This window comes from Durio zibethinus, chromosome 28 (assembly GCF_047325235.1).
Source record: "Durio zibethinus cultivar Kanyao isolate XHJ-2024 chromosome 28, ASM4732523v1, whole genome shotgun sequence".
Classification (NCBI taxonomy): Eukaryota; Viridiplantae; Streptophyta; class Magnoliopsida; order Malvales; family Malvaceae; genus Durio; species Durio zibethinus.
In genome coordinates, this window is record NC_143189.1 from 6,061,305 (window position 1) to 6,132,383 (window position 71,079).

General features: G+C 29.2%; 6 protein-coding genes across 16 annotated transcripts; 3 read left to right on the forward strand and 3 right to left on the reverse strand.

Annotated features, from left to right (window-relative positions):
- The first annotated feature begins 8,509 nt into the window (after positions 1-8,509).
- On the forward strand, positions 8,510-15,138 carry LOC111281155 (hexokinase-1-like). Its single transcript, XM_022868792.2, has 9 exons — positions 8,510-9,073; positions 9,589-9,739; positions 9,823-10,005; positions 11,302-11,376; positions 11,524-11,679; positions 11,847-11,945; positions 12,037-12,167; positions 13,798-13,879; positions 14,426-15,138. The coding sequence occupies exons 1-9, from the start codon at positions 8,802-8,804 to the stop codon at positions 14,771-14,773; spliced, it is 1,497 nt and encodes a 498-aa protein (XP_022724527.2). The 5' UTR covers positions 8,510-8,801; the 3' UTR covers positions 14,774-15,138.
- A 2,419-nt stretch (positions 15,139-17,557) lies between these two features.
- On the reverse strand, positions 17,558-21,269 carry LOC111281122 (auxin-responsive protein IAA26-like). 3 transcript variants are annotated; one of them, XR_016335094.1, is made up of 7 exons: positions 20,507-21,230; positions 19,748-20,364; positions 18,791-19,068; positions 18,207-18,354; positions 18,023-18,088; positions 17,843-17,907; positions 17,558-17,754 (listed from the first exon to the last, which is right to left on the reverse strand). XR_016335094.1 is itself a non-coding variant. In XM_022868748.2 (6 exons), exons 2-6 carry the CDS (start codon positions 20,275-20,277, stop codon positions 17,720-17,722), a joined length of 1,056 nt encoding a protein of 351 aa, XP_022724483.2. In that variant the 5' UTR covers positions 20,278-20,364; positions 20,507-21,269; the 3' UTR covers positions 17,558-17,719. The 3 variants fall into 3 exon arrangements, 2 of the variants coding, with proteins under 2 accessions (XP_022724483.2, XP_089613321.1); XM_022868748.2 differs by lacking the exon at positions 18,023-18,088 and having other exon boundaries at positions 20,507-21,269; XM_089757195.1 differs by lacking the exon at positions 18,023-18,088 and having other exon boundaries at positions 19,748-20,380; positions 20,507-21,225.
- A 23,564-nt stretch (positions 21,270-44,833) lies between these two features.
- LOC111280951 (uncharacterized) lies at positions 44,834-47,049 on the forward strand. The gene is made up of 4 exons (XM_022868505.2): positions 44,834-45,140; positions 45,386-45,493; positions 45,591-46,527; positions 46,619-47,049. Exons 1-4 carry the CDS (start codon positions 44,946-44,948, stop codon positions 46,873-46,875), a joined length of 1,497 nt encoding a protein of 498 aa, XP_022724240.2. The 5' UTR covers positions 44,834-44,945; the 3' UTR covers positions 46,876-47,049.
- Positions 47,050-47,967: 918 nt separating this feature from the next.
- Positions 47,968-59,636, forward strand: MET18 (ARM repeat superfamily protein). 4 transcript variants are annotated; one of them, XM_089757040.1, is made up of 21 exons: positions 48,036-48,145; positions 48,239-48,289; positions 48,420-48,482; positions 48,655-48,709; positions 48,937-49,034; positions 49,383-49,541; positions 49,698-49,757; positions 50,468-50,656; positions 51,365-51,418; positions 52,333-52,419; positions 52,543-53,257; positions 53,739-54,112; positions 54,388-54,461; positions 54,604-54,712; positions 54,802-55,646; positions 56,589-56,664; positions 56,776-56,887; positions 57,614-57,690; positions 58,715-58,795; positions 59,036-59,115; positions 59,232-59,636. In XM_089757040.1, the coding sequence occupies exons 4-21, from the start codon at positions 48,664-48,666 to the stop codon at positions 59,263-59,265; spliced, it is 3,270 nt and encodes a 1,089-aa protein (XP_089613166.1). In that variant the 5' UTR covers positions 48,036-48,145; positions 48,239-48,289; positions 48,420-48,482; positions 48,655-48,663; the 3' UTR covers positions 59,266-59,636. The 4 variants fall into 4 exon arrangements, with proteins under 4 accessions (XP_022723672.2, XP_022723669.2, XP_022723670.2 ...); XM_022867937.2 differs by lacking the exon at positions 48,239-48,289 and having other exon boundaries at positions 47,968-48,145; positions 49,387-49,541; XM_022867934.2 differs by lacking the exon at positions 48,239-48,289 and having other exon boundaries at positions 47,977-48,145.
- Positions 59,637-60,738: 1,102 nt separating this feature from the next.
- LOC111280491 (protein PAF1 homolog) lies at positions 60,739-67,165 on the reverse strand. Of its 6 annotated transcripts, none has more exons than XM_022867951.2 (13): positions 67,025-67,165; positions 65,383-66,245; positions 64,638-64,706; positions 64,241-64,348; positions 63,968-64,148; positions 63,802-63,878; positions 63,572-63,691; positions 62,745-62,850; positions 62,032-62,118; positions 61,836-61,904; positions 61,676-61,747; positions 61,436-61,579; positions 60,739-61,338 (listed from the first exon to the last, which is right to left on the reverse strand). In XM_022867951.2, the coding sequence occupies exons 2-13, from the start codon at positions 66,231-66,233 to the stop codon at positions 61,192-61,194; spliced, it is 2,031 nt and encodes a 676-aa protein (XP_022723686.1). In that variant the 5' UTR covers positions 66,234-66,245; positions 67,025-67,165; the 3' UTR covers positions 60,739-61,191. The 6 variants fall into 6 exon arrangements, with proteins under 6 accessions (XP_022723686.1, XP_022723683.1, XP_089612991.1 ...); XM_022867948.2 differs by having other exon boundaries at positions 65,383-66,252; XM_089756865.1 differs by having other exon boundaries at positions 65,383-66,467; positions 67,025-67,152.
- Positions 67,166-68,435: 1,270 nt separating this feature from the next.
- Positions 68,436-70,286, reverse strand: LOC111281267 (histidine-containing phosphotransfer protein 4-like). Its single transcript, XM_022868968.2, has 6 exons — positions 70,190-70,286; positions 69,483-69,613; positions 69,290-69,358; positions 69,042-69,113; positions 68,797-68,869; positions 68,436-68,697 (listed from the first exon to the last, which is right to left on the reverse strand). The coding sequence occupies exons 1-6, from the start codon at positions 70,247-70,249 to the stop codon at positions 68,650-68,652; spliced, it is 453 nt and encodes a 150-aa protein (XP_022724703.2). The 5' UTR covers positions 70,250-70,286; the 3' UTR covers positions 68,436-68,649.
- Positions 70,287-71,079: the final 793 nt, after the last annotated feature.

Here is a 71,079-nt window from a genome sequence, read left to right on the forward strand (position 1 = left end):
TATTTTATTTTATTTTTGCATATATTAATTGTATTACGTGATACATTTTCATCAATTTTATTGATATTACAAAGAATTTTTCTTAGTTAGCAAAAAAACTAATGGTATTAATTTAAAAAAATAATTAAATGAAAATAAATATTGCAGGGATTGAATGATTATAATAAAAAAAAATAAAAATGTTTATAAATTTTTAATTATAATTCAAAAAGTTTTTATACCTTTTAATCTTCCTTCAAGCGTTATTGGGTTTAATTGTATTTTCAAAAGTTTACAACAAAAAATTTATTTAATCTAACCATATGCAAAATGTCATGCCGATTCAATGACAAAAACCCAAATCCAAAATGCTAAGTGAATTCTTTAGGTTTAAATAGTATCTTCATTTTTATTGTACTTAAAAAGGATTTTAATTAGTTAGTTTATTTGAATATTTTGTCAATTCATTAGTGATAAATTTGCATGAGAAAAGAAATAAAGAAAAACCCGTTTCATGTCAAACAAAGAAGAGAAGCATAGGTTAAAAATATTTTAAAAATTTTGAATTATTTATTTTTTAAAATAAATTTTTCTATTTTTATTACACTTAAATAAATTCTTATATTTTGATTTGTATGTAAATAAATTTTAATTTAAAATAAAAAATTAATTTGTTTTAATGATTTATTCAAATACAAATTAAAAAATTAAAATTTTATTTAAATACAATTTAAATTTTATTTAACATAATAAAAATATAAAAATTTATCTAAATAAAATGATAAAATTAAAGAATTTTTATATTATTTTAACAAAAAAAACATAAATGAAAAAAAAAGTACCAAAGCAAAATCATATAATGAAAAAAATCTAAACTCTAAACTCCAATCATATATATATATATATATATATATATATATATATATTATATTACAATATATATATATTTACCAAATAGCAATTGTTGACATAAATGCTTATGTGGATAGCTTCTTTTTTTGACATATAAGATAATTTTTAAATTTTCTCATTATGATAACATATAAGATATTTATTAATTTTAAATTATTTATAAAAAAATATTTTAAAAAATTATTAAATTATCTAAAATTTTATAATTTAATAAAAAACCAATTTAAATTTCAATGAAATTTTTTCTCTTGTATATCACTTTATCTCAATTTAAAATCAATTTTAAAGTAATTTATCTTTTTCAATTTATCTGGAGTTAACATGAGTATTAAATTTATCTCAACTTTTAAAAATATTATTTAATATCTTTAATATTTTTTATAAATAATCCTCATATTATCTTCATATTTTAAATATATTTCATAAAAGAAATGTGAAAAAAAATATATAAATACCAAAATAACTGAAGACCAAAACAACTTAAGGAAAGTTTTTTTTATACATCACATCATCTCAATTTAAAACTAATTTTAACGTAATTTATCTTTTACAATTTATTTGCAGTTAACGTAAGTATTTAAATTTATCATAATTTTTAAAAATATTATTTAATATCTTTAATATTTTTTATAAATAATCCTTACATTATCCTTAGTTTTTAAATACATTTCACAAAGGAAATGTGAAATATATATATATATATATATATATAAATACCAAAACAACTTTATAAAAGTTTCTCTTGTACATCACCTTATCTCAATTTAAAATTAATTTTAAAGTAATTTATCTTTTTTAATTTATCTGTAGTTAACATGAATATTTAAATTTATTACAACTTTTAAAAATATTATTTAATTTTTTATTTTTTTTATAAATAATCATTGCATTATCTTGAGCTTTTAAATATATATAAATACCAAAACAACTTCAAGTTAGCTTTCATTGTTGATAGTTTTTAGTTATATGGCTTTCACAATGTCCCACTCAGCTCTACATATTTTTTTCTACTATTAATTTAGTCTCTCTTTTTATTAGTATATTATTGCTATAAAAACTAACATGTTTTTTCTAATTATAGGTATTATTTCATTAAACATACTATTCACTCCATCAAGTATAAGGTATTATTTCACTAATCATATTATTCACTCCACCAAGTAGAATTTTTTTTATCAAATCAGTTGTAATATTTTTTTAGCTATAATATATTTTTTTAAATCTAAAAAAATACATATATTATTATATTTTTACCGATGTTATCTGCAGACCTTATATTTTTTCACGGATTCTTCTCAATCATGTAATATATTTTATTTTTTAATTATTTAATATTCTCCATTCGTATAAAATAAAAATGATGCTTTGATTAATCAATAAAATAATGTTTTATTTTTTCACGGATTCTTCTCAATCATGTAATATATTTTATTTTTTAATTAATTAATTATTTAATATTCTCCATTCGTATAAAATAAAAATGATGCTTTGATTAATCAATAAAATAAAGTTATGTGCCCTAAACAAAAATTTATGTGCTAGTTGTACATTCAAATAATGGATTATTTCTAAACTCATATCCCCAGTGTGAAACATGTAACATAATTTCAAATTATGATATTATTTTTCATAAAAAATAAAATTAAAAATAAATAATTCAGAGATAGTCTCATCATTAATATTAATTTCAAGTTCATTTATATCTTAACTTAAAAAAACCTTAAAATCGTAAAAGATTTCATCACAATTATGAAACAAAGAATTCTTTATAGCCTTCAACAAAATTTAAAAAAAAATCTTATTTTTATTATGATTTGATAATTTAATTATATTATTTATATGTTACATATATTTGATTTTGTAAATAATTTAATAATATTAATTTATATTTTTATTTAAATTTAAATAAAATAAAAATAATCCATGCATCTCACGAGTAGCAAGCTAGTAAATCCTATATATTAATTTTATTAATTTGGGTGCCACATTGCACCCAATGAGTTTTCTTTTTTTTTAATTTTTTTAACTTCTTTATCTTCTTTTTTATCTTTTCTTTTCTTTTTTTAATTTTTATATTAAATAATTATTTTTAATTTTTATATTTTAAAATTTTGTATAGAATTCATTTGATATTTTTTATTAAAAAGTTTTTTTATACTTTTTTCTTTTTAAAATTAAATAATTTTGTAAGAAAATAATATCAATGCATTTGTATTTGTTTTTTTTTTATCCTTTGCTTTTTTTTAGTTTTAGTTTTTTTTTGTTACATTTTTTTAGAATCTATAATTGAATTTTTAAAAATAATAAGGTTGATGTAAGTTTTTACGTAATATCTCTGCTTGACCTTTTTTTTGGTCATGTCTTTTGCTTTTTATTTATTTTAATTAGATGAATTTTGTAAGAAAAAAATTAATATAAGTAGGAATGATAAAATAATCTGGATCCTTTAAATTTCAATTCTTCTTGGTCCAATAAGTGTACTTTTTAAATTCGAGACCAGATCAATTTAAAAAAAAAAAATCTGGTTAGAGGTGGGTTTAAAGTGTTCTACCTCATCTTGATATATATTAAAATATAGTTTTTATTATATATTTTAATTTTATATTCATATATGTATTATATCAATAAAATTATTATTTAATATCTTAATTTAATAAAAATATTATACTTATACAAGATATAATTTATATTAAAATTTTATGAATATTATACTAAATTTAAATAATTTAGTTAATTTTGTGTAATGTGGGTCAGATGTGGTTTATAGATTTATGTATCAAAATGGGATTAGCTATGAAAACATAATAATTTGATATCAAGTCGAAATCAGAATGGGTTTAAATTATTAAAAAATGTTCAAAGTTGGGATAAGCATAAATCTGAACTCAACCTTTTCTCATTTTTAAATGGAGGTATTTGCATGGTATTAGAAATGTTAATTTTATCATATCTAATAAGGAATCCGATCTTTTATCCAAATTGGGATGAGGATGAATATGTATACGATTTTAAAATTTTATCAAGTACAGGGATGGGAATATATAATATAACGCCCGTCCAATACCCAACATATATTTATAAATATATTTAGTAAATAGACTTTTTATTAAATAATATAATTATTATTTTAGATTAATTAAATTAATATATTTTTATTTAAAAAATATATATTAATATATTTATAAAAATTACATAAACATACAAGACAAAAATTAAAAAACTAAAAAGATTTTTATTTTTATTTTTATTTTTTTAAAGCTATCCTCTACCTATTAAATACCCACAAAGATAAGATGTAGATAGGTTTGAAATATCCATTAAGTATGAATATGATTATAAGTATGAGAATAGATATAATATAAAAATTCAAAGATTATCCTCTACCTATTAAATACCCACAAAGATAAGATGTAGATAGGTTTGAAATATCCATTAAGTATGAATATGATTATAAGTATGAGAATAGATATAATATAAAAATTCAAAGATGAGGATAAGAATATTCTACTCGCCTTATATTATGCTTATTGTTATCTTTACCTGGTACTCCCATTTGGCTCTTTTTTTTCTTTTTTGCTTAGACTTTTTTCTTTTCTTTTTATTTTTGTTTTGGTTTTCTTTTTTTTAATTGTCTATTTAAGCATTTTTATTTATGTTTGAAAAGATAAATAATGAGCAATTAAAGTGTCAACATGCCACATCGATTTGACTTTCTATTTTGGCTTTTTTTATTTTTTGTTTTTTTTTCTTTTAATAAGATAAATTTAGTAAAAAATGTGATCAATGAAGGTTATGATGGTAAAATAATCTACATTAATAAATTTTGACCCGTCGATCTAACAAAAGTGATTCTTTTAAATTAGAATTAGGCTATTATGATTTTTCCTTATCAAAATTGAAGTCAAATCGAAGATGGATTTAGAGTGCTCCATGTTGCCTTGTTCTTGAATATATATAAGAATACATTTTTTATTATTTATTTAAGTTTACATTTATATTTATTTTTATATATTATATTAATATAATTATTATTTAATATTTTAATTTGATAAAATACTATATTTATTTCTAATTAAAATGTAATTTATATTAAAATTAATATTTTTATAAATATTATATTATTTAATTTTTTGTTAATAAGGATATCAATGGATAGGGCATGAAGAAGGTAAAACATTTTCCATTCCCATTTTTAAATTTTATTTATCCTTATTCTCATATCCAATGGATATTCATTCCCATCTTCGCGAGTGTTTAATGGGTATGAGTAATCTCTATACCGATAGTTTTTTTAAAAAATAAAAATAAAAATATATATTTTTAGTTTTTTTATTTTAATCTTGTATATTTAGATAGTTTTTTATAAATATATTTTTTCAATAAAAACATATTAATTTTAATTAATCTAGAATAATAATTTATATTATTTAATAAAAAATCTATCTACTAAATATATAAAAATATATATGTAAGGTATCGGTATAGGGCATGTGCTATATTATTCATTCCATCTCCATATCCAGTAAAAATTTAAAATTATACCTATCTTCATCATCATACTTATAAAGTAATACACATCTCCATCCTTATCTAGGTGAAAAATTGAGTTTTACATTGGTTATGAGTAAGATTGATATTCCTATTTTTCAAGTTAAATTGAATGCAGATTATACATATGTATATATATATATATGTTGAGTTAGAATTAAATGTAAATAATAATAATAAAATGTTAGGTCAAAGTTTGGAACAAGTATAAACTCACCCTAATTTGACCCGTTGCCACTCATGAGTGTAAATATTCATGTGGCACCTTTATTTTGCTTTTTTTTTTTTTTGGATCTTTTTTTAGTTTAAAATTTTTAATTATCTATTTTAATATATTTTAACATATTTATTAAGATAAAATTTTAAAAATAGATATAAATTTGATTTGTTATATAAATTATGAAAATAAAACGCATACATTATCTATAAATTAATTGATAAATTTTTATTCATTATTTTTTTTATAAAATTATAAACTAAATTATAATTAATGATTTGTTAAATTTATTATAAACATTAATAATTATAACGAAAAAAATTTAGACCCACAGCAATGAAAATTTTACTAGTCTATACCTATATATATTAAAACAATCCTTAAATGATGGTAGGTTTGACACTTGTTTATTTTATAGAATTATTGTTTTACCCTTTCAACATTATAAAATTAATATTTTATTTTTTAATTAAAATAAAAATAAATATAAATAATAGAAAATTTTAAAATATATGAAAATTAAAAAAATAAAAATTGTTTAAATAAAAAATTGTCTTAAAAAAAACAGAAAAAAAAACACAAAAATATCAAAAAAATATATATATATATATATATTTGGTAAAATCATGTGTCCGAAATAATAAAAAGAAGGATCTAGATTTTTTAATCCAAAAATTAATTTTCAAAAAATTTAAGCAACACAATCCAGTATCAACAAAATTAGTCAATAAAACTAACAATAAAACAAAAAAAAATCCTAAAAAATTCTTAGATTAAAAATATTTTAAATTTTTTTTAAATTTAAAAATTTTCATTATTACAAGCAACAAGCCACCACCAACACAATCAACCAATAAACACTAAAAATCAAAAGTAAAAAAATAAAAAACTTAGATTTAAAGTTTTTTAACATATTTTTATTTTTTGAAAAAAAAAAAGAAAAAAAATAAAGAACATGAAACAAAATACAAAACATAAGACAACAATACGAAGATAAATTACCGCCAGTAATGACTTATGGAAGTAGGATAGTAATGAGAATTATGATTTTTTTTTTTTTTACAAAATGAGGAATTTTTAGTGAAAGGTAGGAAAACAAAGTAAAGAAAAGGAGAGAACAAATAAAGAATGATAAAAAAACAACCATTAGAGACTCATGATGGCAGCAATGGTGATTAGAGGTCAAGACGTTTATAGGTTTTAGAAAGGGGATTGGTGTGAGCAAAGAGGAACTAGCTCAAAGGTCCAAAACATGATATGTTTGTTCAGCAGAAGGCAAAATGAGAATAAAAAAGGATAGTGCTTTCAATGTTCCTTCTCTTTTTATTTCAACTAGCTTGAAATATAGTTGGATTTAAGACTAATTTACTCTTTGGCCCAAATAAAAGGATTATTACCTTTTGGGCCTTTTTTTATTTTAGAAAGTTGCCTTACTTGCTTTTATTTTTAGTTTGGCTTACTTGAATTTCAATTTTATAAAATTCATTCTATTAAAAAAATTTAATATTTTTACTGATTAATTGAACAAGAACGCTACATGTCACTTATTATTAAGGGATAATTTTATCTTCGTAACCTCAAATTATCTGATTAAAATATCCAATTACATGTTTCTTTTTTCTTACCACTTGAGAGACCCTTAAATCGAGGTAATTTTGATGTAGAAAAACAAAATGAAAAAAAAAAAAAAGAGAAAATGGATTAAGTCTAAGCTTAATCAAGATTTTTCTGTCTATACCCAATAGAAGTGATCAAGCCTAATGGATTATATTCGTATTTTTAAAGACTTTAAATATATAATCTTTAGCCATTTAATTTAATTATTATTATTCATTATATTTTATTGAATCTTTTAATGTAAATTAAAATTTTTATTGGATTTACTAAAAGAAAGTGAAAATTAAAAAATAATAATAATCATATAATACGTTTGTTGAAATTTTCTTAATAGTAGAAATTTTAGGAAATTTGTAGCAATACTTTTCAAGAAAAAAAATTAAAATGAGGAATAATACAATTAGAAGAGACCTAATAATTATTCCAACATTTGATTAATTTAAAAAATAATAAAATAAGATAAAAATATTAAATATTAAATATTAAATAAATACAAATTAGATGACATAATTTTTTAAAAATTTCAAATGACAAGAGATATTTTTAAAATTTCATTTATGTTAAGAGAATTTAAAAATATTTTACTTGCTATCAAATAAAATAGACAAATTGTCAACATAAAAAAATAGTAAAAAGAAAATATAATAAATAAAAATTACAAAAATAATATATTTATATTTCAAATGTTACGATCACTTATTTTATTTAGTATATATTTTTATAATTAATTTTTTGTATATAAATATATACAACGCAGGTGAAGTTGAACATCAATATTAATGATAATTAAATTAATAAGTGATTGATTTAATCGGTTAAAATTTATTTTTTTTCGATGAGAGGTATTGAATTCGAATCTTATCGATGATCACTTATTAGAGTCATTTAAAATACACAACTTATAATTATTTATCTTAAATTATTAAATATAACACATATTATCTTAATTTAAGAAATTAAATAATTTATCTACTCTCAAAAATTTTTTTTTAAAAAAAAAAACATTAAACTTCACCCTTTCTTACGGCGACATTAGCAAGTAGACACGTGTACGTTTACTCATGACCTCATGCTAAAATTTACAGCGTCATTGGTGATTTTTGTTTTTTGGTTGCAATTGTTACGGGTGAAGTTTTATTTTTCAAAGTTATTGGTGCAACAAGAGCTCTATTCTTCACCTGAGTGAAGCACCATACCACAGATATAAAAGCAATAAAAAGGTTACAAACAAAAAGCAAACAAATAACACTTACCAAGATTGACACCATTTCCTCTTTTATGGGCTCTCTCTCCCTAAGCCAAAGCAAGATCTTTGCTGTTTGTTTACTTTTGATTTGGTTTATTTTTTGCTCGCACGAAACTCTAATCTATTTTCAACAACCATTCTCTGATTTAAATCACATAACTTCAAATTCCCATTTGTTATTAGATCACCAAAAAAGGGGTTCCTTTTATTTTGCAAGATCTTTTCTTTTTCCTCTTTTTTTGGATTACAAACAAAAAAAAATCACATTTTTGAGGTGGGAAAATGGGGAAGGTGGCAGTTGGGATGGCGGTGGTATGTGGGGTAGCGGTAGCAGCTGCAGCAGCAGTGGTGGTTCATCGGAAAATGAAGATGTCAGGGAGGTGGATCAAAGCAATGGAGATAGTAAAACAGTTTGAAGAAAAGTGTGGGACCCCGATTTCGAAGCTGAGGCAAGTGGCTGATGCCATGACTGTAGAGATGCATGCTGGTCTTGCCTCTGAAGGTGGCAGCAAACTCAAGATGCTCATCAGCTATGTTGACAATTTGCCTACTGGGTATTTCACTTTCTTTCCTTCGTCTTTAAACATGTATAATTATGTATTTATTTGATCCGTTTTGATTGGATTTTATGTCGGTGTTTTGTCACTTTCTACCATGAATTAAAGATCAATGTTCATTCATATATTGCAAATATTATGTGTCTATGTATGTATGTCTGGGTATTTTGGATCAGCTACAGCTAAGTCTTAGGTGGATTTTTTGTCTAACATATGTTTTGAATCAGTTAATATGAGGCTGTCTATTGTTTGAGATTGTTTATGTGAGATTAAGTTTATTGACACTTGCTTGAGTTTATGTGGGTTTCTCTACATATGTGCACATCTAGAAATTTATGTTCCATCTGATCCACTTTGAAGATTCTTCTCTACATGGTTGGGGTGGATGGGTGACATGATAATGTACTATTTTTTCTTACTTTTTTTTATTTGATTCTCATATGTTAGGTGGTCCATTTGAGATTTTAGTTGATAAGATTGTAATTTTTTTTTTCTTTCTTTTCCTAAATTAGGAATGAGAAGGGATTATTTTATGCATTGGACCTTGGTGGAACTAACTTCCGTGTGCTACGAGTGCAATTGGGAGGAAAGGATAGTGGTATTGTCAATCAACAGTTTGAGGAGGTGTCTATTCCTCCGAGTTTGATGACAGGGACGTCAGATGTAAGTGCTGCTTTTCAAGTGAAGACGGGAAACTAGTTGAGCCGTAAAGTCTCTAATGTTTGGCTGGTGATCTTTGATTCCAGGCACTATTTGACTATATTGCTGCAGAACTTGCAAAATTTGTATCTCGAGAAGGGACGGATTTTCAACTAACTCCTGGTAGGCAGAGGGAGCTTGGTTTTACCTTCTCATTCCCTGTGATGCAATCATCCATTGCTTCTGGAACCCTTCTTAGGTGGACAAAAGGCTTCTCTATAGATGAAACAGTAAGTGTTAATTGCTCAGATTCCCTTTTCATACTTATTATGCATTAATCTTTCTCAAATTTTAAGCTACATATAAATTCGACCCATATATTCCCCCTAGACATTAGTTTAACAAAGGCAATAATTTATGAAGAAAACTTTTTAAGATTTCATTTATACCGCTTCAATGCACATCACTGCTCTTTGCAGGGACAGAACCCCTGCCCCGGGGGGGGGGGGGGAAGGGGGCCATGGCCCCCTCTGGCTTTTTGAAAACCTACAGTACATGCATACATAATAGTTATGGGTCTGCAAATACTTGTTTAATTTTTATCGATCGGCCCCTCTTGATCCTTACGAGTTTTATGGAACATTTTTGGGCTTTCCTCTTTCCTTGGCTTTTATTTCATTTTTTATATTTTTGAACCTTTAACTATTTTAGTAATAGTCCATTAGATAAAACCTAACACATAATTATTTATTACAATATTTTTTAACTTTTTGAGTTACTTCCTTCCACTCTCTAACTCACAATATGGACAACATCAACACTTCATTTCTTTTGTCTTTTAAACTTTAATTGTTTAACACTGGAAAGATATTTCTATTTTCAAAGCATCAAAAACAAAGATTAGAAGGCTTTATATATTATATGTTTCTTCTTTTTTTTTTTTTTGAATGGTTTAAAGAAAAAGAAAATTTGCATCAAATTTTTTTTTTATCATGAAAGTGTTAATATTTATTATTTTAATATATATATATATATAGTTATAATTGAAGGCGTATAATCAATTATTTTTTATTTATTATTCATTATATATCTTATTTTTTATTCATATATTTAATCATCTTTATTGGTTTATATTTATGTATTATGCTTTGAACATTGTATTATTAATGTATTTGCTATTTTAACTTTTAATTAAAATTTTGAATTATAACCAATATGTCCAAGAGATCAACAATTGATGCATTTTTTTTTTTTTAAAAGGCATTGAACATGGACCATCGTCATCTATCCATAATATTGAAAGTTCAAATCCCGAAGTTCATTCTATAAAGGTTCAAAACATTGAATATAAAGAGATTGATATTGTTTAGTTAGAAAGAAGTCAAGTATATATTGCATCCTTCAAGTTGGAAATATTCCATTATTTATTTATGTGAAATTTAATTTGGGTCCTCTGGAAAAAACTCCTCGCTCCGACCCTAGCTCTTTTGGTTCTTTGTGTAATTGATTAGTGCAACTTCTCATAAAATTTGCATTTTGATCCTCAACTTATATTTCTTTATCACTCTTGGCTGATGGATTAACAGGTTGGCCAAGATGTGGTAGTAGAATTGACAAAAGCCATGGAAAGACAAGGCCTTGACATGCGTGTTTCAGCTTTGGTAGGGTTCGGTTATGGATTTTCTTTTGGTTATAGGACCTTTATATACTTGAATTTGAGCTGTGAACCTGATACAGAATAATTATCTTGCTTATCATTATGGTTATTCTTTTCTCCTAGCGTCTTACTGCAACATCTTTGACACCAGGTCAATGACACCGTTGGAACACTAGCTGGAGGTAGGTATACCAACAATGATGTTATTGCTGCTGTGATCCTTGGTACTGGATCAAATGCAGCATATGTGGAACGTGCACAGGCAATACCAAAATGGCATGGTCTACTACCCAAATCAGGACAGATGGTTAGCCATTCTTTAATTGCTATTTGTAACTTTCTATAGCTTTGAGACTGTTTCTTTTCTTTCTTGATGTCCCAATTAAAATGAATGATGGTATCCATGTAAGTTTGGAATAGAACTGTTTAATTAGGTTGTATGAACACTAAAGTTGCTGTTGATAATGGCTGAAGGTTATCAATATGGAATGGGGTAACTTTAGGTCATCACATCTTCCATTAACAGAGTATGACCATGCACTAGATGCTGAGAGTTTAAACCCCGGTGAACAGGTAAGTGCACAATTTTGTATTGTTCTGGTTCCTTTAGCTTACTTCTCTTAAACATAATTTGTTCATCTTATATTCTTTTGATTTGCCACAGATTTATGAGAAGGTAATATCTGGTATGTATTTGGGAGAAATTGTCCGCCGAGTTCTGTGTAGGATGGCTGAGGAAGCTGCATTCTTTGGTGACACTGTTCCACCAAAACTTAAAGTGCCATTTGTATTGAGGTAATTTCCTCAGGCTATTTACAGATCTGTATCCTTTTTAATTTTTCTTTGCTCTCGGTATTTCTTTTTGTTTGATTCCAGTTATTTTTCGTCAACTACACTCTAATTTCTGTAAATTGGTTAACATTTTTATCTATAATGCTGTATGCTAATCATTTTCATTTTCACTGTGTTTGAAATGAGAAAACTGGTATTGAACATTTTGTTTGTGCTTGCTAAGAAATGTCATTCGTAGAAAACTTATTTTGCGTGAGATTATGAGAAGAATTTGAACTTGGAAGTGATCTGGCTAGGTTGGGTTTTTCTATATTCAAAGAACTATTAACTTTGAGTCAGTCTATGTAAGGTTTTGCATAACACCTTCAGACTTCAAATAAAGTTGTATTCCTTCCTAGGAGATGATATTTCTTTCACTGGTTCTGTGCTTATTTCTTGAATTCATATATACCCAAATTATGTTTCGTGTGACACAATCTAATGCACAAATTTTTAATTGCTGCTGCTGGAGTATCCAATGCAAAGGTGGTTAGACAGGTGGTACTATGCTGAGGATATGGTTAGACAGTTATCTTTCTGCTTTATCAGCAGTTGCACTGAGATGCTGTGGCTGAGAAAAGGGAATTGGAGGAGTATCTTTGCAAAGAAGTATCTGTTCAATGCTATTTAGCTTCAAATACTTATTGTTGGAAAATTTTCAATTACACTGTCCACTGGTCAAAATTTTTCATAGGCAGCAAAAGGAGCGCACTATAGCTAAAACTTAGGATTGCCGGTCTCCAGTCTTTTATCCCAAGAGACACATCTGATTTCATTTTACCCTATCGATAGAAAAAATTGCAAATGGAGACAATTTTTGGAGGATGGTTCCTATGGTAATTTTGCTTAAAGAAATCAATATGAAAATTCTCTTTCTATAATGTGTTTAAATATGAAAGTTCTCTTCTTTGAGCGAAAGATGATTCTTTATTTATTGAAACTGTTGAATTGACTCAAGTTATAGAAGTGAAAAGGTTGAGAAATATGGATTAACCATCATTAGAAGTCTGCTCTATGGCATGAGAGAAATAGTGGGTGCTTTGTATTATCATTTCCATTGTCTCTATATTTGGGATTGAGTCTAATTTATCCTTATAACTTGTAAATGGTCTGGTAACGTTTTCTCTGACATCATATCTATGCTTCTCCAATCTCCATTCAATACATTTACCTAGAAGCTAATACCTTAGTTTAAGGATTTTTTTTCCAATCATCTAATATATCATATTAGTCGTCATTATTCATCAATGATTTCAAAAGGTTATCCATACTATGCAAAGCATGTATAATTTATATTGGCTCATGTGTGCAAAGAGCCTACTTTGTGGCCAGCTGTTACGTTGGGCACTTGCCTCCATTGTCTTCATATGAAGTGTTTCTTATAGATAGTTTGTTGTATCCAGTGTCATTTTTAGTATTGATTATTACTGCATAGAGCAGTCAATAACTGCCAGTGGTTGTTGTTTACTTTTGTTACTTTCTTTGGCAGTGTGGATTTATTAGTTGTTATTGCCTTTTCTATACTGAAAGATGCACTTTTGTATTGTGTTCAAGATCTGCAGAGTAGTAATATTTGAGCTTTGTTAACATGCAGGACACCTGTCATGTCAGCAATGCATCAGGACACTTCCCCTGACCTCAAAATAGTAGCCAATAAATTGAAAGATATTCTTGAGGTATATTTTAATCTTGAGAAAGTTCTCCACATGTTGCTCTTGATCATCAAAACTTGGTTATTTCACAATTTTTCTTGGCCTGAATTACTTTTTGACCTCCATATCTCTGATGGAACTCCAAAATCTCTGTGAATTTTTAGTTTTGCATAATGTTGGTTGATCCCAATATACAGGATCCTATTTCAATTTTTTAATTTCATTGGAATCACTTCAAAATTGACTAAGAGCAGGACAGTTCAATACCTAGGAAAAACTTCCATAAAATCACTAGCTTAATATATCAAAAAAAAAAAAAAAGAAAAACGAAAATACTGACTTGAAGCTTGTTTTAGCTGAGAAGTGCAGAGAGTATGTTTTACTTGCAACTTTGGAAGCTGGTTAACACTCTTAAATTGTGATTATTGAATTATTGTTGTCTATGTTCAGTATCTTGTCTTGGCCTTAATGGATTAAAGGTGAAATACTGGCTACTAGTCTACTGGCGCTGAAGTACAAGGCAACTTTGTGTTGTGTGTTTTAAGCCTGTTTACATTTTTTCTATTTCAGATATCAAATACCTTCCTGAAGATGAGAAAAGTAATTGTTGAGCTTTGCGACATTGTTGCCACACGTGGGGCACGTCTTTCAGCTGCTGGGATACTAGGCATTCTGAAAAAAATGGGAAGAGACACAATCAAGGAAGGGGAGAAACAAAGAAAAGTAATAGCTATGGATGGTGGACTATATGAGCACTATACCGAATACCGCAAGTCCCTGGAGAACAGCCTAAACGAATTGCTGGGAGAAGAGGTATCTGAAACCATTGTAGTTGAGCATTCGAATGATGGATCTGGCATTGGAGCTGCTCTCCTTGCTGCTTCCCATTCACAGTATCTTGAAGTGGATGAATCCTGAGAGCAGTGAGAACTGGTTCAATCATTCTTTTGAAGTTACTTGTGACAGATCTTGGCAAAGTGTTATCCACAGATTTTCTTTTTTAACCTGGAGGATTAGCATTTTATTCCTTTCTCTTTTTTATTTTTTGGTTTTGAAATTGTCAGGATTTGAATTTTAGTCACCAAAATTAAAGAGTCTAGGGCTTTTATAGTAAAAAATCTTAAATAATTGCCTGCAGAGTACGTGATGAGGTGAATTAAATGTATAAAATCAGAACCTGGAAGCGTGAATTCTTCCGCTTCGGCCTGTGATTCTGTTCATTGTTTTTCTTTCCTTCTGGTGCTTACTTCTTAGGCATTAAAATAACTGCCAACCCTTTTATATTTCTCGCATTCGGCTCACTGATAATTTGATTATCTTCTATGTGATTGTGGCTATGTATCATGCAGCGTCCAACCGTATCTATGTCTGTACATTTTGCGAAGGATAAAATTGCTTGACGAAGTATATTGAGGCCCTGGATGAATCGCTTTTCATTTCAATTGGCCTGCTACATACTGTATTACTAAGAAAAAAATGAAGTTGCAAAAGATTATCTGAAGAGTCTAATTGCTTTGAAATTGTACTGAAGGAACTGCAGTGCAAAGGATCAAAGCTGTATTTTGCCCAACGTTCGAACAAATTCTTTCAATTGAAGGAACCAATCAGTGTGGTAAGGTTTTTGATCAGTCTCTAAATCGACTTTAACTTCTTGCAAGTTTTGAGCATGAACTGAGATTTGCATACTCAAAGGAACTTAACTTGGACAATCAATCTCAATCTCCCTAATTCAATCTGAAAACCGAAGATTCAATGTCAGGAATTTTGGAATGGTAAGAGATTTTGATTTCGATTCCAAGAGAATTTTACCAACGGTTAGGTAATAAAATTATTACCGGTCACGAGTTGGGATAGGGATCGAGTAGTACCTTTAGGATACCCGTTATTCGAATTATATTTATAAATAATATTTTTTTAATATTTTATATATTTTTATTTATAAAATGTTTATTATTAGTATAATATTTAATTAAATTAATTCATTAAATGTTTTAATTATAATTTATTTTTATGAGTTAATTTTAATTAATAAATTTATTTTTTTAATAATAAGCATTAAATTGTTTTTAATTTAAATTTGAGAGTTAAATTTTGACTTAATAAACAAATATTTAATAAATTCGAATAATTAATGGTATTTTTTATATTACATAATATGATTAGAATAAAAAATAAAAAAAATTCAAATAATTATCAGATTAGAATATCTTGATAAATAATGAGATTCAAATGAATACCCTACCCATTGTCATAATCATCATCATCATAATCTCCTTTTCAAGTTTCCTTTTGTTCCTGTCGTTCTTATTGTGTTCTTCCATCTCTAGATTGCAACACTGTTTTCTTGGACAAGCTTTCTCGGCTATATTGATTTCTCAATGTAATTTTCGCGTCTTAATTTTCATTTTCAACTATCAAAATTTTATTAAAGGATAATATAACGACTTCAAAAAATTAATCTAATTGATTAAAAAAAACTATTTTTCTCATCCAAGATTTAATCATTATAAAAAATATTTTAAAAATAAAATTTTAAATTCACCAAATGGAATCAATGAAGATGGTTACATTCTTAAAATCATAAGATTAAGTTAGACAAAATTTGAAAACCCCCCTAACTATATTACCATAAAAATGGATTTATAATGGAATTCTTGGACTAGGAATATGGAAAGCAACATAAATGGTAGCATAAGGTGTCACCAGTACTTTTGACATTTTGCAATAGTATACTTGTATAATAAATTTTTTTAAAAGGAAAGATGTTTCTTTACAATAAAATCCGCCGAGACAATGCAGACTTGTCGAGATTAGTTGAATGAATGATTTGTGCACAAAGGAAAATATGTAATCAAAAACTAGTATTTTATGAATAAAAAATTAAAAAAAAAAACCCTATAAAGCTTAAACCTACAAACATATGAACAAAGTCATACAAGCTAAACTTACAAGTTAAAAGACATGTCCATTTATTGGTCAACAAGCACACGTGTTCCAACCAACCAAACCCTCTCTGGCAGATAAGGCAAAGGCCAATGACCAAGCAAACGCCCTGATAAGTGCCGGCAACTGCGAGCGTGTGTTTGACACCCTCTCACATTCCCACTCGTGACACGTCTCCAAAGGAATTATACTTAGACCAGTGTTATTTTTGGGCCCAAAGTTAGGCAGCTCCGTTGATAATGACCCCTCAATCCGCCCCTCTAAACCTTTTTTTTTTAAGCTACTTCCTCTCTTTTCTAAAAGTTTCTTGTGCCCTTCGAAGTTCATTGAGCTTGACACCGCCCCTAGACTTTAATACCCAAACCAAACCAGACAGTCTAAACCATGTTTCGTTGACCAGTGCTTAACAAGTTTGGTTGTTGATGGAACATTGGTCAAAACCCATGCGCCAATGAGACCAAAAGGGATAGAGTAAGGTATGGGGTTGTCCTTTTGACCAACAAGTAAATCCAAAGCCAAAAGCACAGTTTGAATTTTGAGTAGAGTACTACTCGGTCGCAGCGAGCATCAATGGAATCAAAGCAAAAGAAAAATGTTGGGACTTTAACCATTCCGAAATGGGTTGTTAATACAAAGCATATAACACGAAAGGTTACACATCGAACTCAAGATTTTGCTTATTATTTACGCATTGTTCCAAATGGCATTTATGTAGGGGAAAATAAAAAAGCATGTTAAACAAAGGTGAAGAAGTCAAAATTTACATAAAAAACTACTTAAAACTTATATATATACTCTTAGTGCAACCAGTTCGTACAAAATAGGGGAGCAAAATGTCAAAACGTGAACATAATTATTAGTCTCTTTCTTCAAACTTTGGTGGAGAATCTTCAGAGGAAAACTCTAGTTTTCGAGGCAGAGTCAAGCCGATGTCTTTCCCTGACTGCTGCTCCCAACTGTAAAGGAACAACGATCAATTTCTTATCATGAAAGGAAAAACAAACAGTAATCATTAGTTTTTTTCCATAATAAACCAACACTCACGGCTAAGTGCAGATAGTTCGGAGCTCTTCAACACGCGCAGCCTCTTCACTGTTGATACAAACATGCTGCAAAGCCAATTTAAAATCCAGACATAACAAATTTATTCATGTATGGTACAACATACTATTAAACAACTGCAATCAGACAAACCAGTTTTTGTCGTATTTTGGTAGTGCATACATTAACAAAGAGTATGACAGACTATCGGTAAGATATTAGGAATCTAAGGCTGTTTTCCTGGAAAAACTAATAGACAAAAAATAAAATAAAATGGTATTACGCTATAGGCTCAATCATTTTGGGAATATAATAAGGTATGGTATAATCTCAAATTGCATCAGACACACTGTGATTAGATGCTTACTGCCATGGGACATCCCCAACAAGCATCCTGTCTCCTTCGTTATCCTCGTAAACAAGTGTATATTCCCCCCTTCCGTCCAATACGCCTGTAATCACTTTCTCTTCCTCTTGCTTGTTCACTATTCCACCAGCAGAGGAATCTTTTTGAGCTACACGGATCAAAGAAAGAGACAAACAGATGAGATAACCATGTCCGTCAATTTGGATCACATTAATATAACCTAAGAGCTTAATTGCAATAAGAACAAGCAAACGAGTCCAAAATTTTTCCCTTGAAATATGCAAAATAAAATTCCTCTTAACAGTTGAAAACTAACACTGATGTGAACTGATAGCTCATATAGTAACCAGATGCAATACAAAAATTTCTAATACACTGAACAAATGATGGGGCTGTCAAACACAAGATATGTTGATAATGTAGATACATATTAAATGATGAATGAAACAAACTTCCATAATGGCTAATGGACATGACTATCAAATCAAATTTAGCTAAACCATGTGAAAATAATTGCCAAGGCTTGATTTTATCTCAGTTATTATATATCCATTGAATTGAAAATAATAGTACAATAAATTTACCAGCAAGGAGGCCTCTGAAGAGCTCATCAACAGCAGTCGACAGTTTTTCATAGCTGTCACAGGCTTTGAGATCCACTTTCCTGCCAATTGGAACTCCATCCATGTTGATTTTCACAAATAGGCTTTTTCCACTAGGTTCAGCTGCTGCTTTTTCATTCACAACCTTGTGAGGGACCACACTTCGTGATTCAGAAGCTAGTTTTGAAGAGCTGCTGCCTGCAAGATTTTTCCTAAAAGAACGAATTGGAGGCCAACCCACAACTGGACCAGGAGCACTTCTGTTCCCCATGATCGTAACCATGGAATTAGACAATAAAAACATCACAGTTAATTCAAGGCTGAATAATAGAGATGAATATGAACATGGGTTATTTACCTGATCATTCAGAAAAAGATATAGCTACAACTATAAGCCGCATAAACCAAATTAGATGCCTACGAGTCTTGAGAGAAAAAACGTCTACCAAAAATATAAACATAAGAGATCCTATGCTGAACAATATATAAACATAAGAGATAGGATCAATACAATAATACCATGGGAGAGGAAACTGTAGACAACAAGTAAAACTTGTTTATCTAAGAAGAAAGATATGGGTTAACCATTTACTACCAAAACAGGACAGGAGCTATCATAATGAGCAGATCAATAAATCATGTAGAAAAAAAAAACAATTAAAACATCTGAGGGAGAACAGTAAGATTTTGCATTAAAACTACGAAATATTCAGATACATATGAAAGATAAATTGAGATTTCATGTAACATGAGAAACATAAAGAAATGAAACAACAAGCATGCATGGACCACACAACATCAAGTAAGGTAAACTTGTGACTTGTGAGTGAATATCCTCTGTCAAAAGAGATTTTAAAAAGTAAAAATATATAAATTAAAGAGAGAGAGAGAGAGAGAGAGAGAGAGAGAGAGAGAGAGAGATGTAAAAAGCTGGAGTACCTTTTCTGAGAACTGTTGGGGGGCACAGCTGTATTTGCAGGAGGTGAAAATGCTTTTCTCTCTGCATTCTGCAAGTCTACCACTTTAGTGCAACAGGGCTGTGACGATTCCTTTGCTATAACAGGCAAGCTCTGTGGGGCTGTTGATGGGAACTGAAGAAATGAAGGAGGCTTTATCTGCTGTTGATGGTTATGCTGGAGGTTTTTGGCCCATGGAGTGGACAAAACTGACCCAGCCGGCTGGTCTTCAGTAGATGGAAACTGATGTGTCTGTTTTCCATTGCTCTTCATTGAAGAGGAGTACCCAAGTGAGAGTAAAGACTCATCTCTCTCTCGGTTGTTGTTTTTGGTGGCGTCTTTGAAGGACCAGTTATCTTCACCTGGGGGACCAAGCCTCAGTTCTAGCTTCTTCTCCTCTGAGGATCCATGCCTTATCTCATCTTCCCCCTTCACATGCCACTTTCTTCCTTGAGGAATCAAATATAGAAGTTGAGGACATGCTTCACCATTCTTTGAGCAACCGCTCTCCATACCCTTAACTGATGGAACAGATATCCAACAAACCCAAAAAGATCACCTTTTTTTTCTTTAACTTTGAGACCAAGAACCAGCAACAAACTGAAAAAATAAAGTGCTGCAGGTTTAGAAGCTTAAGTATCACAAAAACAAACTAGAGAACAAATAAGAACGACATAAAACCATGCAAATGCTTAGACACATAGTCCATAACTAACGAAATACAAAGAAACTTGCCCTATACCTTAAAAGGAGTAACTCAACCAAAGCTCAAAACAATGAAGACCCACATCATGAAATCAACAATGCTTCCCTTGGCTATGAAAAACCTTGATAGGAAGAAGTGATAGAACTTCGAAGATTTTAGCTAAAAACGCAAGAACTGTCCAGCTAAGAGAGCCTCAACCATTCAATTCCTTCAAACCAGCACCTTTAAACTGGAAAAGCCAGACCAAAAACGCAAAATAAAAAAAAGTACCCTTTAAAAGGAAACCCGATAAAAGAACAAAGTGTCTTTAACATCTCAAAGGGAGAGAGAGAGAGAGAGAGAGAGAGAGAGAGAGAGAGGACTATGATCAGAGGGGTGGGTTCTTATCTAGCTTTCCGGTTTTTCCTTTTTTTTTTTTTTTTGCACGCCTTGGTGGGTTCTTGGTTTCTATTTTTCTTTCTCTCTCTGTGTAGGACTCGACATATATGGGAAGATGATTTTTTTAGATGCGGTGAACAAGGGGAGGGGAAGCATAAAAACAGAAGAGATGATAAAACCAGGGGAGATTCCCTTTACTCAATACCCAAAAACAGGAAACAGGAATTGGAACATAACTCACGCAACTACAGCTGCCTATATAACGATAGGTTTTGTTCAGCTCAGGAAGCAAAGCGTGCTGTTGCTGACGTCCAAAACATACTCTTGTAACTCTTCCTTTCTCTCCGTAACAAGTTTTTACAAACAAAACTTCAGCCTCATTAGCACAATACCCCAAACATCCCCCCTTTATTAGAGTCTTGTCCTGGGAGAGGGTAAAGACAAGGAAACCAACAAAATAAACACCCATATGCTTAAAATGTAAGCCAGTACTTTGAGTTCATTTTCTCACTTTAAAGCTCATTTAGCTACAAACTCAAGGGAATGATAATATGGTATTTACTTTATGCTTTTGTTGGAGGACTGGGGTCCTTAGAATTACAGCTCTAGTTGGATAACAAAGACAAATCATGTGCACTTTTTCCCCCAAAAATATTAGAGATCGAAAAGAGTAATTAATTGAACGTTAATTAAGTTGAATTGGTTAAAAAGAGAGACTTGAGGCTTAATTTAAAACAGGAGTTGCTTTTGAGGAGGTCAAGAAAACTGACGGATGGGATGTGATTTGTTGCTACTATTTATTTCTCCTTATTTCAGAGGAAATTAAAGAGAGAAAGAGATTTGCATGATCCATTTTGCGCCGGGACGGCGGCTTTGGTGCAATAAAATCATGCAGATACCAGCGCCTGTGTGGTCTCTCTCTCTTTCTCTTGCTACCGTCCACTTATTCCCGGACCCCAAAACCCATACAGGGTTTTAAGAAAAGAAATATATGGCATAGATTACATAAAAATGTGTTTGATTATTACAAAATTTGGTGCCCCACGGTAGAATCTTATGCAATGAGCCCCTATGAGCTCCATTCACTAAAATTTGCTGTTCTTTTTCTATCTTGAGATTTGTGTTGAACACAAACAGAACTGACACAGTTCTTTGAACTAAAACTGTGATCATAGCCAGGTTTAAGGGAGGCAATTTTTTTGTTGCTTTTTGCATATGAGATTTTTTATTTTTTTAATAAAAATTTAAAATAAAAAATAAAAAAAAATCCCTACTGGTTAATCATAGTAATAATTAAAACTTTAATTTAATTAACTTATGTATTTATTTTTAAAAAGTAATTTTTAATAAATTTAAACTTCAATGCCTACAATTTTTTTTTCACGGTAATGCTTATTAAGTAAAAAAATCATTCTAAAATAATCGTCACTAAAAAAACTCTTCTCCTCTCCAAATGGTCAAACATTCTTTCAGCGGCTCACCGAACGAACCAAACTTTACTGCATGACTATATTGTCCTTTCGTGTTTAATTTAAACACGATAATTTTTTTTTATTTTTTTCAAACAATAAAATGAGCCTTAGAAAAGGAAAAAAAGAAAATACTTGTACATTTTCTGTCTGCAAAAATAATCAAAATTTTTATAAGATAGCCTAAGAACATGTAAAATTTTTTATATATCTTATTTTTAATCCTATTTTATAGATGGTTTATTTGTTGTGAATATATTTTTATACCATTCCGGATGTTTCTTTCTTTTAGATATTATATTCATTTATTTAATTTAAACAATATTTTTTAGTAATATTATCAAGAAAATTAACAAAATAATCCAAAAAAAAAAAAAAGAAATCGCAAATTTCTTCTTTGAACAATAAATAATATATTTGTAAAATAAAAGAAAAAAATTTATAAAATACTTCATAAATCAAACAGGAAATAGCTAGATTGACTATTTGCAATTCAACCCATAAAGAATTTGTTGATTTGTTTTTTAATGTACTTTTATTGTCAATGATTTTTTTCACTTATATGGTGTTAATAGCCTATTTTAAAGATATCATTTTTAATTCCAATGTTTAATTTAATTAATTTATAAAATAATTTATAAAATAATATTTAATAAATTTAAATATTTGTAATATATTATTCTTTCTTAAGACTCCTTTTTTTTTTTAAATCGTCGGATCATAAGTTGAAATTAAAATCAATAAATCATTGAAAATGTATTGTATTGAAAGAGAAAAAAATATAGACTGATTAACCAAAAGTTTTCAACTCATAAATGACTATATTAAAGCGTTAAATAAAAAAATTTCCCCTTATACACGTGAACAATAAAATATCGTTTTTCCTAATATGTAATAAAATATTTTTAAAAATTGGACAATTGAAAATGATGTTTGATGCAAGTATCATGATCAAGGAAGAAAATTTCACTCGTGTATTATTTTTTAGATGCATTATTTTTTGAATTTTTTTTCTTATATGCCGCAATTTAGAATTCATTGTAAAATCATTGGTCGGTGAGAAATATACAAGTTTCGTTTGAAGTTTTTGATGGAGATTGTGAATTCAACAATACTCCTTGTTAACTTAAAAATAAAAATTATGGTTTTTAAAATTTGTTTCCTACCAAAAAAAAATATAAAATTTTTTTTAACTAAAACGGTAACCCTTTTATATAAAAAGAATTTTGGAGAACTTGTATTTTAATTAATTAATTAATTAATTACTTTAAAAAAGGCATTCATAAATTTATAATTGTCTTGAGAAACTAAAATAAATCATCAAATAAAGTTGAAAACCAATCTTTCGAAAAGGGTAATGTGGTTATGACATATTAAATAAAACACTAATGATTATTGTCAACTAAGAACATAATCGACGACTTAATGTATTTATTTCTCATTTTGTATTTTAATGTTTGGTTTTTTTTATTAAATGAATTTAATTTGGGTTATTATTTTTAATATTCTATTCAAATTAAAAATTAATAAAGGGCAATCATATGAGAATATCTTTTATTATACGAGACAACCTTAACCCTAGCAGACTGCTACTAAAGGTTAAACCAACCAAGGCACATGGTTCGGTTAAACCTCGAACATATGACTATGAGTAGGGGTGCGTTGAGCCCTGGTCGGAAGGTGGTCTGGGCTTATAAGCTGGAAAACGAAATCCAACCATTTAACTTGGATTGTCACCTGTCAGATAAAGTATCACTTTCTTGGGGCCCACTGTCTCTCAACCTGTCGTAAACCATAGAGGGTTGGGCTGGTGACGCTTTTGAGCTCCGACCTCCCAACATGTTCGACATTTAACGCCCCATCCTCTTGGCTAGTCGGCGCTATTTTTAGTTTATTACCTACTGTCTCATAACCGTAATATTTTCTTCTTCCTTTCTTTCTTTTAACTGCTTTATCAGAAATTATTGTTGGAAAACTCAAAACCCACTCGCAGTTAGAACGCGTCAAGCGAGTGCCTTCTAAAGACTTTATTTTTTGGCTTAGTTTAATTTACTCAACGGGTAAGAAGTTAATTTGTTTGTCTTGAAAATGAGGTTTTAGAATTAAATTTTATCCATTTTCTTTTGTTAGCACTATTTTCAAATGTTCGATTATAAAAAGATAACATATTTTAGTCACATTTGAAATTGAATAATCTATTTTTTTAAAACGTACATCAAGCAAATCGTTCTCAACACTAAAAAAATAATATTAGGATTTAGTTATATGACAGACAGCTAAAACAATGGTTGCTAAATTTTAAGACGTGTTATAGTTTTTTTTTTTTTTTTTAACATTTCTCGTAGTACTATTAGTTGAGGTATGGTTTCATGGTTGTACCAGACATTTAAAAATGATTCATGGGAAATGAACTTTCCGTTGAGATATTTTTCAAATATAATGAAAGATAATTTATTAAAATTAATGTGTTAATCAATTAATTGAAATTTTAATATTTAAAAAGTTATACAATAGATTTAAAAAAGGATCCAAACTAAAAACAATTTATGTAAGTAATGAAAATTTGATTGGAAAGGCTTTTTATATAAATACTTTGAATGCTCGTGCATAGGATTCCGATTTCGTGAGTTCAAAAATAAAAAAGTAACTTTTGAAATATTTTTATACTAAAAGATTCACATGCTGAAGGATTGTAATATTAAATCTAAAATTATATACAAAACTAAAAATGCAAGAGAATAATAAATTGTTTTTGTCCAAATTTGACAAACTTTCATTGCAATGGTTAATTTCGTTTCGCACTTATTTAAACTTTTTCAAAATGTGTTTTTTTTACTTATATTGGTTGTCAACACCTAATTTAAAGTTTCAACTTACATGATTTTTTGTGCTATAAGTTTTAGAATTTTGACTTAGCCCTTGTGTTTTTTGCTAGAAAATTAAGAAAAAATATTTAAAAAGTAGGGATGTGAGATCAACTTAGTTTTCAAATAAAAAAAGAATTTTTATCCAATTTTTTAATAAATAAAAAGTGAACAAAAAGTATAAGAAAAATCAAGAAAAAAAAATTATTGTGAATGTCATGTGCCTATTAGCTAACCGTATTAAAGTCCCTATAACGAAATAAATGCACAAATGATTATGTGTTATTTTTAAATATTAAAAGACATTTATTTTACCTCATATATATTTATGTAATTAATCTCGATTAATTTATAAAATTTGATTAAAAATGTTAAACAAAAGCGACGAAGAAAACTGCCATTGAAAGTAGATCTGGCAATTAATATTTTTATGTCATGTTTTATGTTATGTTTGATACGTATAATAATATAAATTATTAAAATATAAATATAATATAAATTATAAAATGTGTTTAAATTTTAAATATGAATATGACAAATTTAATATACGTATTACATGCGATATGATATAATTAATATATATATTAATTAATTCATTTAAATACGATACAAATAACATAAATAAACATAAATAAATACGATCAATATGAATATATAAATAACTATGACTAATATAAATATATAGAAGAACACAACTAAAATAATAAATAATTATAAATTATTTATCATTTACAAATTAATAAATTTGACATATTAATAATATAAAAAAGTACTTACATATTAAAAATATAAAAAAAATTTAATACTCATTTAATATATATTTAAATTTGAATTTATGTTTCAAAATTATATTAATTTTTAGTATCAAATTTTAAATGATAAATTAGTAAAGATTAAAAAATAAAACAATAATATATAAGAATAATATTAATATTTATATTGTATTTATATTATTCATATAAAAAATTTTATAATAATTATTAAATGAGTACCATAAAAAAATAATTTTTATGAAATTAAATAACTAATTAGGTATTATAATTAAAAGATTAAAAATTAAAATAATTTTTAAATATTTATATTAAATTAAAATAAATATAAAAAATATATTAAATATGCCAAATATATTAAAAATATATTCATATAATTAAATTAAATTAAATATATTATTTATATTATATCACGAATTTAAATAAATCAATCGTATATATTATATGAATTTTATCGTATTTGCAATCTGTATCTATATAAATAAATACAAAACATTTTTTTTAAAACATATATATTCTTAAAGGGTCGAACCAGGAATCTGACCTTTTTATTTTTTTAGTTTCAATCAAGTACATCAGGTATTACAACAACTCAACATGTTCCCAGTTCCACGTAATCAAACGATCCTCAGGGTCGTACATTACCAACAAGCTTCGGGATTTGTGCACAATCTTCAAGATAAAGATCCCACTGAAGCCAAAATGACAGATCAGCATCCGCTGATACCACAATCTACGGTGATGATTAAGGGTACAGTATTAAAACATGGAGACAGCACGTGAAGTAAACGTCATGTCAAAAAGAGTTGAGCTTTTTGATGAGAGAGAGAGAGAGAGGATTTGTCAGTTAAATCGTAACGATAGTTTGTCCTTGGAATAAAGAAAAAAAAAAGTAAATTACTTCTACTTGTACTTCCTTAAAATTTGAAGTTAGTATCTTTTTTATCCTAAACTTTAAAAGATAATATATTCCTTTGCGCTCATGATGAAACAATCTTTTCGTAAATTAAATCGTTGGGTAAATTGTTAAATGAGAAAATAAAAAAATTAGACTTATCTTTAAATTAAGCAGTATGTAAGATCTACAAGTTATGCTTAACTTCAATAAGAGTTTTGAACATAATTTTTAAAGTTTAAGCTCAATTAGATCAAGCTATTTTATTAATACAATAATTTTATTTAATTTTATTTTAAAATATATTAAAGATATTAACATATTAATATAAAATATTTTTAATATTTTAATTTTTAAGATTAAATACATATTTGATCCCTAAATTTTAAAATTTTTATTATATTGATACTTCAAATTTTTTTTATCACATTGATACTTGAATTTTTAATTTTTTATCACATAAGTATCTTAAATTATTGTAGTTAATTAATTTTACTAATGTAGCATGAATATCTTATAAATTGTTAATATATATATATATATATATATATAAAACTCTAGTCAATACCAAATCATCATTGTCACATTATTATAAAAAAGAAAATTCTAAAAAATTCTAAAACTTTTTTAAAAATTTTAAAAAATTAAATAATTTTTAAAAGTCTAAAAAATTAAAAAAAAATGAAATTCTATAAAATTTCAAAATTTTCAAATAAAAAATAAAAAATTCAAAAAAATTTTAGAAAATTCTAACTATTTTTCAAAAATTCTAAAAATTCTAAAATAGTTTAAAAATTTTATAGAAAATTAAAAAAAATAAAAAAATTCTGAAAAAAATTTAAAAATTTCTTAAAACTTTTAAAAAATTTTAAACAGTTTAAAAGTTTTTAAAATATTAAAAAATTCAAAAAAATTTTAAAAAATCTAAAAACTTGTAAAATTTTAAAAAATTCAAAAATAATTAAGGAAATTTTAAAATTTTTTAAAAATTTTAAAATTTTTTAATAAAATTATAAAAATTTAGTTTTTTATAAAATTTAATTTTCAAAAAAATTAATTTTCTTATTTTTTATTTTTTAACAAATTTGAAGAATTTAAAAAATTTTCAAATTGTGATATTTTTTATAATTTATAAAAATATTTCAATATTTTTATTTTTATAAATTTAAAAAAAATTTAAAAATTTTCAAAATTTTTAGAATATTTTGAATTTTTTGTAAAATTTAAATTTTTTTTAATATTCAAAAAATATTCTTATAATTTTTTTAATTTTATAATTTTTTTAAAAAAATTTTTACTATTTTTTATAGTTTTTGAAATTAAAATTGTTTTATAAATTTTAAAATTTTAATACTATATGTAGAATTTTTTCCAAAATTTTTAAAATTTTTTTAGAATTGTTTTAACTTTTTAGAATTTTGTAAAGTTTTTAAAATTTTTAGAATTTTTTTTAAATTTAATATTTTTTGACATGTTTTTTTTTTTATGAAATTTTAAAAAATTTTAGAATTTTTTTAAAATTTTTAGAGCTTTTTTTTAATTTTTATATTAAAAATTATTTTATAAATTTTTAAAGAATTGCTTAAAATTTTTTAGAATTGTTTTGAAGTTTTTTGAAGTTTTTAAAATTTTTAAAATTTTAAAATTTTTTTAAAAAAATTTTATGAATTTTTTAAAATATTTTTAGAATTTTTTCTTATTTATGCTATTATGGCAATGAAGATATAGTGCTGATTGAACTTTTTAATATATGTTAGTATCTTATTAGATATTTGTAGACATCTATTTGTGTCCGGAGTCAATTGAACCATTTTTGTTATAGTATTATATTATTATTTTTACTATTATTGTTATTAGTATAATATATGGTATTATATTATTATTATTATTGTTATTATTATTATTATTATTATTATTATTTATTTTTCTTTTTTATTTTTCTTCCTAACTGCCGATTGAATAACTAAAATTGAGAATTGAATTTGGTCAAAAAGTTAATCAGAAATCAATGAATTTTTCAATCAACAATAAACTTAAACATATGCTGAGGTTTGGACAGAATCAAATCTCAAGATTCAAACCTGAATTAATTATATCCATTTCCTAAATTTGTTCTAAAAATGCCTATAAATCGAAATAATATTACAAAAGAGAGCAGAAGATATTTTAGAGGGGACACAGTCAATTTGAATGAATTGAGTATTCTGGGTAGTCCTAGGTTTTTTAGATTCTAGGATCGATTTGAGGTTTCTAGGTGATATTTGAAGATTTTGGGTTTAATTTTAGGTTGCTAGGGGTTGAGATTAGGTTTATGAAAGATTTTGGAAATGATATGAAGAAAAAAGATAAATTTTTGGGTTTTTTTGGAAAATTGGGTTTGAAGTTTGAATGTTTGAATTTTTCGATGAATTTTTCGATGGGATATGAATTTTTTAATGAGCTTTTCGACAGAATATGAATTTTTTTGTGGAATTTTCTAAAAACCAGCAAGGATTTTCAATTTTTGGTGGGATTTCAGTTGGGTTTTAGAAAGAAGGGAGAACATTTGAGGGTTTAGAGAGAGAGAGAATAGAGGCATCTGGGATAAAACCTCTAAAAGCTCGCTTTTATACTACCCCAAATGGCATCATTTTGGTAGCCTAGGATCTATGTTTTGACCTGTTGACCCATGCACCGACCCACACGTTAACCCGACCCGATCGCATTTTTTTTTCATTTTATTTTTATTTTTATTTTATTTTACTTTTTTTTAACTCATTTTATTTTTGAAAATTTTTTTGTTTTATTTTTAAGAAATTTTATTTCTGTTATTTTATTTCTGAAAATAAATGAGTTTTTTTTTAAAAGAAAAATATTCTATAAGAAAAATCTTTTCAAATAAAAAAATCTTTTCAAATAAAGTTTTCAAAATAATAAAAAATAATAGTAAAAAAAATCTTTTTAAGTTTTCAAAAAAATATGTATAAAAAAATTCTTTTAATAAAAAATAAAAAAATCTGTTTCAAATAAAAATTATTGCATAATAAATTCATGAATTCTACTAAACTATTAGGGAATTTTCATGGATTTAATTTTCAAAATAAAATCCACCAAACTATTGAAAAATTTCATAAATCAATTTTTCAAAAAAAAAAAAAAAATTTTTATCCTTTAGACTATTGGAGGATTATTTTTAAGTCTACCAAACTATTGAGATAATTTTAAGATTAATTTTTAATATTAAATTATTTGATAAATCATAAAAATGATCAAGATTTGAATAACTTAAAATAAAACTAGTATCATCATTTGGATGGATATTGTAAGGGTGCTACAATCTTTTCAATACATAACCGATTTTTGAACCTAACATCTGTTTTCGCAGATTAAAATATGTTTCAAATGGCCAATCACACCTAAACAAAAAAGATTGGTGGTGACTCTTTTAATCCATGTTTAAAGGTAGGTCAACGGATCTATACGTTATGATAGTTTGGCGACTCCACTGGAAACATCGAGAGCCAGGCCAGTAAATGATTCTTTATTATCCAAGCTTTGCTTAATAAACTTGAAATTTATTTTCTTCCTTATTTTTATTTCTTTTCATTGCTTATATTTGTTTTAGTTATTCATTTATTTACTGTATATATATGTCATTCATTTGCATGTGCATAACATAAGCTTTCATTTGGGCTCTACCTTTAGGAGGGAGTGAAGTACCTATGCCTTCATAAGATTTCATATCTTCACATAGGCCTGAGAAACATTTTCACTCAGATTGAACCCTTTTTGCTTTGTAGCCTATGATGGGTGAGGATTGGGATGTCTTACTAGTCTATAATAGACTATGATGTAAGGAATAATTTGAAATCTTTTAGAGGTAATCCAAACCGCATATAGTTAACTTTAAGAGCCTAACTATAGATAGAGCCATGTCCTTTCACCCTTTATAATTAACCCAAATCTAGGGTCATGTTGTTATTTTACTTGCTTTGTAGTGTTTGTTCTTTATTTTTAGTTGACTAACCAATGTTCTTATCTTTTTCTATTTTTTTTCTTTTTACGTATATTCATAAACATGCATGTAGATTACATATTATGTTCACTAACCCTTTTTTGTTGTGTATGCATGCATTCATGCATCATTGCATTCATTCTCATATATAATTTGACAGATCCATAAACATCATTCTAAATTTGTACCATAATTATGGAAAATCAAGATTTAAGGATAGCTCAACATCAGTACTACACTCGGGCTAAAGCTAAAAAAATGAAGCAAGACAATATAGATAGGTTTGAAAAGATAGAAAAGGCTTGAAGATACTTGAAGAAAAATTAAACAAAATCTTAAAAGCTCTGAAAAAAAATAAAGGAAAGACAATAGAAGAAGATATCTTACATAAAGATACTGAGCCACTATATCCTTTAGATTTTAATCCATATCAGATTCAGGCCACTTTAAGCTTTTATTAACAACAAACCATGTTCTCAAATTTTAATCAAGGAAATGTTCAAAGCTATACCAATCTTGTATTCATTAAAAAGGCAGATGAGCCAATCCAAATTCCTAAAATGGATAAGACTAAAGAGAAAAAAAAGTTACAGATAGTTATACCTCCAAAAGACTCTAAGATCGATCAAGTCATGAGCATGATTGAAGAAAAATTACAGGCTATAGAGGGCATTGATTTTTTATAGATCCATGGATGTTGCCAACCTTTATCTGGTTTCAGATGTTGTGATTCCTCTAAAGTTTAAGGTATTAAAATTTAAAAAATATGATGGTACAAAATACCTTATCATGTATATCACAATGTATTATCGTAAGATTGCAGTTCACGCCAACAATGAGAAGCTGCTTATACATGTGTTTTAAGACAACTTGACTTAGTTTGCTAAAGATGGTATGTCCAGCTAGATAGGACTTGCATTAAGTTGTGAAAGAATCTAATTCAATCTTTCATTAACCAATATCGTCACATCATAGATATGACTCTTGATCATCTTTCATTACAAGGGATGAAAAAGAAAGCATCTAAGTTTTTTAAAGAGTATGCACAAAAGTGGTAGGATATCGCTACTTAGGTATAATCCTCTTTAACAAAAAAAGAGATGATAGTGCTATTTGTAAGCACTTTCAAGTCGTTATACTATAAAAAGATAATAGGGAACGCAATTAAAAATTTTACCAACATAGTAATTTTAGGAGAAATCATTTAAAATGTAATTAAGAATGGTAAATTGGAAGAAAGGGAGTTTTCTGCTAAAAAGATACCAAAAACAAATGAAACTTATGCTGTAAGTTTCGACAAGTAACAATTTAAAAACTACCCTCAACCAATCTATCTCACATATCATTCTCTTGCAAGTCATGTTTCTGTTGTACTCCACCAATTAACTCTACAACCTTCTTATCCATCCCCTTGTAGGCCCTTCATTCATCTTACTACCCTAATGAGTAGTGCACAAGAACCATAGAATAGGGAAAAACCTACATTTAACCCTATCCTTATGAGCTATACTAAACTATACCAAAAGGTTTACAAGAATCACTTGATTGCCCTTATTCCTACAAAATAACTTGAACTTTTTTATCCTAAATGGTATCACTCCACTGCTCACTGTAACTATTATTTTGGTGTGACAGGCCATTCCATCGAAAATTATATCATTTTGAAATGTATGGTGCAAAGTTTGATTAAAGAAAGGCTGATAAATTTTGATATCAATAAAAACACGACATATAATGTCAGTGGTAACTCATCACCCACACAATTTTTAGAGGTTGATTGAAATTGTCTATCATCTTAGATCTTTTAAAAATGTGGATCTTCTTTTATGTACTTAGATTTTATTTTATTTTCATCATTTTCATAAAGTGACACGCTTGATGCATTTCATAACATTTCTCTTTTTTGTGAATACCCATCATTTACTTTTATCGTCTCATACTTTTTTTTCTATCCATTTTTTTTCGAATAATGAATGTTCAGATAGTCGTGACTATAATTCAAGATTTGACTTTAAAAACACCATTCATGATGTTTTGATTAATAAATTAGAGATTGTTAGGACTGCTAAATAAAAAGATAAATCTGAGGAAAAATTTTAAAAAGTGATGTAATACATTATCTTTGCTAATTCATAAGTCTGTTCTTAGTCAATAAAATTTTTTCATTAAGAGTATTCATGTTTGAAATGAGAAATGATCATCTTTCTTCTATCCTTCAAAAAAAAAAATCCATTGCTACCCCATTTAAGCATTTTAAATTTTTTTTTTTAGAAACCCTAACCAAAGATCACCCCCACACTGGGGGCAAAGTTTGAAAAATTTATTCATCCTTAGGGGTAAAGCCCTTTTGTGATCAAGTTTTTTTGATAAATGAAAAATTAAAAAAAATTGATAGAGTAAAATGCCAATGTGCCCTACCTAAAAAAAGAAGCAAAAAAAAAAAAAAAAACAAAAGAAAATTGATAGGGCAAAATGTCAAAGTGCCTCACATGAAGAAATGATATTTGGTTTGATTACCTTTCAAATATAATTTGAATCTATTTTATCCCTTTTTTTGGCAGCCTTTATTCTAGTCTATGTTATATCCCTTAAAAGTTTATTTTGATTAAATATAAACACTTGATTTAGAGAATCATGAATTGAATTGGGACAAGTTTATCATTGGATTGTGTGAAACTTTTATAAAAGTGTCAACAAAAGAGAATGAGAAAAATGTGTACAAAAAAAAAAAGAAAAAAAAGTAAAAAGTAAAAAAAACAACAAAAAAAGTAAAAAAAATAACAAAAAAAAGAAAAAAAGATAAAAGGAGAAAAAAAGAAAACTTAAACTAAAAACCCGAAAATACAATTTAAGTGAAGATGAAAATTCAAAAAAATAACTTCATATAAAGGTCTCCAAAATAAGGGTGATTAGCTCAAAGATATTAATGGAATGTGTTTTTGAAGGATGATCTTGAGTTTGAGTTCAAAATTATCTAAGCAATCAGTATTTCAGATGTTAATCTCCTATTTGAGTAAATCACAGCATTTGGCTTTTAGTCACCCTTGAGTTGCTGTTGACCATACCTTTTGTTCTCTCAATAATAAAGATTCATTTCTCTTACTTTTCACCAAATGTATATTCTTTGAATGAACTAAGAAAATGTATCATGTATGTTACTGATTTGAATGATGGCAAATAAATGAATTACATTTTTCATAAAGAGTTTTTTATTCTTTTAAAAGAAATTCAGGATAAGGTAAATGAAAAGAAGTATAAGGAAATGATTTACAAAGGGACAAACAAGATGACTTGATAATGATTCAGTGATAGATTGGTTAACACGACTTGTAACTTATGATCAGATGAGAAGAATGATATAGATCAGCTAATAAATTTACTCTAAGACTATTAATATTGAGAAACTAAGAAAGACTGAAGGAGTATCGAGAACCTTGTCACCATAATTGAAATTTCATGGCATCAACTCTACATACAGTACATTTGGATAGGGCATGCATTTACATTACTCTATTATCACCCATTCGATCTTGGCTTAGTTCAAGTCATTTCTTATGACTCATGGTTTCATTCTGATCATTTATTTTTGACCTCAACTCGATCATGGTCATCTTATTTTTTTAACTCGTGATTTCATCCCGATTACTCGATCTTGGCTCAGTCCAAATCATTTCTTATGACTCGTGATTTCATCTCGGTCATTTATTTTTAACCTTGACTTGATCTTGATCATTTTATTTTGACTTATGATTTTATCTCGATCACCTGATCTTAGCTCAGTCTAAATTATTTCTTATGACTCGTGGTTTCGTTCTGATCATTTATTTTTGACATCGACTCGATCTTGATCACTTCATTTTGATTTGTTTCGATCACCTGATCTTAGCTCAGTCCAGATAATTTCATATGATTCATGATTTCGTCTCAAACATTTATTTTTGACCTCGAATTGATCTTGGTTGCTTTATTTTAACTTGTGATTTATCCCAATCACTTGATCTTGGCTCAGTCCAGATCATTTTATATGACTCATGATTTTGTTATAGTCATTTATTTTTTACCTCAACTCGATCTTAGTCGTTTCCTTTTGACTAGTTGTTTCATCCTGATTATTTGATCTTAGCTCAGTCCAGATCATTTCTTATGACTCATGATTTCATCCCCGTTATTTATTTTCGACCTTGACTTAGTCCTAGTCATTTCATTTTTGACTCATGATTTCATCTCAATCACCTGATATTGGCTCCATTCAGATCATTTCTTATAACTTATGGTTTCATCTCGATCATTTATTTTCGATCTTGACTCGATCTTGATTGCTTCATTTTTGACTCGTAACTTCATCTTAGTAATTTATTTTTGACCTCGACTCGATCCTAGTCGCTTTATTTTTGACTTGTGGTTACCTGATCTTGGCTCAGTCTAGATCATTTCTTATAACTCGTGGTTTCATCCCAGTCATTTATTTTTGACTTTAACTCAGTCCTGGTCGCTTCATCTTTAGACTCATGGTTCAATCATGATCAGTTTTACTCACTAATTTGAATTTTAGGTTGAAATATAGTTGGTGTCTAGGTCTTTGCACCATCTTGTCTAATAGAACATGTAAAGAAGGACAACTGTAGACATCTATTTGTGTCTAGGGTCGATCGGACCATGTCTAGAGTCAATTGGACTATTTTTTATTATAGTATTATATTATTATTTTTACTATTATTGTTATTAGTATAATATTTTTTTTATTTTTCTTCCTAACTATCGATTGAATAACTGAAATTGGGAATTGAATTCGATCAAAGGGTTAATCATAGCTCCAATCAATGAAATTTTTAATCAGCAATGAACCTAAACATATGCTGAGGTTCGGATAGAATCAAATTTCAGGATTCAAGCTTGGATTGATTCTGTCCATTTTTTAAATTTGTTCTAAGGATGCCTATAAATCAAAATAACATTACAGAAAAGAGCAGGAGGGATTTTAAAGGAGACACAGTCAATTTGAATGAACTAGTTGTTCTAGGTAGTATTAGGTTTCTGGGATTCAGGGTTCTAGGATTCTAGGATCAAATTGAGATTTCTGGGTGACATTTGAAGATTTTGGGTTTAATTTTAGGTTGTTAGGGGTTGAGATTAGGTTCTGAAAGATTTTGAAGAGGATTTGGAAAAAAATGAAAAATTTTTGGGTTTTTTTTTCTAGAAAACTAGGTTTAAAGTTTGAATGTTTGAATTTTTTGATTAATTTTTTAGTGGGATATGAATTTTTCGATGAGTTTTCTAGCAGAATATGAATTTTTCAGTGAGATTTTCAAGAAATCGACAAGGATTTTTAGTTTTCGATGGTATCTCAGCTGGGTTTTAAAAAGAAAAGAGAGCATTTAGGGGTTTAGAGAGAGAAAGAGATAATAGAGGCATATAGGATAAAATCGCTGAAAGCTTGCTTTTATACTGTCCCAAAATGACAGCATTTTGATAACCTAGGATCCGTGCTCTAAGCCACTGACCCGCGCGTTAACCCAATCCGATCATAAGTTTTTTTTTTTTTCATTTTTTTTTACTTTTTTTAACTCATTTTATTTTTTAAAATTTTTTCTAGTTTTATTTTTAAGAAATTTTATTTCTATTATTTTATTTCTAAAAATAAATGAGTTTTTTTTAAAAAAGAAAAATATTCTATAAAAAAAACCTTTTTAAATGAAAAAAATCTTATCAAATAAAGTTTTCAAAATAATAAAAATAATAGTAAAAAAATACCTTTTTAAGTTTTCAAAAAATATATTTATAAAAAAAATCCTTTCAATAAAAAAATCTTTTTAAAATAAAACTCTTACAGAATAAATTCATGAATTCCAACAAATTATTAGAGAATTTTTATGGATTTAATTTTCAAAATAGAATTCACCAAACTATTAGAAAATTTCATAAATCAGTTTTTCAAAAAATAAAAATAAAAAAATAATTTTTATCGTTTAAACTATTGGAGGATTATTTTTAAGTCATACAAAACTATTAGGACAATTTTATGATTAATTTTCAATATTAAATTATTTGATAAATCATAAAAATGATCGAGGCTTAGATAATTTGAAATCAAATTGGTACCATCATTTGGATGGATGTTGTAGGGGTGCTACAACTTTCTCCATGCTTAACTGACTCCTGAACTTAACATTTATTTTCGTTGATCATAATATGTTTCATGTGGCCAAATCACACCTAAACAAAAAAAAATTGGTGGCAACTCCTCTAATCCATGTCTAGCGGTACGTCCATGGATCTATACGTTATGACAATATTAATACCATGTCAACAAAGTTGACTAATGACATTAGTCTGAGATACCAATTTGAAAGTTTAGGTGCCAATGTGATAGAAAAATTTTTTAGGTATTAATATGACAAAAATTATAAAGTTCAAGGGTTAATATATGTATTTAATCCTAATTTTTAATAGTTAAATGGGCTTATTCGAGTTTTTAATAGAGGAATCAAACTAGGCCTTGAATGAGACTTTGAAAGCAACATTCAAGTTTGACTCGGTTCAGGAAAATTTTTAATTGAGATCCAAATAATTAATTTTGTCATTTTTTATTAATAAATGATTGTGAGAAATTTATAATATTTCATTAAAAATTGTATTCTAATATTTTATAATTAAAAAAACTTGATTTTTGAAGAAATATTTTATGATGATGAAATGTTATAAAATAAATGAAAAATACACAATGAAATATTTGTTGATCATGTATAGTCTAAATGTGTGTTTTAAACAAACAATAAATAAATTTGAAAAAAACTATGTAATTTTCAATATACAAATGTCTTTTGTTATCCTAAAACTAAATCCAAAAAATATTTACTAACAAAATTAAGGGTATAAAAGTAATTTAATATAATTATCAAAATTATTAGTATTAAGTAAAAAAATTATCATCAACATTTTTTGTAATCTTAGCATTTAATAGTTCAATCAACGATTTGACTAACGAAATGATCGTTTTATTATAACCATCAATATACATATATATATTTATATACTTTTTAAAATTTAAAGACCAAAATAATATTCACCTCAAACTTAGGGACCGTAAAAGTAATTTATCAAAAAAAATTAAAATTAATTGGAAATTAGAATATCAAATAAGGTGCCTAAGGCTAGTGCAACTGAAAAGTAAAAAGATGAAAATAAGTGAATGAAAAAGTGAAAGGAAAATGGATTTTAGGTGTGTTTGGTAGGAAATAAAATAAGAGAAAAGAAAATATGAAAAATTATCATTTTCCACACTCATTAACAAAAATAAATTACTTCAAATTAAAAAGAAAATAGAAGAGAAAATTAAAGAAATGTGAACATATATTACATATTTATAAAATTATCCATTATATTTAGATTTTTTTCATCTTAATTTATAAAAAGGTTATAATGATAAAATCATATAATTATTATTTTTGTTTAATTTTAAACTCTACCAAATAATAGATGAAAAAAAATTACATTTTCTCTCAATTTTTTGATATTTCCAACCAAACACACTAATAAAAAACTATGCATTTTTTTTATTCTTTCCATTATTATTCTCTTTAAAAAAAAATGTTTTTTTCATTCTACTCCAAGTAAAGATTATAGGTGGTAGTCTTATCATGGGATTTTATTTGATAGGACAATCCTGAATGTTCAATTAATAATGCTAATTTTTGGCTGTGATTTGTGTATGGCTATAAACGAACCGAATATGAATGAATGAACGTATATTTTTTATTTTATTTATTTAGTTTTAGATATGTTCGGGATTAATTCATATTTTGTAAGAAAATTATTTTGTTCATTCGAGTTCGGTTTGTTTAAATGATAAGATATTTGTGTTCGACTCGAGTTTGGTTTAATTAAATTATATAAGTTCATTTGCGAACATGTTCGTTAGTTCATAAATATTAAACAAATATGCTTATAAACATATATAAACAAATATATTTATGAATAATAAATAAATTATAACAAAATAAATTTAAATAAACAAATCATAAACAAATTTAAACAAACCCAAATGAAGATAAATGAACTTTAAGATAGAATTAGGATAAAAGATAAAAATGTAATTTTGTTAGTATTATTATAAATGAATAGCAAACGAATAATAAACGAATGCGTTTTAAATAAACTTTAAATAAACTTATTTACGAATATAAACAAATCAAAAAAAATTTCTATTTGTGTTTGGATCGTTTAATAAATGAATATAAAAATGTTGTTCAAGATTATTTGTTAAATTTAATAAACGAATATAAATAAATAAAAATCGAATATGTTCACAAATATTTCATTAAAAATCTTGTTCGTTTGCACTCCTGGATCTGTGATTGAAGTTGAGGCCAAGCTATAAGTTACTAAATGAGTAGGTTTAAGATGGTAATGGCTTGAGTAATATTTTAATTTAAAATTTAATTTAATAAAAATATTTTCTATTAAACATGAGAATTAATAGTTAATGATATAAATTTTAAAGCATTAAAAATTTATTTAATACAATAATCTTAAAAATTCTTGAGGATATTGGTTAACAAAATCTTTATTCAATTAGGAGGTTTTTACTCTTTATTTTTATTTCTCCTTTACAAAATCTTGTTGGTGTGTACACTAATATTTTTGAATTTTGATAGTTGTGAAAAGTAGGAACATTAAAAAAAATTATCAAATATATTTTTAATGGATTTTTTAAATTTTACAAATAAGATTAACAGAATAACACATGTTTTTATGATATATTAAAAAGAATAAAAAAGTAATTAAAAAAAGAAATAGACATGTTTCTTGAACCATAACAATAGAACGTTGCATGAGAAAATAATTGTTTTCTTTCTTTTCATGTGTTGGCAAAATAATGAATGATATATAAAAATTGACCCCCATAAAAAGGGGATCAAACACTAGTTCCATTGTAAATGAACAATCCATGTGCCTCATAATTGAAAAAAAAAAAAGAAAAGCAATTTATGAAATCAAAATTAATCCAAACAATCCCCTCTCATATAGCCTTACAAAGAGGGATCCCTTTGTTGGTGTCCCACAATGCCTTTGTGAACTCCACATCAAATCCCACCCTACCTTCCCTTTCTCGGTCAACGCCCACCTTTCTATCTCGCATGCATTTTGCATTCTTCATTGGAAGTTGTTTGCTTGGTTTTAAGCCGTGGCCTTTTGCGTGAGCTGCGGCCAAAATGGGCTGCTTAGCCCCCTTTGTTGAAGAACTCTAGCAACTTGGTTCGTTTAAGCATAGTGCATTCAAAATTAACACCAACAACTAATTATCTTGATACAATTCGAATCCAATAATCATTTATATAAAATCGAACAAACTTACCAATTGAATCAAATTTGGATGAATTATTCTTTCATAAAACGTTTTTAAATGTTCCAAAATAGACACCAACCAGCCATAAAAACAGCAAAACCACAACATAGAGAGTTGATGCATATCTTTCTTTCTCAACTTTGCTTTATGGGCAGAGACCCCACCAAACTCTTCTCCATCTAAATGTGCATTGATCCCACTATCACTTTGGATTCATATATACGTGTACATATATATATATATCACTTTTCTTGGCTTCATTGATTGCTCCATCACACTGTCGTTTTAATTGGTTTGCCTTTGTGTCTTCTCTTGTTTCCTTTGCATATAATTTTTCATGCGCCGATATTGTACTTTTGCTCAAGATCACTTGGACCCACTTCCGGATTTCTCCTTCCTTTCTCTTTGAATTATTAAAAACAAATATTATTTTGGCAAGTTTAGGAGTTTTTTTTTTCTTTTTTTTTAATGCAAGCAAGATAAGCACTGCATTGCATATGACTTAAACGAAAGAGAATAATATTGTCTGATCGGATTTACCCCTTAAATTTAAGATTAATTTTTATATTCAAATCTCATCTCATTCATTTTACTTAAGTTGAAACGAAAGAGAATAATATGGTTTAAACTGATTAAGTTAAATATTGAATCTAATAAAATCATCCTTTTCATATATAATAATAATATGAAGAGGGTTAAGAAAATTTTTAAAAAATTCTGAATAAATGGATAAGGTCTAAATTTGGGCGGCAAGAACAACAAAAATAATTATGAAATTCTTTAATTTGGGAGAGTATGATTGTGAATAGTAGAAGCGTGGATTTGAAAAGCAAGATATAGATAACAATCACCATTAAAAACAAAGACTCTTTTGTTAATTATTATTGGTTAAATGAATTATATATTATGAATTCGTAGCCATGATGCAATGCATGCATAAGAGCGGATTTCTTTTTTCTACAAAAGGAGGTCCTCATTTTATTCTCAAACCAATTATATTAGTTAAGAATCCTTTAGGATTAGGATTTAAGAGTCTACTTACTTTGAATTTTATGATGAAAGTCAAGATTATACTAATTAAGAAAATGTAAATGTTTCCATTTTTTCCAACCACAACAAAATTCCCCCAATCATTCATACCCATGTCTCAAAAGTTGTATATATAAAATTCAACTTTTACTCTAATTGATTTATTTAATTATTTTTTTAAAAAATAATTTCCATAAATTTAAAACTCAAAATAATTTATTCTCTTTATCTCATGTTAGATTTTTTATGTGAAATAAAATTTGTATATATATATATATTTATTAATCTATCTTGGCACATAAAAAGGAAAAAAAAAGTCACTATTGCCAGGGCTAATAAGCACAAAATGATGCAAAACCCCAAACTTTATATGAAAGAGTTTTGCATCAATATTTTTACGACAATTGTCCATTGGCATATTTCTCAAGTATCAAAGTGCTTTTCTTGTCAAGTATCTACTATCTAGCCAGCCTTTTTTTTTTTTTTTTTTTTTTGACTTTATCAAACGGGAAAAAGCCCATATGCTCGGAATGATTAGTGTGAACGCATTTCTACCTTCCATTTTCTATTTCTATATTAAATATATATTCGTAAGTGACAAAACAAAAAGGGAAACAACGTGCCATGGTACAATATGATCCTATGGCTTTTGTTTCTTACTATCAAAATTCTTCTCCTTTATCATTTCATCTCACTAAAATTTCTCTAAAGTAAGTGCATGTGCTTTGACATTTGGACGCTTGATGACGGACTGGGGGAAAGGAAATGACAAAAGAGATAATCTTTCAAATAGAATGTCCTCAATAGGTGTACAAAAATCTCTTATTTTTATATTATAATATATAAAAAATACACTTTTATCTTTTTTATTTTAAGATGGATACACTTGTCTTCTTTCATTGAATTATGTGCTTGTGTCATATTTAAAGAAGTGTAGGATAGTTGATGATGGGATTAGTTTATTACTAATACACAAAGATATTAATGTATTTTAATTTTAATATGTTATACTCTTTAAAATCTAACAAATTATGTTTGGCCTAATGTTGTCAAAGATATAAAGTTTTAATTGGTTATTCTTTTTGGACTTTTTTATATGTAGTAAATAATTTATTAGTTTATTTTTATATACTTTTAATAAATTTTTTTTAAAATTTACAAAGGAAATTAAAATGCTATCACATGTTATATATTTTTTTAATTTTTTCCTATATTCTAAAAAAATAGGTATTGTTATATTAATTTGGATAGTATAAAATTTAAAATTTGTATTTTAATTTCTAACAGAATGAAATAACTTTTCATAATTTATTAGCCCAAGTTTTTACCTAATCACCTATGAAGTGAAACAAATTGTTACCTATGTGGAATTTACCCACTTCCCATTTGCTACAACATCAATATTCTTCAAGTCTTGATGACATATGACTTATCTAAATCATGACCAATTATTAAATAGTATTATTTTATTTAATTCATAAAGTTAGTATTACATTGAATTTTTTTTTTTTTGCTAAAAAAATATAAAGAAGGAAGAGATGGATGATAAAAAAAAGTCCATAAATATTTTAAAAGAAAAAGAAAAAGAAAAAAAAACGTGGGTAATTTAATTTGGACAATATGAAAAAGGAGGTTTGGCACAGTTTCATAAGGTCTGCAAAAGAGGATCAACGCAAACATTATCGAGATATTGCTATCCCATCCCAACCAACTCATATCCTAAACTGCAAAGTTTTGAGGCTGCAAAAAACATTAATCCACCTCGTTTGATGCTTTCAGATTTAGCTTGAAGTCCTGAACCCATTTAAAAGTTTGAGTTTTATAGTGAGTTTGAACCAAAATTTGAATACAATCTGTATTGAAAAAGTGATTAATATCTGCTCAAAAGCTTTTGAAAATCTGCTACATTATGAAAGTCTTGGTCTCAAGGCTTGACTTCAACTCATTTAGCGGACAAATTGAGCGCAAAGTTTTCGAGTCAGCTGTGAACCACTTGACTCGTTTAGTTGCAAGTTGTAACCCTACCCTACACTAATATCAAAATTACAACTCTTTTATTTGAACATACAAAAAGCATGACCTTGTTGGAAAGAGGATGTTAATTCGTTAAGAGTATATTTGACTGGACGAGAGCAATGCAGTAAGAAGGATTCTTACTGAAGCTTTTAACCCTGAAACGGCACTGGAAACCCCAAACCCTTTCAAACGGGCATGTATCTTTAGTTGGCTTGCTAGCACTAAGTGGCTTTAAGGGTCAATCAATGGTATTGATAAAGTCGAGAGAGATGATTATCGGTTAGATTAATTTCGAATTAAATTATTTAAAATTAAATTAATTGAATTATATGATTTTATTTTTATTAAATGAATAAAATTTTTAATTTAAAAATTAATTGATCAAAATTACTTCGATAGATTCGATTAATTTTTTTTGTTAATAAAATAATAAAATAAAATAAAATAAAATTTATTTTTTTCATATGTAAAACAAATTAAATAAAATCATCAAACATAATGTTCAAACATCAATAATTATTTTGATGTTAAAAACTCTAATAACTTAAAATGAAATGAACAAATTTATATATTTTTAGTTTTATATATAGGTTTTATAATATTTTGATTAAAATTTTAGTTAATTCAATTTTCGAACCGAATTAACTAAAAATTGAAATTTTAAAAAATTATTTTCAATAATTAATTAAAATTAATTTGATAACCCATCGATTAACAAAATTAAATTAATTCGATAAATTAATTCAATTAAAACCAAATTATAAACACTCTTAGATGGCTCCATTTAAGTGTCAGCTTGCTTGTTTAGAACATTAGGACATTGAATCTTTCCTTTTATTGGGAAGTCTTACCATTTGAGTGTTGCCCTCTATTTGGACAATTCACTTACCTGTTTTCCACTTTTGCTTAATCCAAGTAGTTTTAATTAACCATGCCATTTCAAGCATGGATGGAAGGTGTCAAAATGTCAAAATTCAATATAATGTAGTGGTACATTTTACCTTTTAATCTCGTTTTATCTAAATTCCTTCATTTTTATCAATTTACGATAACAAAATTTAATACTACTGTTTGAGCATTTATAAAAAATGATATAAGAACATCAATGATAGTCTCTAGTATGGTCATTGTTATGCCCATTAATCTTCATGGTTTAAGGCTTAAGATAAGATCAAGCTAATAAAATTCATGAATGAACTTAAAATTTAACTCGGTTTATATAATTATAATTAAAAAATAATATTTAATAAATTTAAAATTTAAAATTTAAAAATTATTTTTTTATTCTTAAACAATGACCTCTTTATTTACCAAACAAGAGCTGAATCCTTGGTCAGGAATTTTTTTTATTTTAATATATTAGCATAAAAATTTAAAGAAACTCAAACCTATGTTTATGAATGAATAAATCAATTATGGAAAGAAAAAAAAAAAAAAACACTTCAATTATAGTGTAGTGCCACTGGTTCGCCCAAAATTAAAAATACTATAGTAAAATTTTCCGAGGCCTAGGCCGTAAGTTTTTCTTCAACCCGACCCATCATCTCTTAACATTCGGATCTAAAAATAAATAATAAATAAAAACTATAACAGAGGAAAATAGAACTAGCCCTCGCCTACAAAAAGTTCAAAAACCCAACGGCACAAAATCTAGAGGAAGAAAGAAAAGAAGAAAATTCTTCAGAAGAAAAAGAAAAAAAACAAAAGGAGGAGGATGCGGAGAACGGACTCGAAGGCGAAATCGGTAAGGAGACCGCTGAGCGATTTATCCAACAATAATAGCACAAGGAGTTTCTCCAAATCAGAGATTCAGAGGAAGAAAATGCCCGACAAGCACAATTATCAAAGCCACGCCTCTCTCGATCGCCTCCTTCTCCTTCAGTCAGATCTTTCTTCTCTCCTTCGCCAGGTATGACCAAATAAAATTTTAATTTTTCTTTTTACCAAAATTTGATTAAATGTATTTGGTAAGGGTTTAGCTTCTGTTTGGTTGGTAAGAAAATATGCCAAAATTATGTAAACATATACGAGTTTATATAATCTTCTTTTTCATCTTATTACTTTTTGTTTCTTCAATTTTGATTTTGTGTTAGATAGATTTCTTTGATTTTGTAATCTAACTTGATATTCACCAATTTATGTTTGGAAACGCAGATTGATGAACTTGTAGCGCAAGCTTTTAAGCTCAAGGCAACAGAACACGGGACAAAAGAAATTGAATCTTTCACGAATGTCATTTTCGAAATGCTTTCCTCTCTAAAGGTTAATCCTTTAAGTTAATTTTCTACAGTATATATCACTTGAATTTGAATGTATTTGTTGCAGATTTAACATGTCTTGTTGTGTTCTATAATTGCAGCCTTGGGTTCCCAGATTCCAGAAGGTGCTTTCGAGCCCTTCCGCTGGCGAATACAAAGATCAGTCTGGACAATGTTTGGAAAGTGAAACTATTCCTTTTGTAAATGTAAATGAAACGGAATGCTTTGATGTTGGGAGTCCAGAAGAAACCTCGTTGGACTCGTTAATCTCTCCTTCGCCCCTTGTGTCTTGGCGTGCTGTTGACTGTAATGTTGAGAGAGGTAGACAGCTGTTTCTGCTCACACCTCTTCCTATGTCAAAAGCATTGTCTTCAAAGATGCATGATTCGTCTAAACCTGTATTCGAAAGGATTACTTCCAAATCTACTGTTGAGCTACCATCTTTTCTCAACATTCCTGGGGATGAAAATGATGATTTGCTTGATGGTGTTTCTATAAAGAAAACTCCAACTAAGCCTTCTGATTCTGTTGTGGCTGAATTAATGGATAAGACATTGAATTGTGGGTTTGTTTCTTCGCCAGCATTTTCAAAAACAGACCATTCCATTCTTGTCATGACTCCATTCTTAAAAATGTCGCCTCCTAAATCTTGTGTGCTGCTTGAACCGATTCATCAGTTCTCACCTAAAGGTGATTATGGAGTTCGCAAGTCTACCCCGTTTCCCTTTGGAATTAACAACAGTGGTTTTTCTGAATCCTCTGGCAGTGAAGCTTCTGAGGATCTGACTGTGAAGTATCCAGAACTACTAGGCATACAACGAACTTATAAATCAGGATTTGGGAAGAAAGAACTGGAATCCTCACCAACGTGGTTATTCTCACCTCCTAAAAGTTGCATTTTGTTGGAGCCACCAGGTGAGAAATCCCTAGACGATGTTGCCACTGATCACCACCTTCCTAATGCTATAATTCAACAAACAGAATTGTCTTTCTTGAAAGTTACAGATGCTTGCCAACAAAACAAGATGGTTAACCAAGGTATATTTCATTACATATATGTTGTATTAAATCAACTCGCTGATGTTATTGATTGAGCAGTAAATTGAACATAAATTCTCTTGTTCTGCAGAAAATACTGGCAACAACTTAGCACTTGCAGAGAGAACTCCAACGTGGAAGGAACCAGAGAGCATAATGCGGACAGGCAGACGTCCAGGTGAGAGTACTCTAAAGAAAGAGTTATGGACAAAGTTTGAAGCAGTGTCAACTTGTGGACTTCGTTACAATGCCTCTGCAATTCAAAGGACGGCTAGGAAGGGATTTCTTGACATGCTGGATGAGGTTTCATGTGATGATGAAGGTCCAATATCAGATGGTTTGAGATGACACCACTCTTCATGACCGCTCAATGCTTATTTGTAACTAGTGGTTTTTTTATCCCCAAATTTCTTGGAGTCTCATGGCTTTTCAAGTATCTTAGAGAATTTTACCACATAAATACCATCGAAAATACATGTATTTTGCCTGTTTAATGTAATGAATTTCCATTTTCGGATGCACAAAAGTAAGAAGAGCTCTAGAACATCATGCACATACACAAACTTCCACTCTTTCTGCAGAATTCCATGAAGTACCATGCATACAAAGAAAGGATGAGAAACAAGCTCAATAGAGTTTGAATTGGGATGAGAATGTCTCTTTCGTAGTAAGTTATGGTTCATCAACATGAAATTAAATTTCAATTAGACGACAAAAAAAAATTTAGTAGAATTTGTGAGAGCTTTTTAATTGAGAAACACATTTCCTATAAACCTTTTTGCCCAATGCTAGGGCCAGTCACTGCCCCGATATTCCCCAACCTTTTTTATTAGTTGGGGAGAGTTCTGTGATTTTCTCTCTCTTAGCTTTTTTTTTTTTTTTTTTTTCTCTAGTCTTTGCTTTTTCATACTAATTTCCAATGAAAAATATGACAGTCCCTAAAAGCAAAAACCATTGCAACAATCTTCATAATCCCAATTTAGTAATTCGATTGTGGTGGGAAAATGTAAAAGAATCCTGAATTGAAACTCAAGCTATTCCAAATATCCATTGATTTTGTTTAACAAAATCTAAATGTTCACCTACAAGAGTTTAGCAGATATTAGAATTAATTTTAGAGCTAAAGATGTTGAGTTTGAATCATAATATAATATATAAAAAAGTTAACTTCACATTAAAATTAGATGTTTGAAGATGGACATTTATTTTTATTTGTTATTAATGGCTAAAAGAATTTTAACCCATTTTTTTAGCAGAAAATATAGGCACATAATACTGACTCAATTTAAAAATAAAAAGTTGACTTCTTTAATATTAGTAGAAAATAAAAGTTGACCAAAAAACCAAAAAGTAAAACGAATTTTGTCTGGGGGTCATTCCACAAATAACAATTTCTACAAACCCTTCCTTTACTTTCCCAGTAAACCTTCTTTTTTTTACGGTTAGATTAAATAACACCGTTTAAGCTTCAAACTCCTAAACCCTTCTCTTTCTCTCTGTTTTTCTCTTTGCTCTAAAACCCTAGTTCTCAAATTCGCACAAAACAATGGCAGAAACGAGTCAACTCATTCAGCACATTGAATCGTTCGTTGATTCGTCTCATTCTCCGGGTCAACAGGTTCACTCTCCATTCCCCCAATTTCTTTAAAATTTCTGTAACTTTTAGTTTTTAAATTTCTTAAATTTCAACACAATTTCTCTTTCTGAACAGTTTGTGACTATGGAAAAAAATCAAATTTGAATTGAAATTATCGAATAACTGGTAAAAACTGATTTTGTCTCACTTAAATTGAGTATTTCAAGCTCCGAATTATGTGTTGAATAAATTCAATTATTTTTCTGTCATATAAATTCGAATATTTTGGAATTTTTATGTTTATATCGCTATATAGGCTGCAAGTTTGGAGGCCATTGCTTCATTGTTGAAGAATGATCAGTTAACAATAGAAACACTGGTATGCTTCAGTTGATTTGAAGGAAGGTTGCCTCTTTTTTTTTTTTTTTTTTTTGGGATCTTTTACTTCACTTATTTATTATGTATTTATTTTTCATTTTCGTGTGTGGACTTTTTTGGGTTATATGTTGTTTACTTTCTTCTTTCATTTTTCTTTTAACTTGAGATAATAGGTTAGGGAGATGGAAGGGTATTTGACCACCACGGACAACATTATTCGTGCTAGAGGTACTAAAATTCAACTGATTGTCAGTGCTGTATTTGTTTTTGTTGTGTTGATATTTTGGAGAATGTCTGGATTTAGTGCTTAATCAACTGCTCAATCTATAACTTCATGCCTGTACCCTTACAAGCATATTATTTCTTCCATTCTTTCATATTCATTTAAACATTATTTGGAAAAATAAATAAATAAATGATGATTGAGTTTCTTGTTATATGGTGTCTTTTTCCAGGTATTCTCCTTCTTGGTGAAGTTCTTGTTCACCTTGCATCAAAACCATTGGATGATGCTCCTATTCATAGCTTGATAGGATTTTTCATGGACAGATTGGTGAGTTTAGCATTCACAATCAATAATATAGTTCACTTAAAACAAATGAGAACACATTTTACATAATTTTGAATCTACATGTTACTTTTATTTGAAAGTTTCATTATTATTTTTGCATCTTATTAGAATTCATGCTGGGCATTTTGAGTTTAAACCTTTCTCTATCTGGATAGTAGCTTCATATGTAAATTTGAAACACTTTTTTTAACTTTATCTTGCACTTTCCATAAGTTAGTCACAATTTGGTGCCACCAACTGGACCTGGGCTCTCCTTATTGTTCATAATGACCATGTTATGTATTACATTCTAATTTTAGAATTAGATAGATGATAATTTTACTACATCAGGCAGACTGGAGAGCTTTACGAGGAGCACTTGTTGGCTGTTTGGCCCTGATGAGGAGGAAAAGCAGTGGTGGTATGGTCAGTGGAAATGATGCAAAAGCAGTTGCAGAGTCCTATTTACAGAACCTACAAGTGCAGTCACTAGGACAGTATGAACGGAAGGTAAAGATTATTTGATATTCCTATAACAAATGATCATATGTAGACCTTTATTTGATTGCCTTCCAGGAAATAGTTATCAGCCAGATCATATATATATTATTGATTCTTTCAAGTGTTAGCTGTTTCACTGTATCTTTTAAATGGACCTTCTTGCAGCTTTGCTTTGAACTTCTGGAAAGCCTACTAGAACGCTACCCCAATGCTGTTGCTTCACTGGTATGTTTTCTGAGCTTGTTTTCTTCAGTGCATACTTTATTGGACTTATTTTCTTCTTTTTTTTTATGTATTATTTTTGCGTGTTAGAGGTAATAATGTAATGAATTTAATGAAGAATAAAGGAAATTAATTGATGCAATCTCCTAGGTCTTGCTGTGATTGCTTAAATTTTGGAACACATGTTCTAAATGTCTCTGTTAAGATTAACTGGAAGAAAAAAAATAAAAGGGAGAAGACTAGAAACTATCTTTTTTAATTTTGAGATCATTCTATATCACCAAAAAATCATTTGTGGTTGATTTGTTTAAAACACCATTATAGAAGTACTTCTGCTCATTGTTATAGATGAGATTCTTTAAATTTTATTAATCTTGGAGGAGAGGTTTCTGTTTGGAACATTGGAACTGCACTAAATATGTGATTCATGCAAGGAATAAACATGGTAATAGTACACAATTGAGATGCTTTGCTCTATGAATGGGGAATGAGAAAATATAGAATTTCTATTTTCTAAAGAAAGCGTGAAAATAAACTCTTGTGATTCTCTCTTACTACCTTTTGTGCTCATAAATACCAGCATCTGTGCTCGCATCCACATGATGTGTTCAATATGAAGTCTTCAAAAGTTTGGCAACATCTCAATTTTCAACTTTTTTTTTTTTTTTTCAGTTTTCTGTTGATAAGATTCTCATTGCTCATTTGTGGTCCAGGGTGATAACCTTATTTATGGAATCTGTGAAGCTGTTGACGGAGAAAAGGATCCTCATTGCTTGATGTTAACATTTCACATTATTGAGGTTCTATCGCGACTGTTCCCTGATCCTTGTGGTCCCCTTGCCAGTTTTGCTCATGACCTTTTTGAGATTTTGGGCTGTTACTTTCCTATTCATTTTACACATGTAAGCTGTATGCATGCCTACTCTGCTATATTAATGAGCTGTCATATACTGTTAAGATACGAGTGTGGAAAACTGCATTATAGATCTGATGAAATTTAAACTGTCAATACAAGTTTTCCTAAGAACTAATGAGTGACACGTGTGGAATTTCATTTTTGAATCTTTGAATCAAATATCAGAAATTATTTTTAATTTTTATCAACTTATTAAAGACAATTAGTCAACTTGTTATTGCACTTCTGTTAGCCCTGAGGTCATTATATTAGATGTAAATAATGTTGGAAGAATTAAGGACCATAAATCTGATGACCTTTTTGATGACCTTTATTTAAAAAAGAGGTTCATATTTTGATGTTCCTTTTCTTTTTTGTTTTTAAATTCATACCATCACTGTTACCAATATTATTGTTCTTATTTTCAACCCCTGTGAGAGCTGGAGCTCAATTATTGCCCAACGTTCTGGTCACTGCTCTCTGGTTAAATATATTGATGTCCAATGTTCTAGTCATTGTTCTCTGGTTAAATACAAGTAGTACTTTAAAGCCATTAGCCTTTATAGTACAATGGGAGAGATTTTTAAAAAGCAGCTATATGCTCAGTCATGGACTAGTGCTGACAATAAAGTAGTGTGTGCATGAAATCTATTAGAATATGTATAATAAGAGGCTTTGATTTATGATATGTGGATCTCTTTCTTGTATTCTCCAGCCTAAAGTTGAAGATGCGAATGTCAAAAGGGATGATCTTGCAAAAGCATTAATGGTATGTACTTCTTCTGTTGAAACTTCTCTCTCTTTACAGGTTAAGCACTTAGTCTCTTGTCCAAAATTGGGTTATCCATTGTTACGAATGCTGTTATGTACTTTTGGCTTCCAGGTGGAAAAAATTGTACACAATTCTTAAATTCATCTTGTAGTTGTTGCTAGTAATTGATTTCCAGATGTGGAGCTCAGATTCTGAGGAAATATACATTGCTGTATTCACTTTGCTTTACCAGAAATACATTTTATACCTCTGCTTTTTTTCTTTGTTTTCTCCGCTCATTTATGCTGATCCCAAAATGTCAGCGAGCTCATTTCTTCCCCTTAATGCCTCTTTTTGGAGCAAACTTGTGATTAGTTAATGAAATGAGAATTTATCAGAACAGTAAGGAGGATCTTGGAAAAGGGTGTACCCCAAGGATTCTTTCCCTCCATTGGTTTACTATTATCATTTGATCTCTTCTATATGCACATTTTCATCTATCATTATGGTGCTGTATTTTCTTTTTCCTAATTTTCTAATTCTTGTAACAAAAATACAATTTACTTCTTCGATTTCTTTAATAGATATGAAACCATGTAAATAGTACAAAAAGAAAGTATGGAAACTCAAGAATGTGGTTGAAACATGTTTTAGAATTTTGGATAAGACCAACATTTTTAAATAAAGAGGCATTCTTAAAATTTTCTTGTAGTTTAAGTTGTATTACTTTTACCCACTGACAGAAAGGATTGTTTTATTATTTGTCATACAATAAGAATGGTTTGCCGGTTAAAAATTTAGTAAAAAATAACTGATTTGTTACACGATATGTGTATCTTGTGAATCATATGATCATATTTCTTTTCTCATAACATTAGTATTTTAATTTGTGTTACATGTCTGATCTGTTTATTTATTTTTAATTCTTGCAGCTAGCATTTTCGTCCACACCTCTTTTTGAGCCATTTGCCATTCCATTACTCCTCGAGAAGCTTTCTTCTTCACTTCCATCAGCGAAGGTCTGTGCAATTGAAATGGGGCTGTTGTTTGAAGCTATTCAATGATCTAATCTTCATTTTCAGGCTATAGGAGTGTCTCTTAAAATGTCAAATCTATTGAATGCCAATTATGCTTGTTCGCAGGTTGATTCTTTGAGGTATCTCAGTGATTGCACAGTGAAGTATGGAGTAGACAGAATGGCAAAACATGGCGAAGCTATTTGGTCTTCATTAAAAGATGCAGTATTTACTTCAGTTGACAGTGTTTTATCCTTTAATCCAGAATCCCTTGAAGGTCTAGACCTTCCAGAAAATGAAATTGCAGCAGAAGCACTAAGTCTTTTACAAAAGCTTATTGTGCAAAATACAAAGATGTTTTTAGATTTAATTGTTGGTGATGAAGACATAAAAATGATCTTCAATATGATCTCTAGTTATGAGACTTACCACGAAATTCCTTCACAGAGCAAGCAGAGACTGCATGCAGTTGGTCGTATCCTTTCTACTTCTGCTAAGGCTTCAACATTGTCATGCAATAGAGTTTTTGAATGTTTCTTCAGCCAATTTATGAATATTCTGGGTCTTTCTGTTAGAAACTCATCTGGACATCCATCTTCAGATGAGGGTATTTTGATTTCCAAAAGATGTAATCACGGAGCCCTCTATCTCAGCATTGAGCTCCTTTCAGCATGCAGAGATTTGGTTGCTAGTTCTGAAACAATCCCAGCAGCATCTGCTCATACAGAAGAAACATGGAAGTATTTGCTTCAAAACTTTTCTCCTTCACTAACTATGGCCTTCTGTTCTGCCTTCATTTGCACTAGTGAAGATACTCATAATGCAGACATGTACTTTGGAGGTGAATGCTTTTGTCTTTCAATGCAGTAGATATGATTTTTGTGCTTATCTTCAATCTTCAGCACAGACTTGCATACTGATTTGTTCATGGTGCCTCTGGTGTAATTGTTCATATTACATTTTCTCAATCCTGTCAATCTTTTGCCCGTAGTTATTAATAAAAGCCACTGACCATGATTTCTGATTCAAGTGGAAATTATCATATACTTAAAAATGCTACAGTGTGATTTTTCCGGACTTGGCTTTGTCCCGATCAATTACTTTGACTCTCTCTCTCTCTCTCTCTCTCTACACACAGTTTAGAGATTAGAAAAACTTTATCATATGATTTAATTTATTATTTTATACTATCTATAATGTTTTGCAACGATTAGCTGTGTAAAATTTTCTGGTTCAGGTCCACCATTCACCCCCCTTTCCATTTTAGTCAGTAAAATCAAAATCATTGATTTGTTTTGTTTTTGTTTCGATTTAACATGCAGTAAAAGGATTGCTGATTTTGGCTACCTTCCCTGGAGGCTATTTTCTGATACCGAAAACTGTGTTTGAGAGGATCTTAGTGACATTTGTATCAATTGTCAATGTGGATTATAGCAACACATTACTGTGGAAACTCGCACTGAAAGCCCTCGTGCAGATTGGCTTATTTATTGAAAGATACCATGAATCTGAAAAGGAACTAAGCTATTTGGGCATTGTTGTTGAAAGAATTGTTTCATTGGCTTCTGTGGATGATTTTAGCATGCCATTTACACTCAGGCTAGAAGCACTCTCGGAAATTGGCACAAGCGGACAAAGTTATATGCTGAAAGTCGTTCAAGGGTTGGAAGGAACAATATATGCCAATTTATCTAAGGTTTATGTTTGGCCTATAAATTTTTATTCATCAAATAACTATCATGTGAAAGATTTTAATTTTTTTTAAAGATGTTTTCTGGTAATATTTGGATAGGTCATTACTTTTCACTGTTCTTAACATGGCCAACTCTACTGCAATGACAACATGTTAAAAGCCTTCCCTGATATTTTTCCTATGGGCTTTTTTTCCTTTTGTATTTTTCTTTTCCCATGTAAAATCAGTTGCTGCTCGTATGATTGATGATATTTCAATGTTGCCTTCTGTTTGCTTAGGTCCATGGAAGTACAAATTCAGCAGAAATTGTGACTCAACTTTTGAAATGCTATTCTAATAAGGTGATACCATGGTATATAACTCTACCTCAAATGTTCTTGTTCCTTCTATTTATTTATTTATTTTGGGGTGGGAGGTTGGAAAATGGTTCTTTCTTCTCCCTCATCCACTCTTTTTTTCTATTTGATGCAAAATTTTTGTTATCATGGATGCAGGATATGTTGTGCGAAGGGTCTTGAAGATGTTCTATTGCATTTTGCTATTAATATTTGGAACCAAATTGAGAATAGCATGGTTTTCCATGCTACTCAAACCAAAGAAAGAGTGAGTTTTTTGAGTTTGTATTGGAACTTCGCCTTAGTCCTTGGGGTTATGTGGCACTAAATTTTTAATTTTTAATTTTTTTATTTAAGGGAGTTCTTGATGTGATGATGAAAGCAATGAAGCTTGCTGTTGCAAGTTGTTCAGTGGAAAAGCAAAACATAATTGTACAAAAGAGTTACAGTATTCTTTCATCAAGCACTTCTTTTCCATTGAAGGAGCTGTTCCTGCAGGAAGGGTTTCAAATTGCTCAAGTAGTGGATGATAGTTCCATTAGAGATGAATGGATTCTTTCACTTTTTGCAGCAGTAATTATAGCAGTTCATCCTCGAACCCACATTCCGAATATAAGACCAATGCTTTATCTGTTCATGATAACCCTCCTCAAGGGTAATGTTGCAGCAGCCCAAGCATTGGGCTCTATGGTTAACAAATTGGGTTCTGGAGGACAAACTTCAAGTGATTGTACCTTGGAGGAAGCAATGGATATAATTCTTAACTCGAGTTTATGGATTTTCCACAATGATCGTTCCCCTGATATTCAAGCTAAAATGACCGTTGTCCATGACATAAGTTGTACCTCCCTTCAAATCCATGCGATTGTTGGACTTGCATGGATTGGAAAAGGTTTGCTTATGCGGGGCCATGAAAAAGTTAAAGACATGACTATGATCTTTTTACAGTGCTTACAGCCAAGTGGAGTAGCAGATATCTCTCATCAGGAAAAGAGTGTCTCAGAGAACAGTTATGAGCTTGATTTGCATCATTCTGTGATGAAAAGTGCAGCCGATGCATTTCAGATTCTTATGGGTGACTCTGAACTGTGTTTGAATCGGGACTTCCATGCAGTAATACGACCTCTTTATAAGCAACGGTTTTTCTCAACAATGATGCCCCTTTTACAGTCTTTAGTTATGAAATCTGAACCACTCTCAAGGTAAAAATGATCTTTCTTTATTTTTTTTTTCTGGTGTTTATCATATCATGTATATATATTAGTACCCATTTTCATTTTGTCGGGTGTAGTGCATGCTTGAATGTCTTTTGCGAAGATATGAAATAATAAATTGTGAAGCTGAATTTGATTGTTGTTGCTTATAGTTCATTCTCAACATTTTGACAATAGGCCCAGTTAGTGATACAGCTTAAATTTCATTACTTTGCTGCTTTGTCACATCATAACCACATCTGCATGTATTTCAATCTTCTCTACTTGAAGTATGTTGGCTAAGTGTAGTCCCTACATCTCTTACCTATATATCGTATAGGACACTACTATGTGAATATATTAACACTACATTAGTTCATTTGTCTTTTTCTGGGTTAAATATTAGAAAAATATTCTGATATCAGAACAGGCTTGCTTACACCTGCAAGACTTATTTATATTCTGTTTCAACAAGCAGTGAGACTGAAATAAGGCAAATTATTTTTGTGAATTCTTAAGTTGTCAACTTTTTTAAGCATGTTGTCTGCATATGTTTAGTTATTATTGCAATCATTTAGTGATGAATAACATTAAACTATAAAGCAAAGGTAAAAGCAATTTCAAACCGCAATAAAGATTTTAATGTATCAATAAAATCAAATTAAAACCAGAGTGGAAGCCAAAATTGACAGCATGCAGACTATTATTGATAGATTTTTGTTGCTGTTCTGACTTGTTACTAGCTGGTTCTGCATCCTCATCCTCATCCTTGTTCCTCTTTCTTTATATTGATCTGATCAAGCAAAAACTGCATATTGAGCTACTTAACTTTGTGGCTACTTGTTTCTCAAGCACTGATTACATAATTGAATTGATTGAGCTCCAGACATAGTAGAAAGGTTTGTTGGTCAATTTGGATTGATTTCTCACTGAACTGCAATGTGATTTCAGACCATTTCTATTTCGGGCTTCTGCACATATTATTATGGATACTCCACTAATTGTTGTCTTGAGTGATACCAAAAAGGTTAGTATTGGAATTTATTATTAAACTTTCTGCAATGGATTAAGCCTTTCCAGATATATTAGACACTTCAAGAAAGTTGTTTATTACACTAACCAAAATTTATTTATGTAGATAATTCCAATGCTGCTGGATGGTTTATCTGCATTAAGCAATGATATTCTGGATAAAGATGTTATATATGGTCTCCTGCTAGTCTTGTCTGGAATATTGATGGACAAAAATGGTAAGCCTAATTCTACATTGGTAGATTGTTATTATCTGTTAGAACTTCTCTTCGGTAAATGCATTCTTTGACACATTTAATCTAAAGGTTTTAATTTATTGTGAAAAGATAGAAGCTAAAGAGATTTCTTAGACTGAATATCCGATAGAACAGCTTACTTAATAGCTAATTTACGTTCTTAAAAACCACTTAAGCTCTGCATGATTGCATTTCTACTTTCTTAAATTTTACAGTAAAGCAAATATCGCAAAAACTTTATTAGTTAAAAATGAGTAAATGGTAGAAAAAGAAACCAACTTTACCAGAATGGTTGTACATGAAAGTAAATTGTTTATTTTGTCATCTATGATAATAAACTTGTTAATTCTTCAAAACTAATTACTTTCTTTTATGTTGAATTATTACTTTTCACTTTTGTGTGTGTATTACTTTTTCATTTACTGTAGCAACATAGATAATTTTATTTTGGGTTGTTGTAGTATGTTGGTCAACATTTATTTCTCTAGATGTATTTTGGCATACTTTTGAAATGCTTGCCAGAAATATTTCTCTAGTTGTTAGGTGAGTTCCAGAAAGCTTGCCAGCATATAACTACAAAGCCATCAAACAGGGCACCCTCACTGTAAAATTATTTTATTGTACTATCACATTAGGATTTTACATTTAGAGTGATTATCCATTCGAGTTTCCTACTGATGTTTTTATAAATATTGGGTATGCATGCAGGTCAAAAAGCTGTTTCAGATAGTGCACATACTATCGTCAATTGTCTCATTGATCTTATTCAATACCCTCATATGATGGTAATAGAAATATTTTCAAGGAGAATAAATATATTTGTTTATCTTTCTTTTGCTCTTAAGTACAGAATTTATTCTATGAATGCCCCCTCTTCCACCTGCCACCCCTTCTCCCCAACCCAAAGAAAAGGGGGAAAGGCCAATAATAACCATCACTTCCTACCCACCTAAGATAACTTTATTGCTTTTCATTTGCAAATATTGCCTCCTCTGTCTGCTACAATTGTCCCAATTCCTATCTTTTTCCCCTTCATTGCTGGATTACATCAGTAATTCAACTGGGGGCAAGTGAATTACTGCTGCTTTGCTTGTTGGGTCAACTCTATTGCATATGCTAGTCCGATAATGCTTCGGAATTTACACATTTAAGTGCAGCTTAAGTTCTTGGCATTAAGATATTAGTTTTGCCTTTTAGCAAGAATAAATTGGTAGGATTATCGTTGATATTTAGGTCCAAATCTAACTATTTGTGGGTGGATAAAGGTGCATTGTTTTGAAGTGTGGGAATATTTAGGAAATATAATGAACAAAATTACCTTATACGAGAGATAATAAAGCCCCTCATACGCAACGGAAATGTGTTGGCAGTGGGACCTACTGAAATTCCAAGAAGATGGAGCCTAAAAATAGTTTACTTAATTTAGTACACATGGTCATAGGTTATTTCTCCATTTTGTCTTCAAAACAAAGCATTGTAAATGTGGTCATTTATTATTGTGGTGGGCAACCGTGGGGCTAAAATCACTCCAAATTAGAAGAAAGAATCACAAAGAATATATAGAAAACAAATAGTTTTCCTTAGTATCAGCAAACTTGCCAAAAAGATACCAGGGAACCAAAGTAGAATTCAGAATGAGAAGAAAATAAGTAGGGTACTGATAGTGGCAATGCCATTGTATATAGTCCTATTCATTTCCTTGAATTTTACAACTGCAATTCCATGTAATTCTATTTCCATTTAATCCATATAATACCAATATATACTGTTGGTGTTTGAATTTTTTTTTTTCTATCTTTGCATCTTAAGCTTGTTCGTGAGACAGCCATTCAGTGTCTTGTTGCCGTTTCTGGGCTATTGCATGCAAGGATTTATCCCATGAGAATGCAGGTTAGTCAACAATTAAGCAGTAGATTTTTTTTTTTTTCTGGAACATTTTACTACCTCTCTTTGCTGCAAGATATTTCTTTTAGAATATACCAAGGCCAGGAAAATGGTAGTTCTTAGTCCTGGATAACGATGATGATCTTGTCTTTATGACTTCTCTGTTTTTTGTGCATGTAAATGCGCACATCACAGTTGATTTTTTTTGTTTTTATGCATTTAAATTTGTATCTTCATTGTTAGCAGGTACTACGAGCTATAATAAAGGCTCTCGATGATCCGAAGAGAGCTGTTCGTCAAGAAGCTGTCAGATGCAGACAAGCATGGTCAGTGTTTTAGATTTGTATTTTTCTTAAATTGTGCACAACTTGTATGTGTGCATATGTTTTCAGTTTTATTACCTAACCTATATCACCATTGGTTTCACTCATTTATCAAACAGGGCATCAATTGCATCAAGAAGTCTTCATTCCTAACCTCAAGAATTTGCTCCCAAGGCTAGCCATGTGCAGTAAATATTGCTACAGATTCTTTATGATCATTTGGCAAAGTAAAAACACTGTAAATTTTTAACACTTACAGGGCATTTGTAAATATTTTCAAAGTGAATACCATTTTTTTTTTTTGGTGCTCAAAGAAGTCAGTGCCAAGAGGTGCTTTTATTCATCTTAGATTGGGCATTTCTACTGGCAAATGTTATGTGAGGGTCTGTTTTGCGAGCATGGATAGAACATCCAAAACGAAACATTGTCTCATAGCTGGATTCTAACAGCCTTTTTCTTTTTACTTAAAACTGTCATAACTTGAATTAAATTATTATAATTAAGAGTTTAATAGTTTATTAATATATCATGTGGTTGATAGGGTTTTTTTTTAGGTACAAATAAAACTTCAAATTAGGATTTTTGGGCATATAAAATTGTTTGATCATGTTCAATAAATTTGATGAAAAATTTAAAGACGTCAATTTTATTTAAATCTGATAGGAAATTTGACTTTTTATTTAAATGAAAATAAGGATGTGTATTAAATTTTAGAGATAGGGACATGGATGAGTATATGAGTCTGGTAATGGATTTGGTTTGATTTTTCAGATAATGCCTAGTATTATGAAATATTAAATTTAAGATAATGCATTGCATTATGAATTATTAAATTTTGATTTGAATTCGAATTAATCTTGTATATGATTTGAATAAAAATTTACTGGTTTGATTTGTTTCATTAATTTTTTAAATTTAATTATTTTTTATATATTATTTTAATATATTTAAATAAATTTAGATGTAAACTAATTATTTTTATTTTATAAAAATTTTTAAAAATATGAAGTTAATAAAAGTATATAATTTGGTTTTGTTCAATTTTTTTTTTCATTTTTTGAACAAAAATTTGATTCAAATTTAATATATATATATATATATTAATTTTCAAACTTAATTGGAACTTAATAAAAATTTATTGAAGTTTATGCAAGTATAAATTAAAAGTTGAAAGTTTATTTTAATACCAATTAAAAGTTAATGATTTATTTAAATGCAAATTAGAATTCAAAAATTTATTTGAATGTAATAAAAATATAAATTTATCTAAATAAAATGATACAATTTAAAATTTTTTATTATTTTTACCAATAAAAATGTTAAGAAATAAATAGTAATTACTGTTTTTTCAAAAGAGCTAAAGCTGTGAGTACGAGATATGTCTACGCCCTACACCAAAATCGTGCAAAATTTAAACAACGTTCAAGTATACAGACAGACTACGGCACATTCATAGATTGAAAGATGGAGGCCCAGAATAAAATCATTTATAAATAATCTCCCGACCTAAAATTTTGCATTTTTCCAATCGAAAGTGGAAAGATAGTACATAAAAATGCAAGAAAACAGAACGCAATGTTCATGGGAAAATACAGACTATTTCTAGAAAACAGAACGCAAAGCACAGGTGAAACCAGCTTATTCTAACTTACATTTGCTCAATCTCTTTATACAACACCTTTACTCTTTCCCCTTTTTCCTCTATAAGATATTATTAAACAATCTTACATTCTTTTAATCATACACAATAATCTTAAATTCTCTTAAACTAAAATAAACGCAAAAATCATCCATTTCTTGAATGATTTAGAGAAATCACCTTGCCAAAGAGAATTTTCAACTTTCCACGAACCAATCTCGTATTCAAGGTGAAAAAAAAAAAAAAAAGGAAAAACCTAAGTTTACTGAATCTAACTACGATCCAGAAACAAATATATGTTAGGAACACAAATATGGGGGATATCTAGCTATCTTGATTTATTTGGTTGTGGCTTACAGAAGTAACTCAGGGTCAGTGAGTACCCAGCAGCTACAAAACTCCTAGAAAACTTCTGAAAGGCTACCATTTTCATATACCAATCAATCAGACAAGTCATCCTCAGCTCCACTATACTGATCAACATCTTGGTGTCGTGCAAGCTTCTGAGGTCTTCCGAGGCTGTCTTCGGCATCTAGCCTTCTTCCTATCTTTGAGCTTGACATACCGCCCCTCGAGTTGGAATAAACCTGATCGCATACCAGAAAAAAAAAAAAGTATAAGAACTAAAATCCATTATAATCTTGGTGCAAACAACTATAGCTGGCTTCATATCCGTATCCATACCTCTGGGTCTTTCAGTTCTATTGCAGCAACTGTTGATCTCCTCCTTACAGTTATTCTGGAAGGTATAGGGAAATGTTCAATCTCATCACCGGATCTTCCTTCTCTGGCCCTCTTTTTTCTTAAATTAAGCTTTGTCGGAAGAGGCTGCAACATGAGAACAGTGAGTTAATGTCACAGAAATCAACAAAAATTTCACCACAAATGGATTGATAAAGATGTAAATTTTGCTCGAGTCTATACCACATAGCGAGCTTCTCCTTCATCGAAGGAAACAAGGAATGTTGTTGGATCATTTGCATCATCACCCCATACCTGTAAAGGGGTCAGAAAGATTTTTTTGACCATTTAAGTGGTAGCTCCAGCTTGTGGAATGTAATATTACAAAAATCAAGTTACATACATCCCAATGGTATTCGCGAACCCAAGAATATGAGATATCTTCGTGCTCATCATACATATCCTTCGATAACTGTCACCATTAAAAATGATATGAAAAATCAATTCACTTAGAATCCACATATTGAAAGTTAGGCTGTATGCAGCAAAAACTATGGTGCTAATGCATATATTATTAGTGGAAGGCAAGGCATATCTACCTCATCAAGAGAAGGCACCATGTATGCCAAAAATTTCTCAGGATTAGCAGGATCTGAGCTTGGTGCCAGATAACTTTTCATAATTGCCTGCAATTTAAACAAACTAATAAAATCAATATCAAATGAACTCAATTTATAGAATCAACAGCCACTATGTCAGTGTCCAGCAGCTCCTTAGTAAATTTATATAAGCCTTTCTTTTTCTTTCCAAACAATACCATGAAATTAAAGTTATTGCCTAAAATAACATTTCAGAGTTAACTATGATCATCCTTGAATAAAAGCAGTAACGATGCTATCAACTATTTGTGGCATACTCATTGATGAGACTAGGACCTTGAGACTGCATGCGGATTAATGTCAACAAAAAGCATGGAACTATGCCAACAAAATGTACTAAATGTAAAAATAACAGGTTCCAAAGAAATCCTTGGGCCAGCAAAGAGATTCCTGAAACATTTCATTCAAATATCTCATTAACTTTTATTTCCTTTATCATTTATGATAACTAAATTACGCAGCACATTCTTTTTATTATGTATTCTACCACTAATCTTGCAGATTACAGAATTCTTATTTACCAGAAAGCCAAGATATCAATAAACTATAGTAATCCTTGTGGTATGTTAATCTCAGGAATATTAACTAATTTCATAAGCAGAATATACAATCTATGTGCTGCATGCATGGAATAAAACCATTACTTAACTCACCCTTGATTCATGCTCATCACGAACAGAGTCATGCAGCTTGCTGAAGACTTCGGAGTCAGCTGTTGGAGCACTATCAAATGCCACCATAATGAACTGATCATTGTACCTGCTACAACCACATCAAAGACAACAGATATGAGTATGTTATAACGCAGCACAATAACTAATGATTGAATTCTTAAAGGTCTATAATTTAATCAACCATCAAATCCCTAGATATCCCTATCTCATGATTCATATAGAAACAATCAACTACCCCACTCCTGAATCCCCCCTTACACATGCATAGTTAAAGACACCTTTATAAATACTTAATATACCGTTTGGTTGCATTTGGATGAAAAACGAGGTGAGAAATACTAATTCACACGTTTTATAGAGAAGATAAACTAGTCAAAATTTATTCCAAAAAACAAGTGTAAGGTTTAAGTTGGAAAGGAGTTTGAGAATAGATGCAGGGATGTAGCAGGCAGCTTCAAGACTTGAGGCTTTTTTTGTCTTTATCTCAATTTTTTCATATTGTTTTCCCAATTAAAGAAGGAAAATCCAAACCAGCATAGCAAAGCCTATCCTATACCCTAAGCTTACCTAATATGATAGGTTCGAAAAATCATGCAGCTACATTAGATTCACCTACCTAATACAGTTTTGGCCTAAAAAATTTTGTATAGATGTGTTTAAGTTACTAAATTAATTTTCCTTCCCAAAAGACACATTGATAGATAGATTAAATGTACAATATGCACAATTAAGATTTTTTGCATGTATGAGAGCCTGAAAAGAAAGTAAAAATAATAAAGCCAGAAAAGCACTAACTAATTTCATACCGATCAAAATCAGGTAAGAGAGGAATAACTTCAACAGGCTCCAAGTTTTTATTGGTTGCATGGACAGGTCGTAACTTGGATGCTTCAAATGATTTCTCAATTTCTTTGATTTGTCTTTCCCTGATAAAATTGTCCATGTTTTAATGTCAAAGTGAAAGTAGACAAGTTTCTCACAAATCTACTTCCAATAAAAATTTCTCTTCATCAAGGGAGGTTGAAATCAAACAAACCTATTGTTAAGGTTCTCCAAAAGATTGCGGCCTCCCTTTAGCTCTCTCAGTTCTTTTGCTTGCTTTTCAGTCAAAGACTGCAAGTGCCAATATATTTAGTTTTGGCACATCTTTCGACAACAATTGTCAAGAACATCAAATACATAACATGATAGTTAGCAATTACCTGTTTTGTTGATTCCATACTAAGCGGAGATATGTACTGTGTTTTAACCAGCCAAGAAACACCTTTGTCAGTGGGTCTTTCTTTTCGTCTTATACCATCTTTCTTTATAGGGGTTACAGCTTCATCATCATGCAAGAGTTCCTCATCCTCTGCGGCAAGAGGTGGTCTAACACTGGGAGGACTAATTAAACAAACAGAAAAAAGATAATCAAAACCATGGCATAAAAAAGCAAAGGTCTAAGAAAAAGTTTTAAGCAGGGTGAAATATGATACTTGTATACACTGAGGTCAAGCAGGTCAAGTGGTATCCCAAGATCTGGTTCAACAAAAAGTTTAGGCTTGTACATTTTCTCCAGGGAAGTGATGGTGTATTTTGTAAATCTGTGAGGAAGAAGTATATATTAATGAGAAATTTCACAAAGGGATTAAATCATGACATCAAGACCAAAAACTAAAACCTGCTTTTATGTTTAAATTGTCATGAGTCCAAGAATATTTTTCTCCAGAAACCAAAAAATAATAATCACAGATGTACAATCACTTGAAAGAAAAATAAAAGAAAAAAGGTAAATGCATTCAATCAGACAGCCAACAAATATAATGGATCTTGGATTTTTGAAAGAGAAAATACATAGTCATCTTTCTTTGAAGTGAAAAGGCTAGTTCTTACCGATCTTTATCTTTCTTCAAATTCATGAGTTTGGGCTGTGCACTTGGATCAGGAAGTTCATTTCGGAATCTACATAATATAAGTGTTTGTCATTATAGGAAGTAACCAGTATAAATATATGCCATATTTAAATAGTCAAATAAATAATCAAAAGGAACACTTTCCTGCATGAAAAAAAAAATCACATATAGGGAAAACAAGAAGGAAATTGAATGCAGAAAATAAAGATCAAATAAGTGTTCAGCCAAAAGTATCACTATACATCCAAATGCAAGGAACAATTGATAGATACATTTGAAAGAAATTCACTTCCCATTGTTCACAAAACTGCTTTACCTGCAATATGCATGGGTTCTACAACATGAAGGGGCAAGAACTGATAATTTTCAAGTCAATCCATGGTCCATCAACCCACTTGTACCAAAGAATGCAAATACCAGAGGCATATCCAGCATTGATTATTCTATCAAACTCCGTCATGAGTCATGCTGGGATAGTTTACAGACTGCAACCCCCCAGTCTATCGTCATAAATGATTTTCATCCCAAAATAAAAAAGCCAAAAAGATAATGGAGAAATTTTCCAGTACGTCAAGAGACAACATCATTCAACCTAAACTAGATAGACTCATTAAGGCAAGATGATAAACACTGAAATTTAATAAATTCAATATCTAAATTTGATATGTCCATAGAACCAAAAATAAATTTTAAATAAGAAAGAAAAAGCATTTCCATATACTCACTTCAACTTGCACAAGAATGTAGTTGGCTTCTTTAACCTATTCTCAATCCTCTCACCACTCAAAAATGGTGTAGCTCTCCTATCTCCCATTCGTGACCCTACCATTGAACCATGCCCTTTTCCAGAAGACATCATCTGGGTCTTCTGGGACTCCTTCATCTGCTGCCTATGCTTTTCCTCTTGCCTTTGCTTTTCAAACTCCCTTTTCTTCCTCAACCTTCTCTCCTCCTCGGTCTCCACCCTTCCCGCAGGTCCATTTGGCTTCTTCGGATGAGGCAATATCGGCTTCTGCTCTCTACCTCCAATCCCATGATGGGAATGCCCATGTTCACGCCTTCCAGACCCCGAAAAATCCCTATTCCCCCCTTTACTGCGCTCACTTAACCCCTGATCCCCAATACTCTCCTTTGGAGGAGGTGGCGGTGGAGGAGAACTTGGGGGAGGTGGTGGAGGGATCGAAGAACCCGGAGAACTTGGGGGAGGCGGTGGGGGAGGTGGCTGCATTGCTTGATTACCATATTGTGATGAGTACTGTGAAGATGGATAGTACATTGGTGGCTGTGAGTTGATCGTAGTTTGTGGCATTGTAGGCAAAGGAGGGGGTGGGGGAGGTGGATAGGAAGAATCCGGAGGTGGAGGAGGGGGAAGGGGATAAGAATATTGCTGCTGTGGAGGTGGTGGGTGTTGTTGTTGTTGGGGCGGTCTTGAAGAAGGGTAATGATAGTTTGAATTCGGATTCATTTGATTGTAATTTTGACCATAATGTTGTTGTTGTTGTTGTTGTTGTTGTTGAAGTGGAAGAAGGTTTTGATTTTGAGGTGGTGGAGGTGGGAATGGCTTATATGAGGCCATTCTTTTTGTTTTCTATTTCCTTGATCACAGTATAAAAAAAAAAAGAAATTAATCAATAAGAACACAAAAAAAAAAAAAAAGAGGACAGTAAAAGAGAAAAGTTGAGATTTTGAATTCTGGGTTTTTTCCTCTTAAGTTTTGTTGCAGAAACTGATCCAAATTGAAAACCTTTGAACTGGGTAGTCACTCAAATTTGAAATTTGCTATTTTTCTTTATCCTGCTCAAGAAAAACCCTAGAGGAACAAGGAATAAAGTTCAAAAGTTTGATATCCCAATTTCCAAAATTCAGCTGAAGTAGCTAAACCCTAGCAAAATTAACCGCCAAATTTTAATTTTACCGGTCAAGAAAAAAAATTGAAGGAAAGAAAACGTTAAAGGAGCTAAACAGAGCAAGGATTTAAGTTTTCAATTCCAGAAACCCTAAGAAAGTGATAGAGATTGAATTGGAATCTCACCTGTAAATACTTGAAAGCAAAAACCGGTTCCAAATATATATATCTAAGAGAGAGAGAGAGAGAGAGAGAGAGAGAGAGAGAGAGAGAGAATCCGAATAACTAATTTTTCAAATACAATAAACAGATTACAAAGGAGAAAGCGAAATTTTGTAAGGCAAAGTCAGGCTATAATGTACAGAAACCCTAGCAAAGAGAGGAGGAAAAACCCCAAAATTTTGATGAGAGAGATTTTGGGGGTAATGAAAAGCCCTAGATTGATCGGATTTGAACAATTGGAGAAAAATCACGAAAGCGCAGTGATATATGTATAACTACAATAGAAAAGAGTGACTGACCGGAAAAACCTTGTCCGACCGACGGAGGGAAGAGTATGCCCCTTATATTCGGCTGACTCAGCTTGGATTTTTTTTTTTCTACATATTTCTTCTACTTTTTTGAGATAAATTCTTTTTTTTTTTTTTTCTAAATTCAAGTTCAATTTAAATTTAGTTATATTTATTATTTTAGTAAGTAATTTTGTCAAACTATTTGATTCCTCATCTTTTTAAGAATTTTAATTTATTCAAAATTTCTGTTATTTATATTAATATATATATATATATATATATATAAATATGCACACATAATCCTAATGAGAATAAATTTTTATTATATAATAACATTTTGTAAGCGAATCTTGATTTTATTTTTTCATTTACAACTTATTTATATTAATAATAAATTTTTTTAGTAAATTTGGTGACACGAATCAAGGGACACCAAATTAATTTTAAAAAAAATTATTCCAAAGCATATATTAAAATACAGAATATATATTTTTAGGGGCATCTTAAGCTTTTAATTTTGCTTAAAAATAGAAGTTTAATTTAAATACTTATAAATTGATCATAGACCCTATTTTTTTTTCTCACTTTTAAGTAATTGCATATATATATATTTATTCAAAAATTTCTCTTTTATATTTAAATATTGTAATTTTAAATATTTATTTTTTTTAAGAACTTTTTAACAATAAATTATTTAATATTTGAATCATATGGTAAGTGTGCGTAAAGCTAATGCATTATAATAAATCTTGTATGTATTTATTTATTTATGTTTTTTTGTTAACAATAATTTTTGAAAAAAATTCCAACTTTACTTTTTTAAAAAATAATAAATATGCTTATCATTAAACTCAAGTAACCGTTGTTATTTTAATTTATTTATGTGGAGTCGCATAAATTTCATTAAACATATAATTGGACACATTAAAAGATTTTCACACTAAAATTTTATTTTTCTAACTATTATGATGATTCAAAGCCCAATCCAGCTTGGGTTGGGCTCGTTGAATCCAAGCTCATAAAGAAGACCAATAAACATCTATCCCATATCTCCCATCTTCGGCTTTGGGCATAAGGCATCGAGGAGCTACACATGTCAATTTACTGGGCGAGATATAATATATATACATATATATATATTTATTTGTGGAATAAATATATAATTTTTTGTTTTGAATTAGTGTATCCTATTCTAAAAACATTATGGGTCTCTTTGATAGTATTATGGGAATCCTGTTATTACGATAAGATTGTGTATTATTATTGAATTTTTAAAAATTTAATCATAAAATGACATGCATAATAATATTATAAATTTTTTTTATTATGCATCCAAATATTTTATTCAAATAATAAAATTTAATTTTTTAAAAATAAAATCTTAAAAAATTTAAATAATAATTTCTATTAAAATGGATAGTAAAGTATATATAATATTGATAGATTAAGCTATAAAATAGACTAAAGCATTTCATTCACAAAACTCCAAGAAAAACATAGCTTACAAGCAAACTCTAAGAGGGCCTACAAAGCTAATTAGGTGAATTTGGGGCATACAAACAGTAACAAATTCATCAACCACAATACATATTTCTTGCCGCATTGCAGTCATAGGCTCGTATGTATTTCTCTTCTTATTTGGGGCGACATGCTGTCTCCATTGGCCCAGCTTGTCTTGCCATCTGAACATTTAGATAATCAAAAGTGAAAAAAAAAAAAATAGCTAACAAGTTATAAACACAATTTCTCAAAAAAAAAGAAGGACAAAAAAAATAATGAACCTGAAAATAAGCTTCAAGCTTCTTTCTCAGTGTTGCATATTCTTTCTTCAGTTGTTGGAAAGTCCTCATGCATCTGCTTGCAATCATATATTTTACAATGAATATATGCATTTGAAGTTATTTTACACCTTACAAATACTGAAACAGGTTGGTTTCAAGAAGGGCCAAACTTGCTGTGGTCTTGTTCATAATATATAGTATTAGATAGATTTTGAAAACAAGAAATCAAGGGGCAGATGGATTACCCTTCTCCATTTCCAGACTTGCAATATTCCCTAAACAATGTGCTCTCAGCTTTCACCTTTTTGGCTCCAATGCTGCAACCAATCACAAAGAATGAAAATAAATAATTGGTTCTGTTAAAGCCAGCATAGAATATACTTCATGTCTTGACATTACCTATAATAAGTCTTGTTATACAAGATTGCTGACTCTTTTCAGATAATTTTGTTTTTTTTTTTTTAATAAAAAGATTTTAGTAGCATGTTATTACCTTGAACTGCTTCCCTTGAACTGATGCATATAATCATCCAACTTATTAAAATCAAAAGGTTTCCTCTCCCTGAAGAGCACAGCAAACCAAAAAAAAAAAAAAGGAACAAAAATAGTATAATTACCATATCTCATGATCATCATCCTCATATTTTGTTGTTATTATATTATAAGTAGTAGAAATTTGAACTTACAGTGCTTGCTCTAAGTTAAGGATTAATCTGGCTGAATCGCGGTAGTATAAGGTGACAACTTCTTCCACAAAATTCGGGTTAGCATCATCTTGGAGTTCCTCCAACTGGATAAATTGTTCATCAAGATATCCCTGCAATGATCAAATAACAATTAGTGTTTAGTTATGGCCACATAAATAAGTTAGCAATGAACATAATAAAACTTTGAAGGAGTAACAGATAGGAATTTAGATGTGCATGCAGATGCATATATGATTCAGGGGTAGTTCTTTTTAGTTTCTTCAGCGTCTTACTCTTATTTTTAGGGCAGATAGTTTAAATCATAAATCAGACTTCTAATTGAATATTTCACTAGCGTAAACATAGTGTAACACCATTTCCAGGTTAATTTTCCTATACCCTTGGGAAAAAGGTGTAGTAAAAAAAAAAAAAAGTAAGCAAAACCTGCTATTTAGTTCAGTAGATTCTTGTAGCCACCTTTAGAGGTGACGTTGAACAGGTTTGAGATTCAAATCTGAGCACTCGCAATCATTTTTCTTATTATCTCCGGCATCCTTTATAAAAAAAAGTATACATCTTTTTGCATTTTTGGTTACTTGATGGGGTGGTCTCGAAGACTACTGCGATTTTGAAAACTTTTCTCTGTTAGTGTGTGTGCAGAGCATATTTTTTCGTTTTGCGAACAGCAAATCTTGAGGAAAACAAACCTGATCAAACAGGGATTGCCTCATGATTGCAAGCTGCCTGCGCATGGGGTTTCTCTCCATTGAGAAAGAATTAATGCTCGAGGAGTCAAATGAAAAAAGAGCAAGCTAGAGAAGGAAAAGAAAGGGGGAAAAGGAAGTTGAAGGTTTGAGTGACGATGCTATGGAAAGGGCCAAGAAGGGGTTTATATAGCGGAGAAATCCCTTCACCCTGGCCCAGCAAAAGTTAAAAAGGTTCAATAAGTCGCGAGTTGATAATTTAAAATAAGGTACGAAAATAATATGAAAATGATAAAAATTAAAATTTTAGTAAAATTATATATAAATTTAATAAAAATAAAAAATAAAAAATTTATTTTTTTTATAAATATGAATTATGATATATAATTTTTATATAAAATATAATATAAATATATAAATTATTAATATTTTTATATAATAAAAATATATAAATTATCGTATCTCTATTTTTAGTGAAAGGGGTAAAGGGACCATAAAATGTACATGGACATAAGTTGGCTTTAGAAGGAGCTAGATTTTAGTATCTTTGCAATGTTGGGTTTAGTTATAATTGGGGATTGGTATTCTGATTCTGTTTCTAAAAGAAAAAAAAAAATCAGATTCGTTTATCTTTTATGTGTATATATATATATATATATATATATAATCAACTCTTAAGCCTTGAATTTATAATGTTGTGACAGATTCTATAATTCTTAGTAACATATGGATTTCAGCCTTATGCACTTGATTAATCCTCATTGACTGTGAAAACTAATATTAACATTGAATAGATAATATATATATATAGGTATATATATGTATATATATATATATTTATATTTATATAAGAAGAGATCAATTTATATAATATAAAATTAAAAAATAAAAAC

Coding starts and splice junctions, on each gene's coding strand:
- LOC111281155 (XM_022868792.2), top strand. CDS start 8,802: ATGGGGAAGGTGGCAGTTGGGATGGCGGTGGTATGTGGGGTAGCGGTA. Junction 11,377..11,523: donor ACATGCGTGTTTCAGCTTTG/GTAGGGTTCGGT, acceptor CTTTGACACCAG/GTCAATGACACCGTTGGAAC. Junction 11,680..11,846: donor TACCCAAATCAGGACAGATG/GTTAGCCATTCT, acceptor TAATGGCTGAAG/GTTATCAATATGGAATGGGG.
- LOC111281122 (XM_022868748.2), bottom strand. CDS start 20,277: ATGGAGAGCGGTTGCTCAAAGAATGGTGAAGCATGTCCTCAACTTCTA. Junction 18,355..18,790: donor CTTCAGAGGCCTCCTTGCTG/GTAAATTTATTG, acceptor TGATCCGTGTAG/CTCAAAAAGATTCCTCTGCT. Junction 17,908..18,206: donor GTTGGGGATGTCCCATGGCA/GTAAGCATCTAA, acceptor TTGGCTTTGCAG/CATGTTTGTATCAACAGTGA.
- LOC111280951 (XM_022868505.2), top strand. CDS start 44,946: ATGCGGAGAACGGACTCGAAGGCGAAATCGGTAAGGAGACCGCTGAGC. Junction 45,141..45,385: donor TTTCTTCTCTCCTTCGCCAG/GTATGACCAAAT, acceptor TTGGAAACGCAG/ATTGATGAACTTGTAGCGCA. Junction 45,494..45,590: donor AAATGCTTTCCTCTCTAAAG/GTTAATCCTTTA, acceptor CTATAATTGCAG/CCTTGGGTTCCCAGATTCCA.
- MET18 (XM_022867934.2), top strand. CDS start 48,074: ATGGCAGAAACGAGTCAACTCATTCAGCACATTGAATCGTTCGTTGAT. Junction 56,665..56,775: donor TCTTGAGTGATACCAAAAAG/GTTAGTATTGGA, acceptor TTATTTATGTAG/ATAATTCCAATGCTGCTGGA. Junction 56,888..57,613: donor AATATTGATGGACAAAAATG/GTAAGCCTAATT, acceptor GTATGCATGCAG/GTCAAAAAGCTGTTTCAGAT.
- LOC111280491 (XM_022867951.2), bottom strand. CDS start 66,233: ATGGCCTCATATAAGCCATTCCCACCTCCACCACCTCAAAATCAAAAC. Junction 63,879..63,967: donor GTATGGAATCAACAAAACAG/GTAATTGCTAAC, acceptor TGGCACTTGCAG/TCTTTGACTGAAAAGCAAGC. Junction 61,580..61,675: donor AAGGAGAAGCTCGCTATGTG/GTATAGACTCGA, acceptor CTCATGTTGCAG/CCTCTTCCGACAAAGCTTAA.
- LOC111281267 (XM_022868968.2), bottom strand. CDS start 70,249: ATGGAGAGAAACCCCATGCGCAGGCAGCTTGCAATCATGAGGCAATCC. Junction 69,614..70,189: donor GGCAATCCCTGTTTGATCAG/GTTTGTTTTCCT, acceptor TGATCATTGCAG/GGATATCTTGATGAACAATT. Junction 68,870..69,041: donor AAGTCTGGAAATGGAGAAGG/GTAATCCATCTG, acceptor GATTGCAAGCAG/ATGCATGAGGACTTTCCAAC.